Source organism: Sinocyclocheilus grahami, unplaced genomic scaffold (genome assembly GCF_001515645.1).
Source record: "Sinocyclocheilus grahami isolate Dianchi unplaced genomic scaffold, SAMN03320097.WGS_v1.1 scaffold12.1, whole genome shotgun sequence".
Classification (NCBI taxonomy): Eukaryota; Metazoa; Chordata; class Actinopteri; order Cypriniformes; family Cyprinidae; genus Sinocyclocheilus; species Sinocyclocheilus grahami.
Window position 1 is genome coordinate 2,321,145 of NW_015505191.1, and position 70,856 is coordinate 2,392,000.

At 37.5% G+C, this 70,856-nt stretch overlaps 6 protein-coding genes across 9 annotated transcripts; 3 read left to right on the top strand and 3 right to left on the bottom strand.

Annotated features, from left to right (window-relative positions):
• The first annotated feature begins 1,357 nt into the window (after positions 1–1,357).
• LOC107597269 (coronin-B-like) lies at positions 1,358–12,993 on the top strand. Of its 3 annotated transcripts, none has more exons than XM_016288271.1 (12): positions 1,358–2,399; positions 3,048–4,136; positions 8,687–8,886; positions 9,009–9,131; positions 9,218–9,347; positions 10,315–10,496; positions 10,579–10,698; positions 10,779–10,883; positions 11,131–11,276; positions 12,108–12,165; positions 12,405–12,659; positions 12,749–12,993. In XM_016288271.1, the coding sequence occupies exons 1-12, from the start codon at positions 1,370–1,372 to the stop codon at positions 12,866–12,868; spliced, it is 3,558 nt and encodes a 1,185-aa protein (XP_016143757.1). In that variant the 5' UTR covers positions 1,358–1,369; the 3' UTR covers positions 12,869–12,993. The 3 variants fall into 3 exon arrangements, with proteins under 3 accessions (XP_016143757.1, XP_016143764.1, XP_016143773.1); XM_016288278.1 differs by having other exon boundaries at positions 12,417–12,659; XM_016288287.1 differs by lacking the exon at positions 1,358–2,399 and adding an exon at positions 2,407–2,993 and having other exon boundaries at positions 3,060–4,136.
• Positions 12,994–16,094: 3,101 nt separating this feature from the next.
• On the top strand, positions 16,095–18,417 carry LOC107597286 (transmembrane protein 119-like). Its single transcript, XM_016288299.1, has one exon. It carries the CDS (start codon positions 16,146–16,148, stop codon positions 17,025–17,027), a length of 882 nt encoding a protein of 293 aa, XP_016143785.1. The 5' UTR covers positions 16,095–16,145; the 3' UTR covers positions 17,028–18,417.
• A 7,336-nt stretch (positions 18,418–25,753) lies between these two features.
• Positions 25,754–42,170, top strand: LOC107597294 (serine/threonine-protein kinase N2-like). 2 transcript variants are annotated; one of them, XM_016288309.1, is made up of 22 exons: positions 25,754–26,097; positions 27,300–27,576; positions 28,361–28,515; positions 30,804–30,933; positions 31,863–32,014; positions 33,025–33,241; positions 35,487–35,669; positions 35,916–36,025; positions 37,472–37,615; positions 37,795–37,870; positions 38,083–38,251; positions 38,355–38,457; positions 38,557–38,630; positions 38,830–38,899; positions 38,987–39,078; positions 39,301–39,477; positions 39,668–39,730; positions 39,845–39,921; positions 40,020–40,162; positions 41,273–41,380; positions 41,462–41,542; positions 41,620–42,170. In XM_016288309.1, the coding sequence occupies exons 1-22, from the start codon at positions 26,077–26,079 to the stop codon at positions 41,818–41,820; spliced, it is 2,823 nt and encodes a 940-aa protein (XP_016143795.1). In that variant the 5' UTR covers positions 25,754–26,076; the 3' UTR covers positions 41,821–42,170. The 2 variants fall into 2 exon arrangements, with proteins under 2 accessions (XP_016143795.1, XP_016143803.1); XM_016288317.1 differs by lacking the exons at positions 25,754–26,097; positions 27,300–27,576; positions 28,361–28,515 and adding an exon at positions 29,044–29,446.
• A 76-nt stretch (positions 42,171–42,246) lies between these two features.
• Positions 42,247–48,861, bottom strand: zdhhc12b (zinc finger DHHC-type palmitoyltransferase 12b). Its single transcript, XM_016288327.1, has 5 exons — positions 48,394–48,861; positions 47,202–47,341; positions 46,977–47,069; positions 45,833–45,999; positions 42,247–44,538 (listed from the first exon to the last, which is right to left on the bottom strand). Exons 1-5 carry the CDS (start codon positions 48,488–48,490, stop codon positions 44,223–44,225), a joined length of 813 nt encoding a protein of 270 aa, XP_016143813.1. The 5' UTR covers positions 48,491–48,861; the 3' UTR covers positions 42,247–44,222.
• A 654-nt stretch (positions 48,862–49,515) lies between these two features.
• On the bottom strand, positions 49,516–53,588 carry uap1l1 (UDP-N-acetylglucosamine pyrophosphorylase 1, like 1). The gene is made up of 9 exons (XM_016289709.1): positions 53,005–53,588; positions 52,691–52,895; positions 52,170–52,345; positions 51,772–51,944; positions 51,464–51,657; positions 50,817–50,957; positions 50,562–50,747; positions 50,136–50,202; positions 49,516–49,753 (listed from the first exon to the last, which is right to left on the bottom strand). The coding sequence occupies exons 1-9, from the start codon at positions 53,291–53,293 to the stop codon at positions 49,664–49,666; spliced, it is 1,521 nt and encodes a 506-aa protein (XP_016145195.1). The 5' UTR covers positions 53,294–53,588; the 3' UTR covers positions 49,516–49,663.
• Positions 53,589–54,544: 956 nt separating this feature from the next.
• On the bottom strand, positions 54,545–58,759 carry LOC107598062 (calcium-binding mitochondrial carrier protein SCaMC-2-B-like). The gene is made up of 7 exons (XM_016289312.1): positions 58,675–58,759; positions 58,387–58,548; positions 58,101–58,188; positions 57,067–57,178; positions 56,132–56,290; positions 55,167–55,319; positions 54,545–54,553 (listed from the first exon to the last, which is right to left on the bottom strand). The coding sequence occupies exons 1-7, from the start codon at positions 58,757–58,759 to the stop codon at positions 54,545–54,547; spliced, it is 768 nt and encodes a 255-aa protein (XP_016144798.1).
• Positions 58,760–70,856: the final 12,097 nt, after the last annotated feature.

Genomic DNA, 70,856 nt, shown 5'->3' on the forward strand with positions numbered 1-70,856 from the left:
GGGTTTAACTCTACAGCTGACATTCTCAGACAGAGTAAAGAGTCAACACAGCGCACTGGACCCTTAAAATATCCCATCATGCTGAGAGGCACAAATGAGATGACATTTACTGATAATGTAGAGCCATTTTCATTCATGTTTACACAGACAGACCCACATTCACAAGCTGTGTCATGCACCTCAAAATACGCTAATGACTAGTCTACATAATATAGGCCTTCTTGAAGGCATGAACTCATCCTCATTCTCCTTATTTGACTTTTTATGTTTAAGTAAAACATTGTGCTTTTTTAGTTTAGACAGCAGCACGAGGGCAGAGGACAAAGGACATGCTTACACCTTATCATATGCTTATATTTGGGAGGCTATTTTAGACTATTCTTCCCATGAGACACATTGTGACACTAGAGTCAGCTGAGCATGGTTTGCTGCTTGCTTTCAAACCACTGTGCAATGGACGTTTCAGAAGGTCACTGATAAAGCCATGACCCTTATAGCCAGCGGTCACAGAGTTCATATGACACTGCGATGGAAACGGATCGGTAGATGTATCTATTTTATGGCAACAGGTCACTTTCTGAAAAAATGTTTTGCGTTTAGTATATATCAAAGTCAGAAGAATTAAATTATAAACAATAAATAAATGAGAAGTGATTACTAAATAAAAGATAATTCATAAATAATACATTGTTACTAAAAAATAAATCAGTAGATCTAAACGCCTGTGCTGCTGGTTCGTAAGCTGGTCTGTAAATCAATCCACATATTTTTATGGAAATTTTAGTATATACATGTATGTATGTATATACATATAACAGGCATTTTGTAGTAACATTTTACAATATTACTGTTTTTTGATGTATTTTTGATCAAATAAATGCAGCATTAGCATCTTACTGACCCCAAACTTTTGAACTTTTGTCGTATAGATATAGACCTATTGGTATTTTTCTATTGATTGATTTTAAAATACACATTTATAATTTTAATTACATTTTAATGTACTAAAATACATGAACTAAATTTCCAGCTTGGATAGAAACATAGCCACAGAGGCCAGGAGGTCTAGAGTGTTGTTGTCAAGAGCCGTAGGATATGTTTGGAGTCTGTGGGTTTTCCCCTTTCATGTCTAATGTGACCTTCGCACCTGGTAACTGAGCTACTCTGCCAGTTGTCCGGTTCCCATTTTGGTTCTGTGACTCAGTAGCCATATTGAGAGTCATTTAATTTTAGGCATTGCAACATTCCAGTCAGAAGTGATGTGAGAGGAACAAGAGAGAGCTTGAAATGGGCAGTGGCTCATTATAGATAAAGATATACTGTCTGTTCATAAACTCATGGGTGGGGATATGTGTTCTTCACAGGGGTGATGGGACAGAAACAGGACAAGGAGCTAGAAAAAGAAGACGTCCTGACCGGTGCCGTTAGTGACTATGAGATCTTAAACCAAAGCGAGGAGGAAGCACATTCCAACAGCCCAGAAGAAATAGACCAGAATTTTGTTCACTTGGACACCTCCATATTAGAGCCCTGTCCCGATCAGGAACCAACAATACCTACTGACAACACCACTGAGCCCTCTTTCAACCAGGGAGGAAAAAAGATCAGACAGAGTTACGACACGGATGTTTCGCAGAATGGCAGGACACCAAATCCTCAGCTGAGCCTGGCAGGAGGTCCATGTGCCTCAGAATTCAAAACAGTCACAAGCGACGCAACCTCCACAGACATATTTACTGCTGTAGACCAGCAACGACCTGACAAAACAGTCGGAATGACTAACAAAACTCACCTCAAGGATACTCCAAACATGTTAGAAGGTTTCTGTCAAGTGGACTCAGCAGATGATGGCGTGAGCATTGAGAAGAATGAGACACGGACGCTCTCTGACAGACACAACGGGATGACAAAGATGAGTGGTGATGTCGAAATAAAGAGGACATTTTCTTTGGAAGCAGAGAATGCTGATTTACTTGAAAGACAGCCATTCCAGGACAAAGATAAACATGAAATGCAAACCCTAAGTAGTGACAAAATTAGGAGAGGTTGTGACAAAGTTTGCAAAGAAAGTGCTGGAACTGTTCGACACAAAGAAAGTCCTGATGAGGACAGATTTGAGTATTTGGACAGAGCCGATTCTTTATGTCCAGAGACTGTGACAACACGTCCATCATTCCCTGGGCTCCACTCGAATTCAAGTCGTCCATGGCTTCAAAGTGCCAATAAGCAGGATAGTTTACAGGGAGACAAAAATATCAGAAGAGGTTTGTCAAGAAGTGTTTTACAAGAACCCAACGATGCCTCACAGACACCCAAAGCAACAAACTTCAGAAACGACCAAAGAACTTTCCGTACACCATTGCTGAGAAAAGAAGAGACCGAAATGGGTGAAACTGAAGGTAAGGACAAAATCTTGCATACTCCCTTTGATAAACCTTGTCTATTAAGATCTACAGTGACAACATTTGACTCTTTCGACTGTGACACCGTTACTGAATCCACAAATCCAGACACAGCTCTAGTCCCGTTGAGAATTGAGGAGAACTTTGAACAAAAGGTATTAAGCACATTTCGTCCAGATTTAAGCCAAAGCAATACTTTGTTTCACAGTGAGAAGCAAAATGATGACAAAGGGGCGTTCACTGTCATGGAAAAACACTCGACAGTCATGTCATCTGAGAGTTTAACTGAATCCAGTGCTAAAAACGTCCCTGTTAGCAATGCGCCTCACCCAGCCAAAAAGGGAGTGTGGGGAGCAGAAGCACCACGTGTGAAAAGAGACACTGAATCTGTTTATCAAAAAGCTGTTCGGTCGAGATCCACAGAAAGCAGGAAAGACTGTGATGGTCATCTTAATGGAAGGCATAATACTTCTTTACTTGAATTAGCAGGGGGAAATGGTCAAATTCAGGGCAAAAGAGTCTGTAATCCAAAGATCTACAAGCTGGATGACATGAACACAGAAACAGAGGCCAAAGAGAATTCTTCCAGTGGTAAATGTTTAGATCAAATGATCATAAATCATTTCCATTCTTTTTCTCACTCAGATTTTGATGCAGGTGACGCCGAAAGAGTCGCACAGACAGCTTCTTTGCAACAGGAAAAAGAGCCTCTCTATTTCACAGCTGAGATCACACCACCACTTCAGATTCATGCATTTCCTGATCAGGAGGCGAGGAAGTCATCTGACGTCTCTCATTTGTACGTTCCTCACGCTGAAAAACAGAGCATGATCCCTGACATCCTACCCACAGATGCCAAAATCAAAGGACCACCACCACCTGTTCCAAAGAAACCAAAGAATCCCTTTAAAAAAGCCGTTGGCCGCAAGGAATCTGCTTGTCATTCCACAGAGGAGCCAAGCAAATATTTGGACCTACTGCTCAGAAATATTCAAATGGACAGAAGGCAGGCAGCACTGCAGTCCGCTGAGGATTTTAATATGCATGCATCATGTCTTGATATGTCACCTTATTATATTGAGTCCCCATTCTACATGTGCATGTCCTTAGAGCCTGAGGCTGCTGATATTCCAAAATATGATTTAGTCCCGTATGATGAAACTGTTGCACCTGACTGCGATAACTTGATAGAAACTGTCGATGATAAAGAACTAAAAGAAATGGATATGTCTCAGCTGAGACCTTTGTTGAAAAAAAAAGCAAAAATTAAGGGCCCACCACCACCTGTGCCGAAGAAGCCTCAAAATCCATTTGCTAAAACAGACACTGAGAAGAACCAAGCAAGCAAAGACTCTGATCTGGAAAATGTGGAACAGCCTTTGAAATATGGTAGACGTGACTCTGAATGCTACGTGATGGACATGGAGGATGAAGAAGACTCTAAACCCACCACAGTCCCAACTAGATATCCTTACGCCGCCTGTCGAATTCCAAGCAGTGATTCTTCTGCTTTAGAGGAAAACGAGCTGTCTAGATACAGGCCCGTCTCTGAACTCATCAGAGACAGCAACAAAATCCAGGAGAAAGTGATACATCACAGCAGGACAAACATAATGAAAGCCAGGCCAGATGTGACTGTGGGAAGCCAGAGTCTAAAAGTATCGCAGATGAAGACAGCCTTTGATGCACAAACATCTTCCCATAAAATGGAAAGAAGATCCTCGCCAAAGAAAGGTAAAACAGGTTTTCAAGCTGATTGCATTCCTAGTTTTCATACTGTATACAACTGATAGGGTTATAAAGAATCTTGAAGAATGAGACACAGTGGGTTCCAGTACATAAAAATAAAAAATTTATTTATATACATTAAGATTTTACTTAATATCAGAACACTAATAGAGTTAATAATAGTGTTATGACATTACTTAAACATGTTTACTGCAATAATTTACCTCATTTAGTTTGATTATCTTTTGTAAATATGGGTAAGAAATCATAAGATTAATCATAATTATTTTATGAAATTGGCAGCCATATTATTTAAAAGAAAAAAAATTAAAAACAACACTGTTTTATGAAATAAAAATGTTAATCCTTTCTTTCTAACTGTCAAGAAAATTGGTGTATCTTTTTGTGGACTTTCACTTTGACACTGTTGCTTTTAGCTCGCTCACTTTTATTCACTGATGCTGCTTTGAAATAGTATAGCTAAGTTTATTTATAGTGAAAACCACTATAATATATATATATATATATATATATATATATATATATATATATATATATATTGTCCCTGGTGTCCTTAGACAGCTCTTTCGTCTTGCCAATAGTGGAGAGGTTGGAGTCTGATTGATTGAGTGTGTGGACTGGTGTCTTTTATACAGGTAACAAGTTCAAACAGGTGCAATTAATACAGGTAATGAGTGGAGGATAGGAGGGCTTCTTAAAGACAAACTAACAGGTCTGTGAGAGCCAGAATTCTTGCTGGTTGGTAGGTGATCAAATACTTATTTCATGCAATAAAATGGAAATTAATTATTTAAAAATCATACAATGTGATTTTCTGGATTTTTTTTTTGGATTCTGTCTCTCACAGTTGAGGTGTACCTACGATGAAAATTACAGATCTCTCCATTCTTTGTAAGTGGGAAAACTTGAAAAATTGGCAGTGTCTTAAATACTTATTAGCCCCACTGTATATATATATATATATGTATATTAATAATTTGTTTTAGTGCAATATAAAAGCCAATTGTTTAATTTTGTAAACAATATCTTGTGTTTATATTATGTCATATTTTTCTCACGTTATAAATTTCTCCTTATACATGAAAAGCCTATAGCTGTCCTTATATTTTACAAAGGAGGTGCCTCAGATCATAATATCTGGGGTCGTCGATGTCACAAAGTTTGAAAATCCCTACACCACACTGAAACAGAAAAATAAAGACTCCAAATTAGATTTTAGGGCTCATTGCACTTTGTAACATAATCCAACATGAGCATGACTTCATTCTTTTTCACTCTTAAAGGGGTCATATGATGCTTTTTTAAAGATCATTATTTTGTGTATTTGGTGTAACAGAATATGTTGACATGCTTTAATGTTCAAAAAACACATTATCAGCAAATACTACTAATAACAAAACAGTAGCTGATTCAGAAGCGCCAGATTGTCATAGCAAAGTCAGAATTACCTCCTCTCCTAGGTTCACGAAACGGTCATCCATAAAATGCATTGCTGTTCTGTTGCAAGTAATCTTAAAGATTCCTAAATCAATCTACTTCCGGAAGGCCAAATAAAGTGCTTTTGCTTTTGCCTAGAAACACACAGCGTCTCCCTGACATGGCTGCTTCAATACTAACTGCGATTACTGAAAACACGCCTTCTTTCTTTGCGTGCATATTTGGGCGGCATTATGCAAATATTTCCACATAGTGAGGTAGATATGTGGGGGCGTGTTAGAATGAGACGTTTTAGGGGGGCGTGGCAGAGTCTTAACTTTGATAAAGAATATCTCTTTGGTTTTGAGACTTTAGTCTTTGCAACTTCGGGGATCTTATCTATGCACAATCAGCTTGTAACACTCCAAAGAGAAAGGAAAACTTGAAATCGCATCATATGACCCCTTTTTAACATAATTACCAGAGTCCTGTAACATTATCAGCTCCGCTGAAGGCAAAGCACAATGAGTTTATATGCACAAGATGGAAAAGCTGCTTGGGATCAAGGTAGTGTTTGCAATGGAGAGATGTTCAGGGGTCTTTCTTTCCATTTATAAATTGACCTTACCAGTTAAACCACAGTGACCTGTCAGTCACTAAGGTACCGTTTGTACCATTACTTCTCATTCACATGGAACTGATGTCCATGAAGGAGGACATGAGGAGGAGGAGAGGGGAGGGGAGAGGAGAACCAGGGCGTTTTCTCCCGTTCATTCAGAATAAAGGAGAGGAGGGAAGCTATTGTGGCTAACCGCAATTCACTGAGACAGTCACCAGCACAACTGAATCTGTGAGAAAATAAATTAATGCTTTGAATTTGACGCTGTGAGAGACGTAGTACTGATAAAGGTAAGCGTTTTGCGTTTGGTCATATTGATGCAAGGCAGGTCAGTGGTGCAATAGCCTCTACTGGAATGCTAGCTCGATTTTAGCAAGCATCACTGATTTAAAACAAGCTCTGGAAACAGCTAGGACATAACCGGGAAAAAAAACTTTGCATTGCTGGTGCATGTGCACTTGCAGGCGTTTCGGCTCATTTAGCGGCATGTGAGACTGCATCCAGCCTTTGATTTTCATGCATACGGCGAGATAAGCAGAAATAGTGAGATATTAATTGAAAGTTGATCATCATGACCTGTGCCGGGTAGATAGCACGCCTCCACTTCAGAGCGGCACGTTGCATTTCGCCAGCGCCTGCAAAGAAAAACACACACGGCTAAAAACAAGCTGCATAACTGATGCTTTTTCTGCTGTTTTCATTCATTTGTTCGGGTTAGCGGTTAGCTCGTTTTCTCACACCAGCAGAAGCCTGCCCATCTATCGATTATGTCATGGTTTTTCATTCTCGCTCTTGCACAATGGGCGAATATCTTATTCTTCTCTTTATCTTTACTCTATATCTTAATTTATCTTTTAGTAGATTGTTAGTGGTGTGTGGGTTTTTCATGATCATCATCATCATCATCAATAACGCAGCTCGGCCATTAGAAAGCAAACACGCACACACACACACACATACCGCCATACATCTGACCTATTTCCAAAAGCACATCCATGACTTTATTGTGATGACTACGTTTTATTCTCACAAACACAGCTGTTTGGAATCGTTTTCGTTTATTATTAGTGTTATTAATGGTGGTAGCTGTTATTTATGAAGACACCGCCATCAATTAGGGCCCTAACAGTTCATCTCAACCAGTGCTTCGGATAATGCACATAGTATAAAGGCGACTCAAATATAACCAGTGATTGTGAATGTATAATTATGAACATCAATTTGTTTTTCAGTGTATTATACCCTTTATAACACTGGTTAGGAATAAGCACGCTGGCTGTGTCTCAAAATCTGCCTAACTAGATAGCATTTTTTTTGGCATCACACTGTTGATGTTTGCATCATTTTTGGGCATCTTTGGCGTTTGTTGTTTATTAAGAAATGCTGTCTTTTTGGCAGCTCATTAGGTTTTGATCTTTTTGGAATATAATATGTGAATTATATCTTTCTTTTATCCTGGTTAATAAATAAGCAATACAAATTTATATCTGTTCAAGAAAGAGAATGTTTACTTTTATAGGCTACATATATGATGCATGAAATTTGTGCTAAAATATGTGACCCTGGACCACAAAACCAGTCAAAAGCGGCACTGGTATATTAGCCAACAATACATTGTATGGGTCAAAATGATCGATTTTTCTTTTATGCCAAAAATCATTAGGATATTAAGTAAGACCATGTTCCATGAAGATATTTAGTAAACTTCCCACCGTAAATATATCAAAACTTAATTTTTGATTAGTAATATGCATAGCTAAGAACTTCATTTGGACAACTTTAAAGGCGATTTTCTCAATATTTAGATTTTTTTGCACCCTCAGATTCCAAATTTTTAAATAGTTGTATCTCAGTCAAATATTGTAATATCCTAACAAACCATACATCAATGGAAAGCTTATTTATTCAGCTTTGATGTATTAATCAATTTACAACAATTTTAAAAAATGTACCCTTATGACTGGTTTTGTGGTCCAGGGTCAGATATGTGCTTCAACAAAAGTACTTTAAAAGAACTAATAAAAAGAAATAGTTTTTTAATCAAATAAAGGGTATCAAATATAGGTCACTTTAATTACTTATTACTGTAATGAATTACTTAATACTTATTTAGTCATTTAAATATGCAGTCATTAGAGCATGGTTTTCTCATATGAAGATGAATGTTTCTAAACAGTGGCTCAATGAAATTCACACACAAAACTGCATTTGACTTCTCCCCTTGTCTTTTATGGAGAAATGCATATACAGGGTGAAATGGAAAACCGATTCCCAGTGCTCTCTAGCTGACCGCTCATCTTACCCTAATATGATACACTGTCAATATTAAGTCTGAAAGCAAAAGAAAAACATTGAACATCTGCCATTAAGAATGTGTTATACTGCAAAATAGAACTGTCAGGTATTTAAATATGAAATAAATAGTGAAATTGTAAATAAAATTTAAAAAAATCATTACAACAAGCAAGACCACAACATTTCTCTTCTCTTGTGTTTTCAGAAATGATCAGACGAGTGGTACGACAGAGTAAATTCCGTCATGTGTTTGGTCAGGCGGTGAAGAATGACCAGTGCTATGATGATATTAGGGTTTCGCGGGTTACCTGGGACAGTGCCTTTTGTGCAGTAAATCCCAAATTTGTTGCTATTATTGTGGAGGCTAGTGGGGGTGGAGCTTTCCTCGTTCTGCCTCTGCTAAAGGTAAGGGATAACTGCATATATGCTCACTCAGCATTTATGCTGTTAGTAATTTGAATAAGGGTAGCTGGTCAGAATTATGCAAGATGAGACATAAATCTATGCTATCTGTTTCCTGTTTGCAGACGGGTCGTATTGACAAGGCCTACCCCACTGTTTGTGGTCACACGGGCCCTGTGCTGGACATCGACTGGTGCCCACACAATGATCACGTCATTGCCAGCGGCTCTGAAGATTGTACAGTAATGGTGCGTTCAGCTCCTTCACTACATCCTCTAATAAAAATCCTGCTTTGAGTGATTATTATAAAAATGTTTGCATTTTTGTCACGCAGGTGTGGCAGATCCCTGAGAACGGCCTCACCGCACCTCTTTCTGAGCCAGTCGTGGTGTTAGAGGGTCACTCCAAGAGGGTGGGCATCGTGACGTGGCATCCAACAGCCCGCAATGTTCTGCTAAGTGCAGGTAAGAGATTTTAAAAGCGAGTGCACTACATAAAAACCCTACCTTTTATCATCTTAAAGTGGTCATAGGATGCTACATGCACTTTTACAAGTTGTTTGAACTGAAATGTGTGTTGGTAGTGTGTGTACACAACCACCCTATAATGATAAAAATCCACCCAGTGGTTTTTAAAATCTTTTTTTAATCTGGTTAAATGTTTTCCCCTTTCTCAAATCGAGCCGATCTCAGATGCCTGTCTGTGTGATGTCACACAGACAGGCCCCTCCCACGATAGTTTGATTGACAGTAACGTTTCAGCACAGACTGGACTGGTGTCTTACCTTAGCTCCGCCCTGAGTGAGCTGTCATCAGTCCGCCATTGTTTCACCGCTGGAGCAGATGTAGACAAGAATTACTCCTAAGCGATTGAGGTGTTCTGTTGTTGGATGTAATAATGAACATAGCAGTCGTCATTTACTCCCGACATCTGAGCCGCTGAACTAGCAGTGGATTACATTGTTTCTGAAGGGAATGCGCCCCCGATCTACATAAATGCATCTATATTCACGCGAATCAATCATGATCCAGCCTCATCTACAGAAGAAGTGAGTATAATGCTTTGTAATGAATCTTTGCAAATCGCCTTTCCTAATAATGTGCTATTTAGCAAGTTTCACGATGAATGCGGCTGAAGTAAACAGTATCTCTGAGAGCAGCTCGGAAGAGAGGGGCGGGGTCAGCAGAGCTCATTAACATTTAAAGGAAAATACTACAAAAACGGCTTGATCTGAAAAGAGACATTTTTGACAGGGTAAAAAATTTGTTTTTTACACTACCATTGAGAAATTTTAACCAAACTATGTTACAGACTTTTCATTAAGACCCTAAGCAAAAAATGGGCATCCTATGACCCCTTTAAACATCAAAAACATGTTATGTTGCATGACTGAATGATCAAAAACCAATTTTGTCTTTCCTCCTCTGTCAGGATGCGATAATCTCATCATCATTTGGAACGTGGGCACAGGAGAAGCTCTGATCAACCTGGAGGACATGCATCCTGACGTGATCTTCAGCGTCTGCTGGAGTCGCAACGGCAGCCTCATTTGCACCGCATGCAAGGATAAGAAAGTGCGCGTTGTCGATCCACGCAAGGGAAAGATCATTGCGGTAAGCGAAAACATCTCGGAATTACATTGAAGACTCTTTATTTCCACAGTTCTTTGTGTCTCACTGGCATTGATGATCACAGGAGAAGGATAAGGCCCACGAGGGGGCACGGCCCATGAGAGCCATCTTTCTGGCTGATGGAAACATCTTCACCACCGGTTTCAGTCGTATGAGTGAGCGGCAGCTAGCCTTATGGAATCCAGTAAGGCAAAATAAATACATTTCCATGTTTTTGAAAAATTACGTTCTTTCATTAAATATTATGATGTTCCTCTCTTTAAGAAAAACATGGAGGATCCGATATCAGTGCATGAAATGGACACCAGCAATGGAGTGTTGCTTCCATTCTATGACCCTGACACTAATGTGGTCTACCTGTGTGGAAAGGTGAGCAAGTTTTTATGTGACCCAGAAAGCATGAGTTCAGCAATATTATATTAATAATTAATGCTGTGCATCTTCATTTTTGTGTTTTTAGCATTTATGTTTATGTAAAGAAATTTGAATAATTTGGGGCCCCCCTAGAAATTGAGAACCACTGGCTTTGCCTCAACAGTGTGATGTCATACTGTATATATTGTGTATATATAGTATGTATATTTTAATACAACTGTAATCTTGTTTTCTGTTTAAGGGTGACAGCAGTATCCGTTACTTCGAGATCACAGACGAGGCACCGTATGTGCACTACCTCAACACGTTTTCCAGCAAGGAGCCCCAAAGAGGCATGGGCTACATGCCTAAAAGAGGCCTAGATGTCAACAAGTGTGAGATAGCCAGGTATGCACGATTTGCACAGGTATTTATTTTTTTAAGTGTTATTTTTTAAATGAGAAAACAGACACAAGGTTTTCAGCAAGTGTTTGTGGCCTTAGATTCATTCAGATTATCTGAAGTGTTTGAGGGGCTTATGGCCATGTCAGAATCTAGATATTTTCGAGAAACTAAACTGTCTTCAGGCTAGCATTGTTGTGATTATGGCTCTCAGCTAGGTCGAATTTATTTCTCCAGTAGGGGGAGTCATTAGTCTGTCATTGACTATAAAATCTAACGTGATGGCAATGTAGCTTTGGTTTCATGCTGTGGCTCCTAAAGGTCAATGACATGTTATTTTACTAGTAATGATCACTGTAAGGATCATTCATTTAATGATTCATTTTGTCATAAGGGTGTACGTTCTGTGTTTAATCTTTGTCGGAAATGGATATATCTATAATATTTGTATTATATATATATAATTAAATTATTGTTTTCCATTTTTATTTATATTAAAATGTAATCTATTCCTGTGATGGCAAAGCTGAATTTTCAGCATCATTATTCCAGTCACATGATCCTTCAGAAATCATTCTAATATGCTGATTTTGTGCATACATTTACATATAAATGTATTTAAAACAGTTGTTCTGCTTATTATTATTATTATTATCATCAATTTTTTTAGGATCCTTTAATGACTATAAAGTTCAAAAGAACAGCATTTATTTGAAATATATATTTTTTTACTTTTTTATTTTGTAAATGGAAAAAGTCAAAACATTGAATGTGCTTTTTAGATTATGATTGTGCTTATTACCATAACACCAATAACATGTCTGTTGTTTCTCACAGGTTTTATAAACTTCATGAGAGAAAGTGTGAGCCAATCATCATGACTGTTCCTAGAAAGGTACTTTTCACTGTATATTAAAACAATGATTGTTAATAGTAATGTTCAGTTGATAAGTTTGTATTTGTTTTGTGTTTAGCTTTACAAGCAAAGCTCAATCAAAGTGCGATTTAATTGTCATTAACTGATGAAGAAAAGGGAAGGCACTTGGTTTCAATTAACATTAAAGCAGCAGATGTTTTCAAAGAAAACAAACAGCATGAATCCAAAATACTCATTACGGTATTTCCTGTCTCTTGGTTTTTTGGCAGTCAGACCTCTTTCAGGACGACCTCTATCCGGACACAGCAGGTCCAGACCCGGCGCTAGAGGCTGAGGAGTGGTTTGAAGGCAAGAATGGCGAACCGATCCTGATCTCGCTCAAACACGGTTATGTTCCGGGCAAGAACCGCGACCTCAAAGTAGTCAAGAAAAATGTGCTGGATAACAAGGCACCCAAGAAGGTGGAGGAGCCAGCAACTCCCCAGAAACCTGCCTCTCCTCAGCTAACCAAAGTAAGGATGATGCTTCATTGACTCCTTCTTATTTTTCCCACTAATAATTGGCCTAAAACATTTTTCTATTTCTTTATTCTGCTTTGCAGAAGAACGAAGTGAAGTTAGAGGAGCTGCTGCGAGAAGTCAAGTCCCTTAGAGATCTGGTCACGCTGCAGGACAGGAGAATCGCCAAACTGGAAGATCAAGTGGCTAAAGTGGCAATCTAAGACACTGGTGGTGGTCTGAGCCATAGCGTCAGTATGGAGAGAGAGAGAGAGAGAGAGAGATTCAGTTGGGCGGGGGGGTCAGTCACTGCCAAAATTTCTCAATTTGACTCGATCATTCCGCTTGGTGTTTCTCTTATACAACATTTTATGTTTTATAGCCTACATTAACATAATCAGTATACATCATGAATAAACATAAGCAATTAACTAGTACAATTACTTACGATTAATAAAAGCTGTAAAAATGGTTGTTTATTGTTAGTTCATTATAGGTAAATTAACTAATGGTAATGAACTGAACCTTATTGTAAAGTGTTTCCATTTTTTCCTTCATCAAAAGTAATTTTATGTTAATAATTGTAAGAAATATCTACACAAAAACTGGAACTTGTTGAGTTGAGCACGTTTATTCAGCTTATTTTGATGCTATACAAAAACTGAAACTTTAATGCTCATGAAACCTCAAAGAATGAGTGCACATGTAGGGACTGATGTTCGGCTACAGTTGCTCAGAACATAATGTAGAACTGATTCTGGCTTAGAATCCAATGAGGTTTCCATGTGGTGCTTCGAATTTTGATTGTACCACAGGAAAGACATAAAGACAACTGCAGTGAATGAGTGTCATGAAGTAAGAACATACCAAAGTCATTGAAGTTTAAGTTACTGGGTCCAAGTCAAAAACATTTCAGCTAATAAAAAATACATTATAAGAACAAGTTATGAAAATGTATGTTATTTCCAAATGTTCTCTGAATGTTCAAAACCCCAATTTTTAAATGTTTAAAAATATTTATTTTTATTGATTATACAAACTCAAAGTGTTATTGGAAAGTTTAATGTTCTTATTTTATACCAGATAACTTAAAAGGTAACTAAAATGCCTTTTTAATAGTGCTGTCAAATGATTAATCACGATTAATCGCATCCAAAATAAAAGTTTTTTGTTTGTATATCGAGGGGTGAGAACCAGAAGGGCATAAAGTGACATTTTGGGTGAAACGGAGATACATATATATCAAATGAAATCATATGACGTTGTTAAAAAGAACATTATTTTGTGTATTTGCTGTAATGCAATGTGTTAATGCGGTTTAAGGTAAAAAAAAAAACACATTATTTTCCACATACTGTACATTATTGTTGCTACTCTATGCCCCGCCTTTCTGAAACACATCGATTTTTTACAAAGCTCATCGGTCTGAAAAGCGAGGTGTACGCTGGTTGGCCAGCTATCCAGTGCATGGTGATTGGCCGAATACCTCAAGCGTGTGACGGAAATGTTACGCCCCTTACCATACTGTGATGCCGTGTCCCGGCACGATGAGACAACACCAATATAACCCATCACAAACGAGGCATTTGTTGCATCCAGTGGGGACATATTTACTGATTATAATGACTTGTACTGTCTTTTTACACGTTGCATCGTGCCGTGTAAACATAAAACCATGTCTGCATTTGTGATCGGAGAAACGACAAACAAGCGCTACTCTACACTGCTCAAAACTCACGTTTGAATCATCAGTGGCAAATTCTTTAAATATGAAAACGTACTTACAGGCTGTGAGTTAGAAGCGCCAGACTGTCCTTGCAAAGTTGGAACTACCCCACTTTATAGAAATGGCCTTTGTGCACAGACGGTGTAGGCTACTATCCCCTATAAAATGCGGTGCACACATCTGAATATTTGGGTTGAACTGTTCTGGAACAGTGTTATAAATACAACTTAACCACTGATTTCTAGTCGTGTCCTCTTTTGGAAGGCCAAACAAAGTAGTTTCTCTTTCACAACGAAACACACTGCGTCTTCACGACATGGCGGCAGCGTCAACAATACTACAGCAAGAATCAAAGTTACGCCTTCTTTCTTTGCATGAACATTTGGGCGGCGTTATGCAAATCTTCCTACACACTTCCCAGACATGTGGGGGCGTGTTTAAATGAGGCGTTTTAGGGGGGCGTGGACGAGTCTTAACTTTTATAAAGAATATCTCTTTAGGTTTGAGACTTTAGTCTTTGCAACTTTAGGGATCTTATCTATGCACGAACAGCTTGTAACACCCAAAGAGAAAGGAAAACTTAAAATTGCATCATATGACCCCTTTAATGAGCTCTTTCTACTACCAAAAGGACAAAAGTGAATTCTTAACAATTTTGGAGTTATTCATTAGAAATCAAAAGACTTAACTCTGAACATACTAAGCCAGTTGGTGCCAAAACTGCACTTATGCCCCTTTGGCACTTAGAAATGTACTGTGGGTAAAGCTTGTGGATAGCACTTGAGTCAAAATGGCTGACACCACATGTAAGCCAGGTAGATCAACAATGAGAAGAAAACTGTTTTTTACTGCTGAAGATGTATTATTAATCTTATTTTGTGACTTCAACACTACTTTCTTACAATTAAAGTGCATTGAGTACAAAATTAGTTGTTCCAATTTAGCAGACTTTAAGTATACCAGTTTAGTGATATGTGAATATTATGTAAATGTATTTGTAGTATGAAATAAATGCATTTCAAACTAATTTTTTGTAAATTTATTTTTCACTAGGGAAGGTATCTGTAAAGGCTTTTCAATCGACCATTTGGCCAAATTGTTAAGTGGCTGAGATTATTATTTCAGTAGAATTAACCACATTCAATTAACTAATTTGATGTAAGGGTTTTATAAGTTTTTTCTGTGATATTTAATTTTATTACAATGGATTGTTATTTCATTAACTAATTAATGTAATGTTTTGTTCATATTGTCAGCAGATGCGCCCGTGTTTTTATACACAAATTTAATAAAACATTGGTGCCAAAAAAGGCGCAAGTGACTTTTTAATTTTTTTTTTCCTGAATAAATGTTAAAATTGTGTTCAATAAGTATCCTGTCATCCATGTGTGTACACATTTTTAGTATAAAAGATTGAAATCAGTAAACAAAATCAGATCAAACTATGGTAAATTTGTGTTTTGGCCCTCCTGTAAAGTTGGTGAAATGTCACTTACGCCCTTCTGGTTCTCAGCCCTCGATATGTATGTGTACATTTATTGTATATATATATATATATATATAGATACAAACACATGCATGTATATATTTTGAAAATATTTGCATGTATATACTTATATATAAATATATAAACATTAAATTTTTCTTAAATATATACATGCATGTGTTTGCATTTATCTATACACATAAATATACACAGTATACACACATATTTTGTATGCAATTAATCGTTTGACAGCACTACTTTTTAACCACCTCAGGTATTCAGTCATAGGATGGACCACTCAGCTCTCCACCGCCTCATCTGCCTGTCCGTCATTCTGCTAACCAGGCTCGCTACTCATGCCACCCCAGTCATTTTCAATGACTCTTTGGAGGGCAGTGGACAGTGGGACTCTGGGAGCACAGACCTGACCCACACACCCACGATGTCCTTCTTCAATGAATCAGTGAAGTCCACCTCCATAGATGGAGAAAAACATAGCAAATCATTCTTGGATCAGCTGGTGGATTTCTTACAAGAGAACCACCTTCCCATAATCGTCATTACCACATTAGTTTTTCTTATCATCACCATCCTCTGCTCAGCTGCCATCTTGAGTCGCCGACTTAAAGTCAGCACCTACTATCCTTGCGCTTTCCCTTCCAAGATGTACGTGGATGAACGAGACAAGACCGGAGGAACACGCTTCTTCAGCGAAGTCCCAGAGAAAGCCAACACCAGCTCCAGTGAGGAGCCAGTGAATTCAGCCAGGCAGCTCCACGAGGACATCATGCTGGCTACCAAGAACCTCCGAACGCCAATCAAGACCCCATGGAAGGAGAAGAATGAAGTGGCGGAATACCAAAAACATGCAGATGATGAGGGAAGTGCTCAGTGCGACAAAAGTCAAGAGGAGAGCTGTGGCTCACTAGAGGACAAGACCACAAATCAGTTTGCTGTTGAGGATACTGTGGAAAAGAGCTGCCCCAGCAGGTCCCAGGACAGTATCCCCGCTTATGACATGGAAAAGACTGACCCCTTGGACTCCGGGCCCCCTGAAGAGAGCAAACATTCATCTGGGCCAGAGAATTCAGAGATCCATGAGGACACGAACAAACAGGATGTTGCTACTTCAGGCTCACCATTTATCAGTGAAGAGAAAACGGCATTTTAGCTTGGACATTTTTAAAGCCTTAAAGGAAACACTTAGACACAAATACAGACCAAAGTGCATTTCTTGCACACATTGTAAAACTAAAAAAAAAAAAAAAAAAATTTTGTATTATGAAGTTTCATTGAGATAGTTCATGAAAAATATATGGCTTTAATATTGTTTGTAACTCTTCGATTTTCCAAATATAAAATGTAATAATCTGTTTTAAGTTCCTTAAGAGTAAATGATATGAACGGACGCCTATCGGGCAAGACATAAAATCTGCTTTTTAAATGTTGGTTGTCATGAATTTCTTTTCATTTGACATGATGACTCTTTAACCCTAAATCAGAAATGATCTTTATTCTTGTTTGCTTTACTCTCTATTATTAGCGATGACATCCATAAAAACTGGAAAGGTTAGGGTCAGGGAAGTAGATTGCGTGAATGGCTCGCAATGCACTATAAACACACGCATCCACAAAATAAAACAAGCACACTCACGACTCCAATTAAGGAGACAAGTCTAAGTGTAGAAAAGCTTTGCAGTGAGTCAGCTTATTGTTTACATATTCTGGCTCGAAGCATTTCCTTTCAAGGTCGAGAGGTATTCAGCCACAGCAAGTCCCATGCCACCTTTCAAACAGTTTAGTCTAAGATCAGTTAGTCTCAACACATACTTTATGAAGAACACAATATTCTTAATAAACTTACTACAACATTTGACCACATTTCATACTTCATTACTTGAATGTTCAAGACAATCTGCCATCTACAATTTCTAAAAAACAAAAAATGTTTAATTTTTTTTAATTAACAAAAAAATAACTCCACCGATAGTTTGCTTCAGATCTACTGAGGCTGCAGATCTGTTGGTATGTTACTTATAGCATAACAGTTCATGAAACAAACCTCACGTTGAGATGTATAATCACATTTTCAAATGAAAACCATATACTAGCTATGCTGAAACCAGGTACAATGCAAAATCAGTTCATCACTGTAAATTAGCATCATATTTCTAGATTCCACGGGTATGCAATATTAATTCCAATGCCCACATGATTGAGGTTTACTCATGCTTTATTTAAAAGTACTGATGTTTGAAAGGCCATCGAATGAAAGCCCAGCAGCATAAATCACCATCGTAAATCACATCTTTGTTCTTTCAAACTAAAATAATAGAATAAGATCATTTGTGTGCGTGTTCAGCTAGCAAGTGAAACCACTGACACTCTTTTTCATTACATCAACAGATCTAAATAAATGGCTTAGACTGTAACAGTGTGGGTCAGTACTTTTATATTGTGCATTTAAAAGACTCGCTACAGTGCAAGAGTTGGAGAGCTTTGGTCTAAACTCAAAGGGAGGACAAAGAGCATTGATTCTCAACTGGTTTTGTTTCAAGACCCTGATTTTAAATTGGATATCAAATGGTGATCCAACCTCAAACACTGAGATTCATTACAATTACCATGAACTGTGCAGACTCAACAGTATGCAAAATCAATAACATTGCACAGTGGAAGAAAATAAATGCGTTATTCTCTTCCAAGACAATAAGCCAGTTTTTTGGCTTATTTTAACTTTGCATGTTTATACGGTTAGTTGGATTTTAATACTGGAATTTAGCACTAGGGCTGGGTTTTGACACAAATTTCACGATTCGATTCGATTCTCATTCACACGCTTGCGATGCGATTCGATTACCGATTTGATTCAATATCGATTATTTTGGATATATATCAGGTACAGTACATGCCAAATTTTCTCAAGGAAAAAAAACAAAAAACATCTCTCAACTAATGCTGTACAATATACATGAGTCAGTTGGTACTACATTACTATAATATTGAAGGTTAAAATTGACTGATTTGTTAATTACACTTAATGAAGTTTTTAAAATAAAGTTACAATTACATAATATTTCTACTTCAATTCTACTTAAATATAAACAATGCTGGCTGTCATAACTTGATGGATTTATTCAAACAAATGAAACATTGAAGAACAGTAAAACTTAATGAATATGGAGCATATATTTAGCAAAATGCTCCTCTCTACAGTTTATTTTTCTAGCTGACTGAGTTTATGGTCACTGAATATGTTTTTCTGAGGTAAATGTGACATTGTTTACAAGCCGTTATATTGACGTTTTTACACGGCTGAAACACTGATTGAGCAATTACATGAGACAGGATACGAATTGTAAAGTTGTACCCTTTTCTTTTAACTTGCCTTCGGATGTTTAGTCATGTTTATTTTGTGCTGAAACTGGTATTAATGTGGAGGAGATGATTAGTTCACGTGCGCCTCGCGCTACAGCGATCTGTCACTCCATATTAAACGGCGCTTATTGTTTGAATACTTTAATACAATGGACAGAATTTGAAATCTGAGACTTTGTTTCATATTAGAAGTACCAAAGCACAATGCTTATTGCGATATATTGGATGAGAAGTGCCCTTCAACGTTCCGTCCATTAACTGAAAACAGGCTAGAATAATCGATTCTTGGGATTTAAGAATCGCTATTGTTCCGTAAAAATGAGAATCGATTAATCTCGAGAAATCTATATTTTTTACCCAGCCCTATTTAGCACTGTTATTTCCCTGCTCCCCACGACCCAATCAGAACAGACCTGAAACCCCTTTTGGTCGTGAAGCACCAGTTGAGAACCACTGATTTAGAGCAGCGGTTCCCAAACTGGGGAGCGCGCACATCCCTAGGGGTGCACAGACCGACCAGCAGGGGTGCGCGAGAGAATGCTCTTGATGAGCTGTGTGCATTTTTTGAAGGGGCAAGTGAAAGAGAATTTTACTTGCCCGACCGGACAACTAATCTAATCTAATTAAAACATCGAATTAGGGAAGCACCAATTTCAACGAGAATGATTAGGATTTTATTACACTTGGTGTAAACGGCAATTCATAATGGATAATCAAAGGGTAACAAGGTCACGGCCGTTGAGACTCACATGAGACAATCTCATGGAGAAATAGAAACAAATGAACAACTGCACACAGAAGAAACATAAAAACTAAATGTTTTACCGCAGTATATTTATTACATAAAGCCTAGCCTAATTAATTAACATGACACGTGTTAGAAAGAGCAGTTTTCCCCGAAAATCAGTACGATTGTAAATTCGACATTGATTTTAAACAAGACTTCAAACGAGTAGTTAATATTAAGTGACTTAGGGCATACATTTTAGTACAATAATGTCAATGTGACAGTTTTTGCTCCATTTGTTTAACGAAAATAGTTCCAAACAAACTTGATTCGCATTTTTGAATTAATAATTTGAGTCAATGATTCAGTGGTACATTCATAAAGACAAGCACTTGCTTCATTCTTGAATGAATCAGCCCTCTGAACAAATCATTTGAATGCCTCAATGACTCATTAAGACAGTCAACTTGCTGCCACCTGTTGGCGGTTACTTTCAAATTTAAAAGTAACTTTTTTTTTTACACAACTTTTCATATTTGTAAATAAAAAAACCTGATGTAAAACACCAAGCTCACAGCATTATTTATGCTGTTGTAATTTTTCAGTGTTAATGCATTCATGCTACATTTCAGCTTCATTAAATTGTCTGTGTAAATGCATTCAAATGCCACTTCAGCTGCTTTGGTTTCTCCAGCAGTGGAAAAGTTGGTTTTGTTAATACTGATTTCATTTGATTGGTAACAGCCCTATAGAGTCTTATTATATTAAGTGAAATGAATAATAAAATGTAAGAATTTGATATGAAAGATGATGCATGCATTTAAGTACATGCCAAATTTTCAAGGAAAAAAAAAAAAAAAAACTCTCAACTAATGCTGTACAAAATACATGAGTCAGTTGGTACTACATTACTATAATATTGAAGGTTAAAATTGACTGTTTTGTTAATTACACTTAATGAAGTTTTTAAAATAATAAAGTTACAATTACATAATATTTCTACTTCAATTCTACTTAAATATAAACAATGCTGGCTGTCATAACTTGATGGATTTATTCAAACAAATGAAACATTGAAGAACAGTAAAACTTAATGAATATGGAGCATATATTTAGCAAAATGCTCCTCTCTACAGTTTATTTTTCTAGCTGACTGAGTTTATGGTCACTGAATATGTTTTTCTGAGGTAAATGTGACATTGTTTACAAGCCGTTATATTGACATTTTTACACGGCTGAAACACTGATTGAGCAATTGCATGAGACAGGATACGAATTGTAAAGTTGTACCCTTTTCTTTTAACTTGCCTTCGGATGTTTAGTCATGTTTATTTTGTGCTGAAACTGGTATTAATGTGGAGGAGATGATTAGTTCACGTGCGCCTCGCGCTACAGCGATCTGTCACTCCATATTAAACGGCGCTTATTGTTTGAATACTTTAATACAATGGACAGAATTTGAAATCTGAGACTTTGTTTCATATTAGAAGTACCAAAGCACAATGCTTATTGCGATATATTGGATGGGAAGTGCCCTTCAACGTTCCGTCCATTAACTGAAAACAGGCTAGAATAATCGATTCTTGGGATTTAAGAATCGCTATTGTTCCATAAAAATGAGAATCGATTAATATTGAGAAATCTATATTTTTTACCCAGCCCTATTTAGCACTGTTATTTCCCTGCTCCCCACGACCCAATCAGAACAGACCTGAAACCCCTTTTGGTCGTGAAGCACCAGTTGAGAACCACTGATTTAGAGCAGCGGTTCCCAAACTGGGGAGCGCGCACATCCCTAGGGGTGCACAGACCGACCAGCAGGGGTGCGCGAGAGAATGCTCTTGATGAGCTGTGTGCATTTTTTGAAGGGGCAAGTGAAAGAGAATTTTACTTGCCCGACCGGACAACTAATCTAATCTAATTAAAACATCGAATTAGGGAAGCACCAATTTCAGCGAGAATGATTAGGATTTTATTACACTTGGTGTAAATGGCAATTCATAATGGATAATCAAAGGGTAACAAGGTCACGGCCGTTGAGACTCACATGAGACAATCTCATGGAGAAATAGAAACAAATGAACAACTGCACACAGAAGAAACATAAAAACTAAATGTTTTACCGCAGTATATTTATTACATAAAGCCTAGCCTAATTAATTAACATGACACGTGTTAGAAAGAGCAGTTTTCCCCGAAAATCAGTACGATTGTAAATTCGACATTGATTTTAAACAAGACTTCAAACGAGTAGTTAATATTAAGTGACTTAGGGCATACATTTTAGTACAATAATGTCAATGTGACAGTTTTTGCTCCATTTGTTTAACGAAAATAGTTCCAAACAAACTTGATTCGCATTTTTGAATTAATAATTTGAGTCAATGATTCAGTGGTACATTCATAAAGACAAGCACTTGCTTCATTCTTGAATGAATCAGCCCTCTGAACAAATCATTTGAATGCCTCAATGACTCATTAAGACAGTCAACTTGCTGCCACCTGTTGGCGGTTACTTTCAAATTTAAAAGTAACTTTTTTTTTTACACAACTTTTCATATTTGTAAATAAAAAAACCTGATGTAAAACACCAAGCTCACAGCATTATTTATGCTGTTGTAATTTTTCAGTGTTAATGCATTCATGCTACATTTCAGCTTCATTAAATTGTCTGTGTAAATGCATTCAAATGCCACTTCAGCTGCTTCGGTTTCTCCAGCAGTGGAAAAGTTGGTTTTGTTAATACTGATTTCATTTGATTGGTAACAGCCCTATAGAGTCTTATTATATTAAGTGAAATGAATAATAAAATGTAAGAATTTGATATGAAAGATGATGCATGCATTTAATAAGGTTAGGGGGAAATGCCCTTTTTATAGTAACTTAAGTCATATAAAATTTAATTTTCCAGCAACAAAATTGTGGCCAGTGAAAATTACTAGCCACTCAATTACTATACGAGTGGCTAGTAATTTAGGAAAATCACTAGCCACAGTGGCTGGTGAGCAAAAGAGTTAATGTCAAGCCCTGTATACAGTGAATACTTGTTTGCAGTAAAAAAAATGTGGTGTTTAACCGGAGAACGGTGGTGGGGGTGCTTGACATGTGTCAAACACTAGAAAGGGGTGAACGCTGCAAAAAGTTTGAGAACCACTTATTTAGAGGATCAAGTGCGCCTCCTAGTTGCGGGCCATGGCGGTCTTCTCACCCAGTTCAACTTCCCGTTTCAGACTGTAGTCTGCCAAAGCTGCTTTAATGGCATCCTCAGCCAGCACTACAAAGCACAGAGAACAAGGTCAGTTACAGAACAGGAATATTATAAGTAAAATTTGTATTATGCATATAAATGTTACTTTTATCAACCAGAGCAGCAAATATAATGCAAGTAAATATTACACAAACACAGATAAATCAAATTAAAAGGAACACTTACTTGAGCAGTGTAGTTTGACTGGTGGAAGGCTAAGCTCCTTAGCAATCTCAGTGTTTTTTATCTTGAGGGCTTCATCAATCTGTACGTTGATTGAGAATTTTTAGGTTTAATGGTTTTATTAGGACAAAAACACCAAGTTACAATCAAACTTTGTCAATGCAGATTTAAAAAAAAAAAATAAAAAAAAAAAAAAAAGGAGGAAAAACATTTGCACCAAAGCAATAGAACCAGCAAATGTGACCATTGTTGCTTACAGATTTGCCTTTCACCCACTCAGTGGCTAAGGAACTTGAAGCAATAGCAGAGCCACAGCCAAAGGTTTTAAACTTGGCATCTACAATCTTCCCAGCCTCATCCACCTCGATCTAGGTGGGAAAAACAAACATACAGTTCAGTTCATCAAATATATGAGCACAGCGTGAAGGGTGGTGATAGCTTCCATCAGCATTGTGACTCAAACACAGACTGTGGCTAGAATGAATATACTATAAACTAAATCTCTGCATTTATCACTTGCGATACAGTGTAGAGCTCAAATGATTGTTTAATTTAGTCAGATAAAGAGTTATGAAAAAATACAATACAGCTATGAAACAAATGGAAAAATTAAACAGAATTAGTCGTGACCATTGTTTTAGGGGTTACCCAATTGGTGTTTTTTTATTTATTGAATTACTTTGGCATAAATTACATATTGTTTGTAGGTTATTATAGTTTTGGGTCCAAATATTATATGCTACAAATATTATATTCTGTATCGTCCCCGTCAAATAAACAATAAACCGAATAATCTAAAATATGCCGACTCATCCTGTGTAAGCACTCAATCCAATCGGAGTATTCAGTCATCGTACAGAGAATTAAGATCCTGTGAGATTAATCTGCTTAAATATTATTTACACCATTTCATCTGCTTAAAGATTATTTACACTATTATTTAAGGGCGCAATTATTGGTTTATTTTATTTCCCTTTTTGCTCGTCACAAAAGCAAACATGCTTGTCATCAAACACCTGTGCTATAAAATGACAGTTAATAAACCTACAGTAGTGAACATACTGCACCCATTCGGGAAAAAATGACAATTTAGAAAGAACAGTAAAGTCATTAAACCTATTATTATGCAAGAGAGGATTACCTGCAGTTTCATCACATCTCCACAAGCAGGGGCACCAACCAACCCTGTGCCCACATTCTTGGCATTTTTATCCAAAGAACCAACATTTCTTGGGTTCTCATAATGATCCACAACCTTTAAAATACAAATATTAACGTTTAATAAGGGAGGGGCCAGTTGAGTTATTTGGCTCACAAAGTCAGGATCATGTGTCGGTTCATTTCATTGTTATAGAAGACAAATAAACGATCATGCCGGGCTCCAATCCCCCCATTTTGACCTAGTTAGAGGTGTATTCATGTTGCCATCATACAAATTACTAAAAATGATAAATTTACATTTCAAAATGTTGTCTTATAGATAAAACATGGACTCATACAAAGAAACAATTTAGTTCATTCTTAATTCTTCAGCTTGTACTAAATGTGATCTCAAACGATATCAACTTAAAGAATGAAATCTGAATGAGAACTAAAAAATGCGAAACTTGCTAGACTTGTTAGAGTGCCAATAACTGTCATTATGTATCACGAAGAGTGTCAAACAGCTCAAATACATAAAGTCAAAGCGAAAAACTTTACTAGCAAACTGCACCAGTCATACTAGCTTACCTTTTTGTGATACCCACATTGCATCCTCAACTGAGGAGCTGAAAGAGTTTTGAGAATTGCCGGTGCCGCACACCTCTTCGCAAGCGAAGCCGCCATGATATCTGAACTGACGCACTTGAAAACTCAAATAGCGGATTTATACGCCGTTTAGTCTCGTAGATTTCATCAACCATCGCGAGATGTGAGACAAGTGGAGAGCAAATTTTATGTACAAATTAGTTTTATACCTTTATTATTTATCTATACTTTATATACACGTGTTGTTATTATTATTGGATATCCTTTATTGTTGAAAAGTACAAGTTGAACATTTTATACTTTTTTCATTTTAAAAATGACAAAGACCATATAAGGATTTAGAAATTTAGAAAATGATTAACTCAAACATTCTTGTTTTGTAGAACAGCAGAGTGTTGTTTTTGTTTCCCTTTTATCCTATGCCTTTTCTGACTGTTGAAACTTTGCAGCTTCTCTTGTGCATTTATAGTGTATATAACGGTAAATGCCTATCGATTATTTTTATTAATAGTAGTACTAATAGAAGTGTGTACTATCGGTCGCTATGCCAAATGACATCATTGCAGCGCCTGTGACTGACAGCGCTGTCAGCCAATCGTTGAAGAGGGAGGCGGCGAAGATTTTTCAAACCTCAGGAAATGGGAAAGTCAAAGCAACTTCCATAAAAAAAAACTACCGGTAATTCGAGAGCCGTCTAGCCTCCCAGCTGACAGTCTGCCACCTGTATCTTCTTCCAGCACACAACTTTTTATTCCCCTTTGAATGTCTTTTTGTCTGAGATTTCAGATTCAGTTGGAAGTTTGGATATGGTTTCTAGCGTCTCTCAATCAGGCGCCGCGTGAGCCAGAGCCGTAACAGTTAAACTCGAGAGAAGATTCGGTTAACGTAACGTTATTCCGAGCATCACTGTCTGTGTGTATCGGACATTATTTCACGATGTCGGGTGTGACGCTTCAGGTAAGAAATAAATAAGATATTTTTAACACAGCCTTGCTGATATAAAATAAAGCAGTCAGATCGTTAACGTTCAGACGCTCGTGTTTAAGTTACGTCTCACCGTGAGTCCTGTGGAGCTCAAGTTTTTCATTCAAGCAATTTTCTTTAGTAATAGCGAAACTATTCAAAAAGAAAAATGTGAAATATAGAAAACAATTAGACAATCGCGGTGTTTTATCGCATTACACCTGCCTCCTTATGTTATGTTGTTTATATGGCAGTTTTCGAGCTTTGTTCAAACAATGAAATATCACTAAACATTTTCAGGCTGAACGGGTTTGACAGAACTTCAGCTTCCTCTTCTGTCCCTCACCAGAGGCTTAAATGTAACTGAAGTTATGTGTATGAAAAAACGAGTGACTTAAAGCTTTTGTGATTTAAAGTAGTTGGAAGAGTCATGTTATGACAGTGGTTAATGATAGTCTATTTTCGAAATGCCTGTTTTTCCTGCTTTGCTGTTAGGTTCCGATGAATGTATTCGTCCAACACTAGTTGACAACAAGTTAAATGCTGAGCTTAAATATTAATCTGAATAATGGGAACTACATCATTTATTTATGTATATGCAAATTGATTATATTGATTTTAGTTTCTTATCTTTTCTCAGTCAGGATGTGTGAAACACTGCCCTCTATGTAGCAAATTATGAATGGCTTGTTCAGAAAATCCTTTCATTTAGCTTTTTCCAACGCCTGAAATGTGAAAATGTGCAAGTGTCTGCAAGTATTTAAAGCCTCATCTCTGAGATATGTACATATGCGTTTATGATGTAACTGCTCCAGTTGCTTGCTATTCACTTTAAGCTCATATCAGTGACCCTTTTTTCATCCTGCTCATTGCAAGTCCACTTTATCAGTATCAGTGGTCACACTTAATGGGTTATTTGCTTAGTATAATGAAATGATCTTTTTACTTTAAGGAATAGCTTACCCCAAAATGGAAATTGTCATCATTTACTCACCCTCAAGTTGTTCCAAAACCTGTATTTACATCATTTCTTTCATTTTTTGAACGTAACATTCAACAGAAAAAAATCAATTTATACAGGTTCCTTACCTTACTTGAATGGCAGTCAACGTTTTATCAAAAAGGCTGCTGTAAACGAACAAAAACTTGAAGCATGTTGATTTTTGTACTTTTTCGATGTCACTTGAACACAACAGAGCAGCTGTCTGCGGGGTGTGGCTGAAGGTGACCTCATGGACCCTGAGTTCCAGCAGCGTGTAGAGTATGCGATCGCCCTTCTCCGGCAGGAGATCCAGCGGGAACTGAAGATCAAAGAGGCGGCTGAGCGACTGCGACGGGCGGTGACCAACCGCAAGAATGCTGCTGATGTGGACGGTCAGCTTAGAGCCTCCAGCCGAAAGCTGGAGCAGCTCCACTGGGAGCTCCAGGAGCTGAATGCACGTGCTATGGCCACAGAGAAAGATACTATTACAGGTGAGAGCAGGAAGGTGTGATCGTTTTTTGACATGATATAATGAGTTTTGATAATTGATGTAATAATTTGATAATTGATATAATATATCAATTTTGATCATTGATATTAAAGTGTAATTTCATCTTTATTTAAAATTTTGTGGTTGGTACAGTATTTTCAATGTTTTTGAAAGTAGTCTGGTATGCTCACCAAGGCTGCGTTTATTTGATATAGCCAAAACAATCAGAAATTTAGAAAAAACGTAATATTGTATAATATTATTACAATTTAAAATAACTTTTTCTAAAATGTGATATATCCCTGTGAAAAAAAAGGAAAATTTCAGGAATTTGCAGAAATGTTTGAAAATTTTCCACCTCTTTGCAACCCTGTTCAGTGTTGAGAACAGGTCTGCTGCTTTATATGTTGTGCTGCACGGAAACTGTGATTTTTTTTTTTTTTTTTTTTTTTTTTTTCAGGATTCTTTAATATATAAAAAGTTCAAAAGAACAGTATTTATTTGAAATAAAAGTATTTTGTAAAATGATAAATGTATTTAAATTCATGTTTGATCTAATGTGTTCTTACTTAACAAACATATTGTTGTTATTATTATTATTATTATTATTATTATTTCTTTCAAAAAACAAAAAAGTCTGACCCCAAACTTCTGAATAGTAGTGTAGACAGAGTTTCTTTAAACTGAGCCCTCTAATCTCTAAGCCCCTTTGAAGAAATATCAGAAAAGGCTAAAAGAACCGCTTCACATTTCTATATAAATATTCTTTATAATTGTTTTCTCAGATGATGCCACCTCTCCAGATCCGTGCCATTGGGAAGAGATCACATCACCCTTAGGCAGCCGTGTCCGTACTTTGAAAAAACAACTTACCATGGAGCTCAAAGTGAAACAAGGAGCCGAGAACATCATTCAGACTTACGCCAACAGTTCTGTCAAGGTGAGGATGGCCCTCCTCCTTTTTTTTTTCATTTTTCTGTGCGTCTTGATGATTAACTCATCCTCCACTACTCTGTGGGTATTTAAATCGGTTTGGGTCGCTGCTATGAAGGCTATGAAATGTGATAACACGCACACAAAGGAGGTCCCTCCCCCTCCCCCTCTGCCCTTCCATCCTTTATAACCCTTTTAGAGCGATGGTCCCATGACCTCTAGCTAGCCGTAAGTATATTTGAGCCTGTGTGTTTCTATCAGACAGGGCTGCGATAATGCTGCAGCGTCTGCCTGAGAACACTGTGTGCTGACAGCTCTGTGATTTATGTCTGTGCTGGATTCAGGCAGCTTGAGTACCGAGCCTTGATCTCTCTCTCTCACACACACACACTCAGACACTCACAGACGTGCTCTAAAACATCATCCCTTTGAGTCTGAAGAGGAAGAGCTTGCTGGTACTGATTCGGGTTCTCCTGTATTGGGCCTGGCGACAGCAGCAGCCCATGTGACTTCGCTCCAACCAATGCCGAAGCATTCGGGTTTGGGCCAGCCAGGCAGGGCACGGCAGCAGCAGCAGTTAGAGGTGGCTGACTCCTTTGGAAGGAGATCTGTAAACGGCGTGAGAGAGAGGGAGAAAGAGGCAAAAAGAACAAATGTGAAAAGGGGAGGGGAGTAGTGAGCGAGCAAGCGATTGGGACACAAGGACCGTAGAACAATAAGAAGAAAGAATGGGGTGGCTTCTTGGATGCTGGTCTCAGCGTCTGCTGTACGGCATAAACTGACATGAACAGTTTTGAGGACGGAGAGATAAATACAGGAGGGAACATCTGATGGGGGTCAAGGAGGAGCAAGGGGATGTCATACAGCCATCTGAAAGTTCACAAAACATGACAGATGACCTCTTAAGCTGCTTTGAGAGGGGGAGAGCACTATGGACGGTATGGTTTCCCTTTTCCTTTACTTCCTGAATGGGTCTTTTATGCAGGTTTCAGAAAAGGTCACGTTTCTTGTTGCAGCATTGTTTACATTGGGGCTCCACGGGACATTGCAATCATTTTAGTATGTCTCTTTCATTTGTAAAATGTAGTTGCTGTGTTTCGGGATATATAGCTCTCTTGCGCTACTATGACTCTAAAGCTCTAGGGAGAAAATTGCACAGTCAGTGTTTGAGTTTATTTGGGTGTGTTGTACACCTGACTGCTTCTCATAATGAGGAAGAGAGGTGTTTAATGAAGACCGCTGCACTTTTGACCTTTTGGTATTTGTGGGAATTTCTCATCTTGTATGATTTGGGCTAATAATATCATAAAATAAAACTGCAAAAATGACTCTCCGATTTTTAAAACACTCCCCTTTTGTTTCTTTATCAGGCTGGATGGGATGTTCGAACTAACAGAACAGTGTTTTGATAGCACCTCAGTGTTCACCTTTTTTGGGACACGAATGTCTTATACTGTAGTTGTCTATGTATATTACAGGGTTTCCACGGTCATAGAAAACACAACACATTCCTTTGAATATCATAGAATTTTAAAGGCTGGAAAAGGAATTTAAATTTCTTTAGTAAATATATTCTGCTTTAAAGTATTTAATTGGCTAGAAACCTACATATATATTTATCAGCTATACTGTGTTTTTTGAAATATTATTATATTAATGTTTTTCAATAATATTGGTAAGTTAATAATTTAAATGATTGGTTACATTTCATTTTAAGGTCCAATTCTTGCTATTAATAAACCATTAACTACAACTTTTGCCTCAAACTCCTAATTTGCTGCTTATTAATAGTCAGTAAGGTAGTTGTTAAGTTTAGGTATTTGGGTATGATTAGGGATGTAGAATATGGTCATGCAGAATAATAAACAGCCAATATGTTAATAATTAAGTTACTAGTTAATAGTGAGAATTGGTCCCTATACTAAAGTGTAACCAAATTATTAATTCTAAGAATTAGTACTTGACAGAAATTGGAAAATTGCCCCAGAAATCTCTTATCATTTTTTAATTTTTTTTTATTATTATGATAATATTCCAAAAATGCATCATGGGGAAAATCTTGAAATTTTACTGATCAAAATATATGGAAACAGCACTTTAGAAAAAAAACATCACTTTAGAAAAACGAAAGTTCCACCACTGTTTAAATCTTTAATTTTTTCCCACTTTTCTTTTTAGTCCCTGACTCTTTGTTCTTTTCTTCTGACAGTTTCTTCACTGTTTGTTCTAATGCAAATGCAAATACAAAATGTTCAATCTCAGTATCTCTCTATCGCTTCTGTTGTCACTCCCCAGGATCGGAAGATGTTGTCCACAGCCCAGCAGATGCTGCAGGATAGCAAGACGAAAATTGAGCTGCTCCGCATGCAGATTGTCAAAGTCACTCAGGCCAGAGAGGGAGAGCGGGAGACCACACAGCCAGAGGGTAAACAAACAACTCATTTTAATTAGTAAAGAAAACATGTAGGAAATCATGACAATTACAGATTTTTTTAAATAACAATTGATTTATTTCTCATAGAACATTGCCACTTATAGAAACTTCACTAAAAGTTTTCCAAAGTTGAAAGTTCCTTGAAAAATTATCAAGTGTTATTCCTAAAATGACATTGCCCTTTAAACTTTCAAACCAAATTCTCAAAATAATAATCAAAAAGGGCATAGGTTTCCAAGACAACTAAAAAGTTATTGTCTTACATATTGTGTGCTTAGCCCAATCTTCTAAGCTTTGACATCAGCGATGCAACATCATCACACAATTTATTAGAGAAGTTGCTTTGAAAGAATTAGATCCATTTTTCTGAGGACATATTTATATAATATCAGCTTTGCATTGGGGTAACCTTTCAGTTTTGAATTTGGGTGTGGTTTGTTTTAGTTATTTTTTTATTTGAACGCTTTGTCATGCAGTAGTATTCACTAGATGCATTAGAAGTGGCATGACATGACACAATTCTCTGGTTCCCATTTTAATTGATTCTGTCTTCTTCAATGTAAGCATAGCAATATTGGGCTCTTGCAGTGTTGCTCTGTTGTGACACTCGATTCCAGTGTTGATTTAAGTGTTGCATGAAACTGATCCAATTAGATTGCTTGGTTTGTTGCTCTTTTTTTTTATATGGACAATGGTTAATTTCCTTTTAAATCAAGTGCTTAAATATTTATTTTGTGAAATTTATTAAATTACTCTAATTACTATGGTACTATGGATCTACTTTTTACTCTATGAATCATAAAACAGATTGCTGCCTGGATATTTTTATTTTATTTTGGAAGCTGCGGGTTATGTAATCACCAGGTAAAAGACAGATGGGATGGTGTTTTTGTTTTTGCTAAATGTGGGTTTTTGTGCAGGTCTTCCCTCTGAGACAATTAGTCCACTTGAGCTGCGGGTGGAAGAGCTCAGGCACCATCTGAGGATTGAGGCAGCTGTGGCAGAAGGTGCCAAAAATGTGGTCAAGCAACTTGGTGTACACAAAGTGCAGGACCGACGTGCTCTATCCGAGGTAAGTGCATGTACAGTGGGGAAAAAAAGTATTTAGTCAGCCACCAATTGTGCAAGTTCTCCCACTTAAAAAGATGAGAGAGGCCTGTAATTTTCATCATAGGTATACCTCAACTATGAGAGACAAAATTAGGGGAAAAAATCCAGAAAATCACTTGTCTTTGATGTAAAGGCTTTTCAGAAACAAATAGCCATGCATGACGCATTCTGAATGGATTGACTGTCTGGAAACTACAGACTGCTCTACTGTGAAAGGAATGCTCCACCCAAAAATGAAAATTGTCATTTTCTCACACTTGTGTGGTTCCAAACCTGTCTGACTTTTTCTTCTGTGGAACATAAATTGAAATTTTAAAGAAATTTGGGAACCAAACACCATTGGAGTCCATTGGCTTTCATTGTATGGACAAAAAAAGCAAGTACATTAAATAAATGAGATGTATTTGATAATGTCTTTGCATGTATACGAGTAACAATGTGACAAGCCTTGAAGTGGTTTTTGGAAGTGCTTTGATTTACTCCTGAGAATTGGGAGCATGTACGTGCAGCGTTGCTCAGCCATGCTTGCTTGACCTTGAAGCTGCACATGCTTTGTCACTAAGACAGACGAGACTGAGTCCACTACGAGTGATAAAGTGAAAAATTGCGCTCTAATGCTGCTCAAATATAAACTAGTGCTGAAATGACCTTGGTAATCCTTTTTTCGATTTACACTTGGCATTTAAAAGACCAGAAGCAATAGGGGCCTCAGTATCTGTTGTAGATCATTTTGATTGTTTTAAACACATCATGCATTTAACTTGTATTAAAACGGGCTAAGATCCTTCTCTGACCAGTCATGACACCAGCGTGCCAATTTTAGAGTTTCACATTTTATTTATAAGAAACATAATATATATTATATAACTGCTATAATATATACTGTCAGGGGCTGTGTTTTACACTACTGTCATTCAGATATGTATTTGCTGAGCCTCTTTTGTATTTTTTACCATGTTTTTCTGTGTCCAGGCTCAGGCCCGTTTGCAGGAGTCCTCTCAGAAACAGGATCTGTTACGTTTGTCTCTGGAGCAGCGGCTTGGAGAGCTTCCACACGACCATCCCAAACGAGCTGCTATTAAAGAGGAGCTTACCGTGGGGTCCTCGCCTGTCATTGGGTTGCAGAGAAATCGGCTGCGCTCTTCATCTTCAGCATCCTCTTCGCTTTTCAAACCAGCCAGCCTGACAGGTATTGACACAGCTGAAAGTTGGCAGGAAGGTTACGGTGTTAAGATGTCAAGGTGTCAATTTTACTCCTTGTCACCTCAGTTAAATATAGTTCTTAGAGATGCACCGATCGATCGGCCAGGGATCAGAATCGGCCGATTTTCCTCATGATCGGACCGGATCGGTGACCGGCCGGTCAGTCTCACTTCTTTCCGATTCCGAGCCTTGTGAGCCACAAATACCAAAATGAGTGGCTAACTGCGCTAAACGTTCAAATACATACAAAATTGTCAAAATGCTCGTCTTGGCGAGTATCCAGCTAAACGCAGTCAGTTTTGGAACGGTAAATAGTTGAGAAAGAGAACGCATGTTGTGTAACAGTATATTGGGCCCGTGGATAAACTCTTAAAGGGACCGCATGCGGTCCAATATTCCTGCTGCTGTCTGTCATGTTAATCAAAGAACAAAAGACAAAGAAAATCACTTTCTGCTCTTGAGTGAATACGTTTTATAACTTTAGTGGTAAGCATTAATCTATATTTAATTTTTACAGTGAAGACTACAGAAATTAAAGTAATCAAATGTAAAATAACACTGGATGTTATTTTACATTTGATTTCTTTCATTTCTGTAGTATTTCTTACCTGAATAAAAACTTACTCAACCTTAAATCGGAATCGGCCTAGAAAATTGCAGTCGGTGCATCTCTGTTCTGATGCCACATTTTGTATATTAGTGTTAATCCTGGAGAGACTGAAGACCCTGTTAAAGGGCTGTTGAAGAACTTTAAAAGCATATTAACAAACTTAATCACAGTGTGGTACAGCAGCTGCTTTGTCTCTGACCACAAGACCCTTCAGCAGGTGATGAAAACACATCACTGGTGTGCAGTTACTTTCCATAAATGATGTGCAGTTCAGACACTGTCTGTGGAGGGTGGAAAGTATAATCAAGGTTGCCTTCAACCTAGGGGTGTGCGATATATATCGTCTGCAATAATATTGTAACTGTTGTTTTAACAATGTGCGATTTGACATTATCAAGTATTTTGCAAAAACCATTCAAAACACCCCTACAAGAGCACACGCATGCATTAGGTGAAGTCTAGACTATTGCGAGTGCGCAATTAGAGCGTGTTCTTTCACTGCATGATTGAGTCTAATAAAATGCTTTTACGACGATCACAAAATTCAAGATATGGGGACAGAAAATTTATATATTTGTAATTTCATATAGTTAATTAATATCACACAAAGAGCGCCATTTTTTTTCCTCCAAAAAATTATCACGATTACAAATGTAATATATATATATATTTATTTATTTATTTATTTTTTACAACAGTTCAAGAAACAAGACGTTAATTAAGAGACTTACGTTTTACACACCATATTGGCTGTTTTTGCGCTATTTCGACAACAAAAATAATTCCAAACACAGCCACAATGCTGTTTTGTGTCTCTGAGCAACATGAAGGTGTTTTGTTCCTGAATCAAACGTTTAAATGATTTGGTTCAATCGCAATAACTCACTTATTAACAGTGACTTGCTGCCACCTGCTGGCAGTTTTAATTTCACATTTAAAGGGGTCATATGACGTTGCTAAAAAAGAACATTATTTTGTGTATTTGGTGTAATATCGTCCTCTTTTGGAAGGCCAAACAAAGTAGTTTCGCTTTCACAACAAAACGCAGCATCTTCACAACATGGCGGCAGCAACAATACTACAGCAAGAATAAAAGTTACGCCTTCTTTCGTTATGCAAATCTTCCCACATAGTGAAGTAGACATGGGGGCGTGTTAGAACGAACTGTTTTAGGTAGGCGTGGTTGACTCTTAAATTTTATAAAGAATATCTCTTAGGATTTGAGACTTTAGTCTTTGCAACTTTACAGATCTTCTTTATGCAGAACTTGTAACACTTCAAAAAGAAAGGAAAATTTTAAATCACATCATATGACCCCTTTAAAAACATTACAAAATCTTACTGACCCCAAACTTTTGAACAGGAATGTATATGTGTTGTCTTGTGCTGTTGGTGTTTACTCGTCACTTTGCTCAGTCTGATATGTAACTTGTAATGTTTTTATTCACATTTTATATTAATATTTGCACTGGTGATTGGTATCATTATGCAAAGTGTGAGTATAGAGGAAACTAAAGTTGAATCTAATCAGCTTTATGTTTGTAATATGTAAATTGGTCTTGTTAATCTGTTGCTTGGCTGTTGTATTGTGTATAACTTGAGTGTGTGTGTGTGTTTTCAGGGCGACTGGATGTCAGGCTGATGGGTTGTCAAGACCTGCTGGAGTCAGTTCCAGGCCGCTGTCGGGTAAGCAACATGTCCTCCGCCCCTGGAAGTCCCTCTGAATCCAAATCACTGAGGATGAGAACCGGCCTCTCCACCCGCAGCACGAACGGCAAGACCACCAAGACTGATGAGCTCTCATGTGAGTTTCTCAGGGAAAGCAATGTGAAATATAAGGGATTTCACAATAGTTTTTGGACAGTGACAGAAGAAAACCTGTATCTGTTTTTTTATACCATGTCCAAATAAGTGAATTTAAAATCGACTTGATTGACTTTAATCGAAGATTTTTTTTACTTGATCCTTAGAAATCAAACAGCTTCATTCTTATGTGACAGTAATTGAAAAAAAAAATGCTTCTATAATCTTTTAATGCGTTTTCCCTCAGCGGAGATCAGCGCTGTATTGAAGGTGGATAACAAGATAGTTGATCGCACACATTGGCGGCCGCTGAGTAAGGAGGCCTGGAATCAGAGCTTTAGCATCGAACTCGAGCGGGTCAGTGCCAACAAATTCTACTGCATACTTCATAGACATATCGTAAATAACATATCTAGTTTTGAATTCAGATCAGGAGCTCACTCTGAATGCACACCATAATCTCAGACTCCTTGCTGGGGGCTTTTACAGCATGCCATTTATAACTGTCAGTTATCTCAGGCAACACTTGCTACATCTGTTTTATGGAAAGTGCCTGTGAAGGCCATTGGCTAAAGGCTTTTCCTCACCTTCATTAACACAACTTTACTCCCAGAGTGCAATCAGCCACCTCCAGAATAATCCAAACGAATCCCTCAACATTACTGTAATCTTTTGCGCACCCCTTGGACATAGACACTCTGAATACTGGCCAAGTCAGCCCACAGCTCTCTCCAAGCTGATTCAGCTGTACCGGTGGAGAATGAGATCATATTTCATTATTTCTAGATTACTTAAGCAATTTTTCTCTCAAAGGCTGTGCTTCACATTTGTTTAATGAATTGGGAAGCATTTAGCTGTATCTCTCTTGGAGGTTTTGATTGTCTTTGACACCAAGTTATGTTTTCTGACTTCTGCACATGATATATCTCAAGAAATGTGCCAAGAAATTGTTTTAACAGGAAGTCTTTCCGTAATAATCGGTTATGCACATCATGCCTCAGGAATCCAGGATTCTGATTCATGATCTGTAATGTAATCATTATGGAAGTGTTATTATACACAGTGATAATTATAACAGCTTCAACTGCTTTGTTTAATAGTACAATCCTTAAAAGTCACGTTTCCGTTTTAATCAAATTATAATTGCCATATTTTATAAATTTACTATGTTTTTACTGTACTAGATACATTACATTACTATATTGTTTATAAATTTTGGGGACTGGAAGATTTTTTTTTCCTTCTAATTAATAGTTTTATTTAGCGACCATGTATTGAAATGCTCAAAAGTGACATTTATAATATTACAGATTTATAGAAATAATATTTCTTTCACAAATAATTGCTGTTCTTTTGAATGTTCTATTTATCAAGAAGCTTGAAAAAAATTATAAATTTCTACAAAAATATTAAGCAGCACAGCTCTTTTCAACACTGATAAAAAGAAATGTTACTTGAGCACTTAATCAGCATATTAAAAAGATTTCTGAAGGATCATGCCACACTTAAGACTGAAGTAATGATGCTGAAAAGTCAGCTTTGCCATCACAGGAATAAATGACTATTTTAAGTTATATTAAACTAATATAATATATGTTGTTTACATGATTTTTTAAAATTGTAATATTTCACATTAAATAAAATGAGACTTAAAAATTACCAACTCCAGGCTTTCAAATGGCGATGTAAGGACCATTATGAGGCGTAAAGGGGCAAGAGCTAGAACTACAGTTGATATCTGAGAGTGTTTTTTTTTCTTTTCTTTTTTCTTTCTGCTCCTCACATGACCTTTGACCCCTGTAGTCTCGGGAGCTGGAGATTGCAGTGTACTGGCGAGACTGGAGGTCCCTGTGTGCCGTGAAGTTCCTGCGTTTAGAAGATTTTCTGGACAACCAGCGGCATGGCATGTGTCTTTATCTAGAGCCACAGGGCACACTGTTCACAGAGGTGAGATAACCTCTCATTACCTTCATCCTAGTGCCAAATCATGTTACAGCACAAATGCCGAGTGAGGTTACAGTTTACAACTGCTATGTATTTCATTCATTTAGTATGTTCTGCAGAGGTTGATGCTTTAATACACACAGTGCATATTGTGAGCTATTCATTGTGTGGTTTGCTTTCAGGTGAGATTCAACAATCCTGTCATTGAGCGACATCCTAAACTACAACGACAGAAACGGATTTTCTCAAAAGAAAAAGGTGTGCTTGACCTCACAATTTCTCTATTGTCCTCACAGAGGGTCTGTGACTCATAAGCGATTGCCATAATCTCTCTCGTATTCTCTTGATTGTTTTCAAAACTCAAGTGTGACATTATGCTGTGCTGACAAGTTCAGTGTTTACAAAAGATGTTTCAGACTAATGCGTCATATTATTTGCATATTAAATAGCTGATTTAATGTTTCTCTCAGGGAAAAATTTTCTACGGGCAGCACAGATGAATATGAACTTTGCCACTTGGGGGCGTCTAATGATGAGCGTGCTGCCCCCCTGCAACAGCACTGTCACCGCCTTGAGCCCTCCTCTGCTCGGCTCTGAGCCCATGTCCCCTCCAACTGTGTCCACACCTCCTTCCTCTGGGTGAGACATACGCAGGTGTCCCTGGGGTTTGGTTGAGGAAAATATATCCATTAATCTGTATAAAAACGTGATTCTCTTTCTGCGTTGTGGCTGTTTATCACAGAGACTCTGCAGTTGTTAAACTGAATTTCAGTGAGGAGCGTCCTGCCAAGCCCCCGCGCCTCCACTTGGCACAGAACCCCACAACTGACGCATCACTTTCTGGGGTACGTCTTGTAGACAAACACTTGCTTTTTAATGTGTAGTTCTGTATTGCTCTGGTCAAGTTAGTGTTGTAATTATGTGTTTTGGGACACATTTCCAAGACTCCTGCCAGAGTGAATTCCTCTGAGGATAACCAAGTTCTCAAAGGCAGGCCTGTGTCCCAGCCTACACCTCAGTAAGTCAATATGTTATTTATTAGTGCTATTATTATTATTGCTCAAATCTAAATCTGAATGATCCCTAACCTTGGGTCTTAAATTTCAACCTGTAATACGTCGCACATATAACGATAGTGAAATTAATCTGGGATTCTCTTCCCTGTAATTGCTCTTTTTCTCAGTCTCACTGTATGGTGTATATATTCTGTTTCACAGGAGGGAAGAGGGGATGCAGATGGATGACTTCAATTGCATTTCTGTATTAGGAAGAGGGCACTTTGGAAAGGTAAAACTGCAGCTGTCCTTCCTTGCTGTAATCGGATAACTCTGGATGGTGCCGTTGGCTCAGTGTCATTGTCAACTCTCATTAAAGGTCCTGCTGGCTGAATTCAGGAGGACTGGGAAACTATATGCCATCAAAGCCCTGAAGAAAGGGGATGTTGTGACCCGGGATGAAGTGGACAGGTGATATTCTGTATCTCTGTATCAGAAATGTCTTCTTGCGCACCATGAATGGGTTATGGATAATTTGTTTTCCGTGGATATTTCTTGTGCAAAGCACTAACATAGTCTGAATGGGTCTGTGTGAAAATTGAGAAATTGTAGTTCCTTGGAACCGACAATAGTAAACACTTCCAACTGTATTTGGCTTGTATAATATTGTGAATTCATTTCATTCTTTTATAGTTTAATATGTGAAAAGAGAATTTTTGAGACCATCAATGTGTCCCGTCATCCTTTCTTGGTGAACCTGTATGGGTGCTTCCAGACACCTGACCATGTGTGCTTTGTGATGGAATATTCACCTGGAGGAGACCTGATGACCCACATCCACAACAGCATCTTCTCTGAACGCCAGGCTAGGTACACACACACACACACACACACACACACACACACACAGGCTGTTTAATTACAGAGCATTTACATAAGTGCTACACTTGTTCACTTCACATGTTCTCAGACGCACACGCTGAATATTTTTAGCTTTGTATATTTTTAGCATTGACACTTTCCTCTGGCTGTGACTGTAAACCAAGGGTTTTTCTGGCAGGTTTTATTCTGCATGTGTATTACTAGGCCTGGAGTTTCTGCACCAAAACCGGATTGTATATAGGTAACTACACTATTATTTCTAATATTACTTAACTATTAATGAATTCCCTATTACATACGTGTATGAAATAATACATGTGATCTAATGTACGATTTCTCTTTTTCCTCTTTGTAGGGACCTAAAGTTGGACAATCTGTTAATGGATTCAGATGGCTTTGTGAGAATTGCAGATTTTGGACTTTGCAAAGAAGGTAAATTCTCAAAATACCATGTCTCTCATAGATTTTATTTGTTCATCTCAAATGACAATATTTGAGCAGAGAATCAACCCAGTCTTGCCGCCATTCAGGTATGGGATATGGCGACCGTACGTCAACCTTTTGTGGCACCCCAGAGTTCCTGGCCCCGGAGGTTTTGACAGACAGCACCTATACCCGTGCAGTGGACTGGTGGGGTTTGGGTGTGCTCATCTATGAGATGCTAGTGGGAGAGGTCAGTCCTGGTCAATACAGCTTTACTAAATTGTTGCTATATACTGTAATAATGTTTATGCATATTTACGATTTTTTTTTTTTGGAAAGAATTCAGCAAGGATGAATACAATTGAAAGTAAAGACATTTCTAATGTTACAAAAGTACATAAGTAAATAAATGCTGTTTTTATTCATCGAAGAACCATGAAAAAAGATAAGAGTTTATCTTTCATCCAAATCAGCATACTAAAATGAATTCTAAAGGAATACCTTAAAGTGCCCCTATTATGGATTTTTGAAAATGACCTTTCGTGCAGTGTGTAAAACAGCGAAGTGAATGAAAACATCCTGCCAAGTTTTACATTTGAAAGTGCACCGTGTATAAACTAAAGTATTGTCTCTCAAAAGAAAGAGTTGACTCTGAATCATTGAAACGAGTCGTTTTTTTAAAGCGAATCCCAAGCCGTTTCATGTTGACGTCAACATGAAACATTAACATATTGCCTGCCCACTTGTTGGTCTTTTCGAGTTGGTCTGAATGAAAATGCAAATTCATTCTTGGCCACTAGGTGCTGCTTTTGGAGCAGTAAAAATAGCTGTTTCCCCGGTAACGCTGTACACAAAGCAGCACTGCGCTCACAAACGCTGCTTTATCAGGCATTACAGACATGATGAAATGAAAATAAGACCAATTGGACCAATCACTGCAGATTAGCGTCACGCAAAGGAGGAGTTTGGAAAAATGAATCGTTAAACAAATCGTTTGGAAGTCGTTGAGCAAATAAGGTAAAAATAAATGCATATTATAAGACAATGAAAGTGTTTTTTGACCTTGCATGCATGTCAACCTGTTGTTGGGGACTCCCAAAACCAAAATATGAACCTTTCATAACCCATAATAGGGGCACTTTAAGACTGGAGTAATGACTGCTCAAAATTCAGCTTTGCCATCACAGGAATAAATTGCATTTTAAAATAGAAATCAATTAATATAAATTGTAATAACATTTCACAATGTTATATTTTTACTATATTTCTGGTCAAATAAATGCATACGAGACTTTTTTTAAAGCATTAAGAAATCTTATCCTTTGAACAGTAGTGTAATGTATTATCTTGTGGCTGCCAGTCTCCATTCCCCGGTGATGATGAGGAGGAGGTGTTTGACAGCATAGTGAACGATGAAGTGCGCTACCCCAGGTTTTTGTCTCCCGAGTCAGTCTCTATAATACAAAAGGTAACAAGTTATCGCTCTTGGAGAAAAACAAATTGAAATCCAGTTGACACTCAGTCTCTGACTCCTTCTCTTTAATGGCAGTTGTTGCAGAAGAACCCTGAAAAACGACTGGGAGCAGGAGAGCAAGATGCCAGTGAAGTGAAGAGACACAGGTTCTTCCAGGTGACGGTCACTAACTGAAGAATTTTTAACTACCTTGGTTTAAATTCTCTTTTTAAAAGCCCCGTTCCTCTCCGCAGGGCTTAGACTGGGAAGCCCTGTTGGCCAAAAGAGTCAAACCTCCTTTCCTTCCGTCAATTAAAGCCCCAGCAGACGTCAGTAACTTTGACGAGGAGTTCACACGCCTGAAGCCTGTCCTGACCCCTCCGCAGACCCCGTTCTTCCTCACCGCCGAGCAGCAGGAGTTCTTTGCAGACTTTGACTTCTCGGCCCTGCACTGACTTCCACTCGATTACCCTCGGAAGAGGTTGTGACATATCAAATCTCTGCTTTCTTTTCTCTCTGTCTTCTTCATTCAATTATTCTCTCGTCCTCCCTTGAGTTATGCGGTGGAATCGAGTGAAGCTGGCCTCGCGTCACCCTTTAAGAGCTGCTGTACGCTTTTCTTGAAACTGGCTGCAAATGTGTGCTTAAGCTCCAAAGACAGTCCTGATGGACTTTAAAACCATACGATCACCCCTGACCAGAACTGTGAGTAAGCTCAGATCTGCTCAGCTTTTAACTGCCCATCCCTGATATTCAAACATGCATTTATTAATGTACATTAGTTTTTGGGTTGGGTTATACTGTTAAAAAAAAAAAGAGAAGTCTTCCTGTTACACTAAATTACAATGCCAAAATATACTTGCGCTGTTGCTGAACAGATAATGATGGTCAGATTGAGATGGAAGGACGAAATGCTGTGCCGCTTTTAAGGATTTCTGATGCAGTGCAGTTCTTTCTTAAGCTCCTTAAGTTCCAGACTGTAACTATCGGAGTGTGTTCTCAGTGTTAGATCATGCAAATTCCTCCATGCTTAGTCTGTGATGTATGTTCATGTTAAACCCTCACATTTTGATCTCTGGTTGTCCCTAATCTGGATTTGATTTCATATTGGTGCCCCAGATAAATGTTGCTTGTTGATTTTTGGACCAGTTCTCAACTTTCCAAACCGAGCTCTTTACTGTACTTGCAGAAATCTTGTGACTTTCGGTTGTTCTGTTCTGCCTTTCTCTTTATAGTCCTCCTCTGGACAAATCGAAGACTGCTGAATTAGACCGAGCATATTCTACTTGACGTCTTAGCATGATGCATTTAGCACATTAACTTGCTAAACTGAAATTGAAACATTCAACTGTTTTTGCTCTCTGCGTCATCTAACAGAAGCTCATTACGTTGTTCGTTATTTAAGGTGTTTGTATTTTACTTTTGACTACATTAGACTACCATTGTATCATTGTAAATGTGGTTTACTACTGATAAGTTACACTGTGAACAAAATGACACTAAAATATTTAAATTAAACTTGCCATTTCTATGAGCCTCATGAAGGATAATTAAATATCTAAGTCAGTGTAACTGAACAGGATGAATGTATTTTCAGAAATAAAATACAGTGTAACCATGTTGTTCAGTTTATTGAACACTGGTGTTTCAAAATATTACAATGAGGGAAAAAAAATTGCATAATTTATCAAAATGGCGCAAATCAGTCATGAAATCTCAGCATTAATATCGATACTTGAAAAACACTCAAGTGCAAGACTTAAGGAAGCAATTTAAAGAAACTGAAATAAAGTAAAAGCAAAAACAATTATTGCTTTTATGACTGTATATTATTCTGAGAATATTCTAACTAATGTTTGTTAAAGTCACACTATGGGGACTTTAGATCTGTGGAACTGAGATCTAACAGTCAAAGGAGTCACATGCACTTACATCTTTCTTTCTTTAAGATGCTGATGTGTCATAGGAAAGGCCCTGTTTATATAAAAATATAAAGTTTTGCTTAAGAAAATGTCTATAATGTTGAACATTACAGTACTGATTATGTTTGTATTCTAAATTCAGTCTTTTAATGTTAATTTCTCTCGTTTAATGTATTGATTGTTATGTTGAGATAAATCGGTACATTTAATATTATAAAGTCACATTACAAGCGTATTGAAATTTCACCACTGATATATAAAGTGCTATAGGAAATTATTTGTATTATAAAAATGAACTTCTTGTTACCCTGTCTGAAATGGATCTTAAAAGGGGATGTAAATTTTCTTTAAAATATGTATATACAACTGACTGTATTTCACAAGTTCAATATAATAAATAATTTCTGATGTAACAGTACATCATCTGCTGCTGCTATAAAATAAGCTGACAGACTGTCTAGTTTAATTACTTTTGTCCAACAGCTTTTTAGTACCATGAAAGAAAGATTATATGAGCAGAGCCAAGATAATAAATAATTAGCATATAAAATTTGAATATCTCATCTCTATGTATTGCATTAATGGGAAACCACAATTCAGCTGTGAAATGCTACTGTGATTTTGTGCTTTTTGTTCTGCGTTTGCTATTAAAATGCAAAATCTGCACAGACGAATTGTCAAAGTTCTATGTGGGCAAAATATTCACAAAACAGCTCTATAAAAATGGTCATTCCAACCTATTTGATAACACTTGATCAAACATCATTGCAACTACAAAGTTCATGCATTTAAAAATCGCTTTCAAAATGGATTGGGTCATTCACAAGGAAAACGTAGATTAGATGTTCTGCAGATGCAGTTTGGAGCGATTTCCACCAAAACATCAACTTCCATCTAATGGGTTATTTGTCACAGCAGTCGTGACTCCAAGGGAATTAAATAGGATCGTTGCTTTGCTTGAAATACATGTGCTCCCAAACCAACGGTTCCCAAACGCAGAAGAAGCCCCAGAGATTACGCAGGGTTCCGCGGTCAAAAGGGTTTTCGTCCACACCGCAGTGCTTGAGGTAAGAGATTCTGTGTCGAGACATGAACTCCCATGTGGTGGTATTCAGCGACACCAGGTACAGGTGAGAGCCCAGGAGGAGAAGCACGGTCAGGGACAGGACAGCCACGACCGCCGCTGCTCCCAGGAGCACACCGTTGGTCCTCAACCACAGCTGCCAGGTGGGAACGTGACTGAAGCCAGACCTGTACGAGATTTAAAAGTAAACTCTGAACTGTGGGATGTTCTTCAGCCCAGATGAAAGATGTTTGTTTCTGGATGCTTTAAAGGGTTAGTTCACCCAAAAATGAAAATTCTGTCATTAATTACTCACCATCATGTCGTTCCAAACCCGTGAGACCTTCGTTCATCTTCGAAACACAAGCTGAGATATTTTTGATGAAATCCGAGAGCTTTCTGATCCTTCATCCAGCAATGCAATGCAACTAACATGTTCAAGGCCCAGAAACGTAGTAAGGATATCGTTACAATAGTCACATGGACTATTTTAATGATGTCCTGATTATTTTAATGATGTCCTTATTATCTTTCAATGCCTTGAACGTGTTAGTTGCATTGCTGTCTACAGGGATTAAAGTGTTCCGTCGCTATGACGGATTTCCGTCAGTTCAGAAAGACAGCCACTTGCTTCATTCCTGAATGATTCAGCCATTCGAACGAATCAATTGAATGAATGATTCAGTGATAAAATCAGTGACTTGCCGCCACCTGCTGGCAGATTTAGTTTCATTTTTAGCATATAATTTCAGTTATTTAAATCATTTAATATTTTTGTATTCCTTTTTACCTTTGTAATGGTATCATTTTCATCTGTCAAATTAAAAAATTTATGTTTATAAGCTTTTTTAAATTTCTATTTAAAACAATATAATAAGTAGAATAAGACATAAGTTACCAATCATATGAAATTAGTATTAATAAATTAATTTGTACTACAGAGGTGGCACAGAAGAACACAAAAGTGGCTTGTAGGTACATTTTCAGACGTTTAATGAGGCTCAGAGGTAGCATGAGTGCAATTAAATTCATAAATTCATGTGGAGATTAATTTTGAATAGAGAAATATGATTTAAATAACTGAGATGATATGCTAAAAATGAAACTAAATCCGCCAGCAGGTGGCGGCAAGTCACTGATTTTATCACGGAGTCATTCATTCAACTGATTCGCTCGAATGGCTGAATCATTCAGGAATGAAGCAAGTGACTCACTCTGGCAAGTGAACTGACGGAAATCCGTCGTAGCGATGGAACACTTTAATCCCTGTCTATGCAGGGTCAGAAAGCTTATTTGCTTTTACTTAAAGCTTATCAATGACTTTTGATTTTACATTTTTGGGTGAACTATTCCTTCAATCTTAATGAAATGGTTTGGGATCACCTTTTAGAGTTAAAAATCATGGAAACTAATACATTTAGGACTATTATGTCCATTGGCACTGCTGGACATCCCAGGTCATGATATATAAGTTCTACTCACCAGGCCATGTACAGTCCCCACAGTAAGACAACAAGCTGGACAGCCAGATAAAGCACAAACCAGCGGTGGTTTCTCTCCCCAATGCAGTTCTCTATCCAGGGGCAGTGGTGATCATAGCGCCGCACACAATGCTGACACGTCTGGCAGTGTTTGGATCTCATGGGTTGCTACGTCAAAGCATGGGTTCATTTTTAGAAGCGATTCATTATTAGAAACAAACTAAGCTGTCTTGCCTTCGCATAAATATAGGTTATTGTAAACTACAATGAAAACGACAAAAACTAAATCTAAATTTTTTATTAAATATTTTATTACAAATTTTATTTTTATTAACTTAAAAAACATTATTAAAATAAAATTTACTGTAGATTTCATTTTAGTTGCAGCATTAAAACCTCTATATTTATGTATATGGTCCATCTTTAATAAGTGCACTGTAAAAAATGACCGTGAATTTAACGGTAAAAGACTGTAAAAATGCTACAGTAAAAACCTGTTCAATTGTTAACGGTAAATTCCCCTACTATATACGGTGAAAAACTGTATTGGACATAAGTTTTACGGTAGTATACCATTTTTGGAAGTGAAAAATACTGTATAATTTACAGTGAATAACCATAAATTGACATTCCCAGAATTTCCTGCGTTACATTTCAAATTTGATGTTTTTTTGTTGAAATAACTGTTTCTTCTTAGTTTTTTCTTATCAGTTTTGTATATTAGGGTTGTGTATTACACCTAATGTTGTTAAATTAATGTTTATTGCTTTATTTCAGTTTCATGTGTGTTACCATGATGGTGTTTAGCGTTTGTGTGAATGACACTGTGCACCTTCTATATATGTTATTATTTAAAAGCTGCTTGTAATGGGCTTTGATTCATCATGTGATTTTCTCATCACCACCTGCATTTAGTGGTTATCAGTGTATTACAACGGTACAAAACAGATTTCAGTACTTCAATAGGTTGGTATATTAACCTTATATCAGTTAATGAAATTACAGTATTTAACTGTAAATTTAAGTTAAAACCGCAAAACCTAAAACGTTGCTACCGTATATTATACGGTAAAATTCCGGCAACCACAGCTGCCATTTTTTTACCGTAAATTTTACGGAATTTTTTTTACAGTGTGACAACGCACCTGTACCAAACAGTGTCCACAGCGCCGGAGCCGTATGGACTTGGTGGTCTGTGGCATCATATCCTGTGTTTCTTCTGCGATACCAAGTGTGAACTGAAATACAGTCAAATGATGCATGTTTGCTGTAAAATCAGTGTTAAACATGCAAACTGCTGGGGGTTTGTGATATACATACATACAGGGGTTTGGCTGACAAAACACTTGGGAATCCATGTATTAACTGACCTGCAAGTCACAGTCATCAGACAGGACAAAACCAGGATCCATGAGTGAAACTGCAAAGTACAGCAACACGGACACCAGAACCAGCAGCACAAAGAGAACGGGCAGTGTGAGCTCCCCCGTCTCCTCCTGTTTGCGGAGGTCTGTGTGGAAGCACAATAGTGTAGTAGAGTGGAATACAGTGGCGCAGAAATTAGAGAAGAACAGAGCATAGCAGAACATAAAAGTAATAGAATATATTAGAGTAAAAAAAAATAAAACATAGTGGAGTGGAATAGTGCAGAACTGTGGATGCCCAATAAAGGCTGGAATACACTACATGACATCTGAACAGATTTTAAAACATTAGGCATCATACACTCATCATACACTATGTAAACAGTAAGAGGGAAATAAAATAGGCAACATACACTAAATGACTGAGGATCACACATTACCAGACTTTCCGAACACAAACTCACACAGAAATGCTGCTAGGATGACAAATAAAAACAACGTGTTCTAAAATCGTGTGTGTGTTCTACAATGTTTGATATCCTCAGAATGGATATAATCCTTGTCTGAAATGCAATTTTATATCAAATCTGTCAACTTCCCAAAATCTGCAGACTGGCTTTAACGACTGGCAATTAACGCCAACTTGATCAGACAGTAAATTGTGGCAAAAGTCATATACAGTAGTGCATTCCAGCCTTAAGTAAGAGATAAAGTATGCGATAAAAATGTTTTGTCATATTTTTTGATTTGATCTTATAATTACGACTTAATATGTCAATGTCAACTTAGTACCTCATAATTTTATGAATTATGAATTTGGCCATAATTAAGATTTTTGGTTAACTTTTTCATCTCATAATTTTTACTTTTTATTTCATAATTGATTTTAGCATCTTATCATTTCAATTCTATCATAAGTTCTACTTTTTATGTCATTTTGACTTTGTCATGACTTAGTATCTCATCATTTAACTTTTTGTCTCATAATTCCAGCAGAGTGAGAGTGTGCAGTAGAACAGAATGTAACGGAGTGTGCTAGAGCAGAATAGTTATAGATCATCTAAACGTTGTCTGGTAAAGGAAGTGGCGATGCAGATACAGGTGTGAAGCAGCGTTATGTACATCATATAGCTACTGTAGCCACACAATAACAGGTCTGATACTCACAGCAGAACCAGCAGCTCTCAGGAGCACTTACCGGTGTCGTGGAGGAAGAGAATCAACGTTATAACCCATGTCAAGACGACATGAGCGGTCCTCACCAGGAATCCCGATCCGAACACATTTTTGAACATCCTAGCATACTTCTATATACGCCTAAGCATGCATCTGCTGTGTGCTCGTAATGAAATGCATCTTATTCTCAGACTCACAGACCTCTATAGGCAGCTAGCTGTGTTAGCCAGCTCATAAGAAACCCAGTTAACGTTACATTCCTGCTGTCAAGTGAGCTCCTACGCGTCGCACGCCAAATTCCAGAACAAGAACCATTTTAACCACAATATTTCACCCTAGCGTGGAACTTTTTCTGCTGCAGCAGACTATACCATCGTAACGCAACCGAAGCGCGGTATTTCATTTAGATACTGTGTTTCATAGATATAATATTTATTATGTCTATGCTGTGTTTCTCTCGCTCTAATAAGCTTGTTGATGCCGTTCCGCTGTCACGTTTCCTATTGGTCAGCTGTGGTCATGTGACGTGTCGGCTTCAAACTGGGATGCAAACAAAGGCAGAGCCGAAGGAAAAGAAAAGTAGAAAACACAGTATATGAACTGTAAGTGGGTATGATTTTATTCCTATTGTAAAGTAAAATAAAAATGATATGCTATGCATTACGCGGCGATACAAACATCACATTGTATTTTTCAATCATACAACAACCATTTTTTAAATAAAGAATTGATTCTGCTCTAACCTTTTGAAGAATTATATATAATTATGTAACAATAATTGGGGTCAGTAAGATTTTTTTAAATGAAATGAATAGTTTTATTCAGTAAGGATGCATTAAACTGATGAAGTGACAGTAAAGACATTTATAATTACAGTACATAAGTAAAATAAGATCGCTGTCTATTTGAACATTCTGTTGATCATAAAATCTATTCATCATTAAAATGACAACTGTTTTTAACTAATAATAAGAAATAATGTTTTTGAGCCCCACATTTCTGAAGAATCATGTGACACTGAAGACTGGAGTAAAGGCTGCTGAAAAGTCAGTTTTTGGTTACAGGAATAAGTTACATTTTAAAATATATTAAAATAGAAAACAGTTCTTTTAAGGTATCATTTTACAATTTTTCACCCGTTATTTTTGATAAATGCAGCCTTGGTGAGTAAAAATCTTACAGACCCCCAATTTTTCTTTCTTTCTTTATTTTGGAAATTTTTGTAAACATCCCTTTCAATTCCTTTAATATTTGCCTGGCCCTGGACATGATGGAATCCTCAGTTGGAAACACTATGTAGTTTTAACAAGATTCTCTGCTTCATTCTCATCAAGTAGAAAAGGGGACTTCAAGTTCTTCTGCTTCAGCAGCTTTTCCAGACCCTGTAAAACACAGCGGTTAAAATATGACCGTGTGTCATGGAGGGAAAATGAAAAAAGGAGGTAAAGAGATGGAGTGAACACAGCTGTCTCTTGAACTCTCTCCTGAGAACAGGAACACTACTCTGACATCATTCGCTCTGTTTCACATCATGCTCCATATGGTCACACTTGCTTGTTATTCTTTTTTCCCTCTGGTCCTCTTGCCTCTTTTTGTACTAACTGTAATATTTTGTAATAAAAGAACTATATGCGAGACTCAAATATTTAACTTTTGTGATAAAGATGTTAACCTAAAATCCTAAAACCAGACTGTTCATCAGTATTAGCAACTCCAGTTTAAAGCAAAGCTTTAAAAATTGCATACAAGTAGTCACATTTTTACCTCGCCAAAGTATGATACAAGTGGAGAGATTTCACAGATTGCAGGGGGGTCTTCATTCTGTGTCATACTGCAAAAGAAAGAGTAGACCAAGTTATTATAAACCACACACCATCTGAGGAAGTCAAAATTGTTCATTTTCTGCTTGAATGAGTAAATTCCTTTTAGGCATATTCCTTTCAGGTCATGCCAGTCAAAAGGTATTGCACTCATCACAAGAATGGACATTTCTAGACCATATCCTGCTCAACATCTGGTGTAGTATAACTATAATACTTGAGGAACCTTGCAATATAGCATTTACTGTACATTAAGTCATTAAGAAGACACTTTTAACCAAAACAATCTCTGGTAAAACATGATACTTATTTACTTGATATGACTTAATATTTTTCTACTGATTTAATAAAGGGTATTTTATGTTACCACCTATGTTTTGGGGGGATGGGTTTATCCTGCTCATCCAGGAAGTTTCCACCAGCTGCCAGAGCCCAGCGGTAATGTTGTGCTAACAAGGAACGGCGTGCTGTAGTCGGTGTATCCAAAGGCGCCCCATCAGCATTTTTTAGGGGTGAGAATTCCTCCTCTCTCAACACCTCAAAGGCGACAAATTTCCTGCAAAAAAACATGATGGTGAGGAAGATGGCGATACCCCAATTAGCCAACTGTAGCTGTAAAACATACTTTGAGAACTGAAAGACGTCAAAGACAAATTTCTCCATTTTGATGCCATTGGGCTTGGTTGATTTCACCAGGTTCCCTTCTCCATCCACAAATGGCACTTTCTTGATTGCCACATGCTGCTTCAGCTGACTCTCAAACTTTCTGCAGGGAAAATGCATTGAAATAGGAATTGGTTTGTACAATGGGCTTTGTTTACAGATTAGCATGAGTCCATATGTTGCTAATTCTTTAACAGATGCATTAATAAATTCTCTCCTACTGCCTCATGGGCTAGTAAAGTGTCCACTGAGTGTGCACTTGATGCAGGTACTTTTTGTTTCGTTTTTTTGAATACTATGAATTTGGACATACTACTCTTTCGAAATACTGTCTTCTGCATACTATATAGTAGAGAAGTATTCAATTGGGATGCAGTGTGCAAGTCTTGATTAGGGGTCCTACTGGGCTCCTATTCCTTGGTAATATAATGCCATCTTCACCAAAATGTTATTAGTTTGTTTATTGTTTTATTAGTTCTATTATAGTACAACAGAGCATGATTATAATATATTGTAGCAAAAAATGCCCTTTATGGACAATGAAAAGTTGACTTAAGAAACGCATAAGAAAGTGGGATTGTATATTATAACAATATGTCAACCACATACTCAGCCACGTCCTTTAAGAAGTCTTGGGTAAAGAAGTGGTTGCAGATGTTCCCAGCACTGAACAGGAGCTCTCCTCCTGGGCCTCGTAGCTCTGCAGTCTCTGGTTGGATCTCACTGTACTCAATCACCTGATACAGGCCGTCCACACGACACACCACTCCAACAGGCTCTGCAGGATACGCCTTATCCACCACCTGAGCAGAATATAGGTAAACACAGCTAATTAAAGCAATAAATAATAATCAATTAATAATGGTAAACAATGATGAATGGGATCTGATTCAGGCCTAAAGACAGGATATTTTTACCTTGGCACCACAGTCTGCTCCTTTGATTACACAAAAGCCAATAAAGACTGGGTCTGCTATCTTCACCAAGATGTTGTCCACACAGTACACGTGAAGATACTCCACACCCCTTCTCTCCATGTCCTCTAAAATCTTGTTGTCCACTAAAGCACGATAGAGGCCGCCATTTCCATCTGAAGTGAACATAGAAATGAGATGCAAACATTAATTGGTTTTAGTGAATGAAGTAAAAAAAAAAAGACATTAATAAAGATCTGTCTGTCGTCATATAGCTGATGAAAACATAAATTTAAAAAATCTAATTAATTTTAATAATTTATGAACTACCTCTAACAAATAGCTAATGAAAGCAAAGCTAAATTATTTTTCCTTCTAAAGCCAAACAAATTCTCTCTGACCTGGTGCCATGGCTATTTTGTTCTTCTTCTCCAGGATGATCTTTCCATCAAAGCCTACAGCTGGTATCATTCTCTGCTCAAACATGACTACGTTGGATGGACAAAGACCAAAATATTCATTGTCTTTGAAGAACTTCTCTGTGGGTCCCAGAGTGAACTCACTAGTCATTATGTACCTGTTCAAATATCATCACAAGTGAATTAAATACATGTTCTTCTGTCATTTGGGGGTTATTTATGAATTCATTCATGAACACTTCTTCAACTACAAGCACTTTTATGTCCCAGACCCAGACTTTCAAACTGGAAACAAATATGAAAATGATTAATAGAAACATGAATTATTACATTTTTGAACTACGACCTAAAAAGGATATATATAGAAAATTCTATTTCCACCACAGAATGCTACACAGCGTCTTTTGAAATGTGGTGGAAATTACATTTGCTGGTCTATAAAAATGATTCTAGTTCTAGTTCTCAGAAAGACCCTCATTTGAATTGCAAATAAAGAGCCATACCATGGTATTGTGCACCTACTACCATGCTTCACATTGGCCAGCTTTTGCAACTTCTGGATACGCTCAGCTTGGATCTGGTACAGGGTTTTCCCACTTGGAAGCCCAACATTGTACATGCCCTTGGGATATGGCACTCCAAGCCGAGTCCCCTGACCACCGGCTAACAGCAAAACAGCCACTCTGTCCTGTGAAATCTGCAGTAACCCTGAAGGCAGGAGTCTTTTATGTACTCTTCAATATATGCAATGTTACTTTTAACCACATTGTAAAAATGGCTATTTTGTTGTATATTATTTTGAACCTTGGAGCTGTACCTTCATCACCCCATATCTGAAGCGTTTCTTTGTCACTTTTACGCACACTTCCGATGAACTCTGGAGGAACGGGCTTCATCCGCGCGTCTAGCCGACCGTCAGCACTCGAGTGTCGGCTTGCAGCCTCAGCAGCTGCTCGGCAGTGCTCGAGTAACTCGTCGGGCTGGAGTTTAGATATCTCCTCCAGAAGCGTATTGCTTTCTTCCGCAGAAAGTTCAGCCCAAAATTGTAAAACATGGGCCTGTCCTGCAGTTTCTAACCTCGCTTTAGCTTCCTCGAATGATAACATCTTTTCCTACTAAAACATTAATGCTCTGACAACAAACCTTGAGTCGAGTCGACTCCTCTCCTTTGAGGAGTCCGGATCCTGTTTTCACTGCTTGCAACTCGTGATCAGTGTGTGGTTTGTACAATGAAAATATCACTGGAGTTGCATATAATTGGCAAAATAACAGAAAACTACTGTCAAGGCTTATTTAGTTTGCGGGAGTCATTTGGGAACTCCCCTTAGGCACATATGAATGACTTGACTTCCTCAGAAAGCTAACCGCTGTCATGTGATTAGTCTGCTGCTGAGTCTCTGTCCTTCCCATTTACTGAGACGATTCACTTCACATCAGGGATCAATTCAGTGCAAAGCTTAATCATTTTTGACGCATTAAATATTACTGATGCGGCATTATAGTAATTAGGGGTAAACTAACAGTGAATTGATTCAAGATTTAAAAACAGATTCAGAATTATTCAAAATGACAGTTCTGTTCGATAAACTGAACACGGTATGAGTCAGAGAGTCGATTCAACTTTTCAAAATGATCTTTAAATTTGAGTTTATTCAAGTATACCTACAAACGACCAATTACTTTGAAAGTAAGAATGCTGAAAGAATGTTGCAAGTAAAATAATTTTAAAAATCCCATAAGAAACATGTTTACTGTTTAAATTCTGCTGAAAGCTTATGCATTTAATTGTGTGATTGTAAATTAAGTAAATTTATCCAAATTCATCCTTTTAACAAATTATTATAAAAAAATAAACTTTGAGTCTGAGTTTGAGTCGCCTTTAAAAGGAAAAATGGCTTGAATTTTTTTAAATACACATTGTGTGCATATATAGATTTTTCTTTGTCATAAATACAAATTATTTGAACATGTAACCAATCATTTCTTTAAAATAAACACTTTCTTAAAAGGGAAAACAAAGAAATTAGTTGACAAGTTTTTAAACATGCTTTTTAAGACACTTAAGATTTTGGCAACAGGACTGAGAAAATGCATCTATCTACCAATTAGAAAAAAAAAAAAAGTTAGAGTCAATGTCAATATCTAAGGACAGAAATAAAGTAGAAGGAAAATAATTTTTCCCCAACATGTCTGCTGTATGTGAATTCAATTTTGTGGTGATATCATGAAGTAATCAAAAGTTACAGCATTTGGAACCAAGGTAGCCCGTCTCTTAGCCCTTTACAGTTTTGAATTAGTAAAGTAATGCCTTAAAGTTTATTCAAAGCCCCAAACAATTATGCTTGTTTTATTCTACTTCATGAGACCTTTCAAATGACATATGACACATGACTATCTGAGCTGTATGATGTTTCTGACATATTAGAGTACATGGCACAAAAAAAGTTTTTTTTTGTCATTTATCAGCAAATAACTCGGCACTACTTTGGAGTTCATCAAAGTGGCTACATGCATTGTAAAGCTCAGACTTTCAAATGATATCCATTTGTTGTTGATCAAGGCAGTGGTTTGAAAAATATGATTAGTAATATTTTCACAGAGGGGGGGCGCCCCGCCCGCGGTACACTTCGTTTTAGAGAGACTGCTCAGCACTCGTTAAGAGTTGATCCAAATAATTACATTCTTTAAAAAGCTGAGATTCTAACCTTTAAAATGATACATATTTCCATAGTGTTATTCCATTTAGCATGGTTGCTTAGTAATTTGATTATGATTTTTTTCGTGCGGGAGGTGTCCGGTTTAAAGGGTTAAAAAAGTTGATTTAATCACATAAAAAGATCAACAAAAGAAAAGCAACTGTTTCTTCAAAAGTTTTTTTTAAACATTGTGGATAAATATATTAACACTGCATTATTTTAAACATCCAGGATTATAGTTCTCCGATTTTGTAATTGCCGAAAGATTCCAACAACAAGCTACCTGCTCATACGCCATGAACTTGATAGCAGATTCAGGCGCGATCTTCAAAACGTTGATACCGTTCCCTCGCCACAGCGACCGAAGTCCACCCTCACGGATCATTTGGGCGAATCCTCCGGCGATGCCCATGAAGTTGCTGCGTGACGCATGAACCTGCCAACACCATTGCAGTGGTGAAATGTCTCAATTTGCTTGTAAATTATTTCATTTAAGCATTTTAATGTAAGTTTACTTCAGGTAAGGTAAGCTTTAAGGGTAGCTAAGCTACAATGTCCTGTATAGTCTTATACATTCATACACTGAAGAATTTAAAAATGTAGAATTTTAAGATCCACCAAACTGAAACTAGCCTCACTAAGGCATTTCATAATGTGCATGGTCATCCACCGAGACACTCATCCAAAGAACAGAACATCATGTACCATAGTGACTCAACAGTACACTTACTACAGTAGCAGTGTCCCTAAAGCAATCGAAGATGCAGTCCCTTCATAAGCAGCACACTGGTGACATGGGATCTCACTAACACTAGGATTTTAGCTCACAAGCCTAGATGGTTCTCATGAAACAAATGCTGTGACGTGAACTTGATCAAAAGTGTCAATTTAGACATTAATAATGTTAATAAGAAATGTTACTTGAGCACCAAATCAGCATGAAGGATCATGTGACACTGAAGACTGGAGTAATGGCTGCTGAAAATTGAGCTTTGCCCTCACAGGAATAAACTACATTTTGAATATTCAAATAGAATAAAGTTATTTTAACCTGTAAAAATATTTCACATATAAATAACATACATCTTAATATGTATAAAATATAATTGTATAAAGTAATATATGTCTACCCTAATATAATATAAATCTAAAAAAAATATAATGTAGGTTTCCAAACTTAACTGTGTATTATTCATTGATCATATGATGTGTGCTATACTGTATAGGTAGCGTCAGGGGGTCTCATACCTGCATGAGAACCTTAAGGCGGTCCAGGGGTGCGGTGCAAGTACGGGACACTGCACCAGCTCCACCTCCTGCTACCAGGTGTCGCCACAACATCCCCGTTTTCTTCTCCTCTGCCGTAAACTCATCAGGGACCAACATACTTTCCCCTACATCAAATATCTGCACAGAGGACACGACATCATGTGGAGTGAGATTACATGCACAAGAGAATTTAATGAATGGACAATCAACCAGTTAGATGATCCATCAATAGGACTAGAAAAATTATTCTTGCGTTTCTGTGCTACAGAATCTCGAGATTAGTGCATACTAAAAGATGAGAGGTATCTGTCTTACTCTTTTCCATGGATATTTATACATTTAGTTCAGTCCTTTTTCTATCATCCAGTTTTAATATGACGTTAAATTGATCTTCATTGGTTTTGGGTGGCTGTATTTCATTTTTTTGATCCTCAAAATACAGAAACTGTAATTATGAATAATGAATTTAAAGAAATGTAATTTTTAAATCAAAGTGAAATTACTCTTCTGTGAAAAATATAAGTGTGATTTATCTGTTCACCTGGGGACACAGTGTTAGAATAATCCATGAGGTGGACACATCTACCTCTCCTGGCTCAAAAAGGTCAAGTCAGTGACGTCAGAGCACCGTTGATCTGTTTAACAGGATCAGACAGTGACCCCCGTTTGTCCCATTCAGGAGTATTTCAAGTGCAAGGAAACAAATTTAACTAAGTGGGCTTAGAAGGACTGAATGACTGAGGTGGCAGCACATCATCAGTTTAAATGAGATGTGTGGTGAATGCAATTTACACAGAATACAAAGACTGTAAAAAGCACCATAACCCCCTCAATGAGAGAAAGTTGGCACTAAAAGCAAAGCTGGAAACTTTGAACTGTAAGGCACATGGCAGGATGGTGTGGTTTAGGTTTACCGTAGAGTGTTTCCAGTAGAGGATGATTTCAGGAATGTTGTCAGCAGGATGAAGCAGATGGTAATCTCTCCATTCATTCCAATTAATCGTCATCGTACCTTTTTTATCCATACTGTTCAAATTAAAAGACAAAAAGAGACCAAAACTAAATATGTCAGGGACTTCTTTGGCTTTGGGTAGCAGCTTCTTATTTTAAAAAAAAAGACCAGCTTACACTTTCTAAAATGTATACACACTTCCATAAAAAACGACTTAGATTTGCAAAACCTCTCCTGAAATTAATCATGTACAGTCAAGCAGCTAGAAAATAAAAATGATTCACATGCAAAAATGTCCCTGGTTTCAGCATTTCAGATCTATCGCATTTAGAATTCTTCTTTAATAATTTACGAAAGCTTTCTTCTGCTAAGAGTTTCGTTATTTGTCAAAAAATCCTAAAATATAGGCATCATTAGCTTACTTAATATTTCCAAAGCACTACCCACATGAGACAAAATAGCTACTAAGAGAGAGAGAGAAAAAATTACCTTTAAAAATGCTAAATGAAAACGGCACAGATGAAACGGCAGATGAAATGAAAAAGCAGAGCAAGGCAAACATGCAGGGATAAGACCACTACTTACTACATTATAGGGGCACATATATAACCCCTCCTTATTCTGATAAGATGAGCAGAGAGAGAGAGAGTGGGGGTGGGATCACAAGAAGGAGAGAGTGATAAAGAAACAGAGACAGAACGCGTACAACCATTTACACACATACACACAGACAGAAAATAAAAAATAGCAATTAGTTTGTATATGTGATTCTGGTTTCTTTTAGGAGCTCTAAAATTAGCTCTAAAAAACTCTTGGGTATTGGCTCGTCAAAGAACGTCAAATAAACATGCTGAAAAATCAGAACCAGGAGACGTGTTGTATAACACGTGCTGTTTTGAGGCGAGGGTTCCCAGTCAGGTCTGAATTATTAGCTGCGAATAAAAGGCTAAAGAGAATGAAGGGGGTTGGACAGATACGATCAATAAAACAAATTACCTCTTGAGGATCTTTTCAGCCTGTTCCTCAGATATATGAACCCCGAGGTCTCTTAGTGACTGCATGATCTCCTGTGAATCTATGCGACCTGCAGTTTTAAAAGGAAACGTGATTTTAACATCTAAAACAGTGGTTCTCAACTAGGGAGTCAAAGGTAGCCTTAATATGACTTCATATGACATAAGACAAAAAGAAAGACGACAAAATGAGCATTAAAGAGACTAAAACATCTATAATTCAAGACAACGCTCGTAATAGTTCACCAATACACTACTAACATACTTACCATCGTTCTTTTTGTCAAGGCTCTTGAAGACCAGCCTCAGTTTCTTCTCATGGTCCCTCAGGTAGTGCACAAACTCCTCAAAGTCCAACTGACCATCCAAGTCTTTGTCTCCAGCCTTGACGATTTTCTGAAACACATACACGCTGGAATCAACATCAAAACCTGAGGACAGAATCAAGCCAGGTCATTTTTGAGGTCAGTGAGCTGCTGCCGTTCAGGGTGTTGAGCTAATGGGCCACTAGGGACAGACATATGGCCTTTGTTTGTTGAAGAGAGTATTGATAGGACCATGCTGAACATTCTCATGAGCATCAGCTTTATGAAGCCCACCCTGACAACGCTTGACCTTTAGGACATAAGCTGTCTGAACCATTGAGCAGTGTATAATTGAAGCTAATGGAAAGGGATGGAGAAGATGAATTAATCATTAACCTGAAGTGTTCTGGAAAGACAGAAACAAAGCAAATGTGTTTCCAGTTTTAATAGCAAATCAGGCCCATAGCGTGATTCCTGGCTGATGTTGCTCTGACAGTGTGTGACAAAATTACTGGTCTGTCCACTACTGCACTTTTTCAACCTCGAGCAAAAAAACTAAACTGAACACCCCACCCAGTGACATCAGCATTTCGTAAAGTTGCTACTGAAAACCAGATCACTGAGTCAGATCATTTGTTTTATGTTGCTGTCCATTATGAGATTATGGATGTGTGCATAATAACACCTTAGTAAAAACAAAGAAAAAGTGTCTTAATAAACTAAAATTCACAACTACATGAGCTACAATAGCTTAAAATCCAGTCACGAGCCCATATAATCCATAAACAAAGTGCTTTTTATGGGCCCTGTGCCATCAATCTATACCACCAAGAAGCCATGTTAACAAAAAAAGTATTTTAAACAAAACAAAAAGTAAAAGTTACATTTATTTTATATATAACAATAATTATTATGGATTTATATGAATAATAATAACGAATCTATTCATTGACCATCATTCAACAGAAATGGCTTTGATTAAATGTGCTCAGAAGCCATTCACAATCGGCAGAACTCGATCATGCCTGATAGTCCAGTGTGCATCCTTTCAGACCGTCAAGATCACAGGCTTCCAGCCAAGTCTCAAATGGCCCTGCAAGTGTAAAGCAGGTTAAAGATAGCCGTCGCCATCTTCTCACACTTAATCCGGATGCAACAATGACTCAACTGCAGACAAGTGGGTCAGAGAACATTGTTAACCTTCTGAAGTTGACAATGCAGTTATTTTCAAATATTACAAATCTGAAGAATCCGAAGAAAGACAGAAAGAAATACTTACAATCTGAATACTACATTTTATAGTGTACATATTAAAGTTGTTTTGGTTTACAATTACTACTTATTGGCATTTTCTGCAAAAAAAATAAAATAAAAAAAAGTCACTTGATGTCCAAGTCATTTAGGCATAAAAATGAAAGTGAGCTCTAACTCTGTGAAGGACACAGGAAGGGATTCTGAAAGCAGTTCAAACACGGAAGTCAAATAATCTGGATTAAATGGATTCATCCCATTACAAGTTCTGACATGAACAGGCAGAACACAGAGCTCTTGGTTCACAAGAACTTTTTGACCATCTAAAACAACACTGATTTTCTTCAATTTCTTTAAATCACACAACCCACGGATTACATTTGAGACCAGTGTTGTTAACCAAAAGCAACCTAACACTATTAACAATAATTTTTAATAAACTGAAATAAATCTGAAATTAAATAAAATATAAATTTTTTTTATAAATCAATAAAACTAAAAACTTGAAGGCAATGTAAGAAAGAAACATATGTACACGGCTCTCGTCTGTTCTTGAAGCTATCAAGACCGTAACGCTGATATTTCTGTCCCATGCGATTGGGGGACGTATAAATCCCTCCCGTTTCGAGGCTTGTACTGCGAACACTGCTATGCAATTGGCTCACGTCATATACAGAATCACCTTCTTACAAGTTTACCGAAGTATCTGTCTTAAAGATTGACAGCCATACAACTGCAGGTTTCTGGAATATTCATATTATTAAAATAAGGAAAGCACACAGCATCTTATTTGACTACTTAAAAAAAGATAACTCATCTAATTCAACCTTTTATTAAAGAGAAAAGAAAAATAAATTGTGAAATTTCAGCTCCCATAACATTACTTACCACTTTCAATGCAAAAATTGTGCCACTCATAAAAATCTCCAATGCAGTCCTATGGGACATTAAGTAAAGCTTGTCAAATCTAGCAACAGTAACCAAGGTCTTAGCAAAGGGTCAATTCAGCAACAACTAATTAGTGAAATTGGTGGTTAGGATAAAACATGAAACAACAACAGTTATACCGCTCAGTATGTGATTAATCCTGTTTGTCCCTAGATAACAGATAACTGAATCTAATTATTCACAATGTAAAGCGGTCTAATCCTGTCACTAGCATGTGATCATTCCCTAATGAGTCTGACCAGGTTTCCGACATAGGGCCTGACTATACAATAATAATATTTAGAGAGCAAGACTGTCTGCAACCCACTAAAGATGTGAAGCAACAGTTTGGGGGAGGAGAGAGAAACGTTCAAACGCGTGGGACATGTCTAATTTGCAGAAGTCTAAAAAAAATTCATTGCTGACTATCTGCTGTTTGTCTGTCTATTCACCCTTAAGAGGTCAATAAGATACAAAAGTGCACCTTTTGAAAAAGTAACGACCCAGTGACAGCTTTAGTACCATTTTATTCTGAGAGTATATAACAAAAACACAAACAAATGGGATTATAGAACTTTTCCTTCTTTTTAACCACCATACTGACTCCTAATGATTCAATTTCAGATCATGTGCAGATATCTGTTGTAATATCTTAAATTATTTGACTAAAATAGGCCTTTCTCAGACGCCTAGATCACATGAAGCCAATTTGATTAAAAATATTTGCATTTCACTCATTTTCCATATGCAAATAATGAGATGTGAAATATCACTCATAGCTCAGTTTTGGAAGATCCAAAGTTCCTTTAAGACAAGTCATGTCACTCGGCGGTCATCTTTGAAACGCCTCTCGGGCATGCAAGTGCAACTCCTATCTCTTTGAATGGGGAAACATCAAATTCTACAAAACTGTTCACTAAGCTTGCGATTAAATTTCATATTTGAAATCACCAAAGAAATCTGATATCAACTGTGTCATAAATGTTGTTTATATTGCTCAAATAGAGTTATAAAAAGCTTATAATTCAGGCTAGATCAGCCAGTGCGCATGTACAGTCCTGAGCGCACGTCTCAGAACGCTGACTGTTGACTAACGGCAGCTGCAGTGACGCTCTGACTTTACCTATTAGCGATTGGCTCCTTCATTCAGAAGGCGGGGCTTCCTGCGATTGAGTGGCCATATTGAGCGTTGCATTTTTCCCCATTCAAAACTATACGAGTGACATGTCCTGGGTATTCTATAGTCTTTGGAAGCTCTAAGTTGAAAAGACTTCAAGAATCAAAATATGAAATAAAGTGCAGCAGTTCAGTTGTTATTGTATTCCTCTCAGAAACCAAAACGTAAAAATATCAATGCATAAGCAACTTTAAAGCCTTTCAACAAATGTTTCTGTTTAATGTGGCAATTCTCTTTGCAATACCTGCTGAAGATCCTTAGGAGGCGCCACCATAATCAGCACTGTAGTTTTCTTTGGAGATACTGTGCTCTTTTCTTGACCGACTGAATCTGCCTTTGTGTCCGGTTCCCTCTGGCCTTCCTTTTTTGCAGCATTTTCTAAGTTTCGTTCCTTTAGTCCATCAGGTGGCCCTGCGGTATCATGTTGGCACGCTGTTACTCCCAGAAGCCACTGGGACAGGGATGACCAAAGTTCCTTGAGCATCTTCATAAAGATGCTCCAAGTCTGTTTGTGTACTTGAGTTTTGACTTGGTCTTCTCAAGAACTACGTCTACAGATGTTGTATGTGCTTATAGAGAGAAACTGCTCAGGCAGTCATATGTGAGGCCAGGAGGATGAGGGCAGATGGGGACACTGCCACACAATTTCCAAAGCTTACTGGCATATCCAACAACGTTTCCGCAGTAACCCGGTGACCAAGCCAAAAAACTTTGAAATGCAGTGAATGACCAGTTCCAATTAACCCGCTCTCATAATCGCCTCAAAATCATTGCAAACTTAAGAGCATTTTTCCAAAACAAACCGTCCAGGTAACTTTCCCAAAACATGAAGGTTGAGCGCAACAACACACAAAAAGATGAAGAAAAAGTCATTCACTCTTCAAGTGACATCACTCCACAACTATGACACACTGCACAGTAGCTTAAAACATGAAAAAAAGACAACTTAACTGGAAGAAGCTGAAATCCTCACAATGAATCTGTTTTTAAAAGTGATTCCATGTTTTAAGCGCTAGTATTTCTTGGCATCTACAAGCTGCTGCAGGTTGGCTGCATCACAGAGCCGGCAAAAAGTGATGCAGTGAAAAAAGCTGCAACCTCACTGCAGCTGTGCCTCAGCCAATCAGAGCACTCCACACTGGCTGCCCCTGTCTGACAAAGCACAGGCAGCCAATCAGAGGATAAATTACAGCCATGTTATGGAGTGATCTCTTTCTCACCCAGCAATGAGAAAATTCTGCTGACTGTTTTTTCTGCCCTGTGCTTTTTTAAGACCTACTGCATCATCAGGATCTCCCTGGTAACGCCTCCAGGGTGATTCCATGCATTTCTAACACTGCAATACTCACCTACACAAATCTACCTTCCATTCCTTCTTTGCAAATGCATCTGGCTATGCACAGCAGGACATGTTTATTTTTTACATCCTTTTTTCACCCTTATTTTACTTGCGAATCACAAGATTCAATACAGCTTTTTTGAGCAGAATCACTTTCTATTGATTAGCTATTAACTACAGCTGCACCGCAATTTATTTCACAGAACAATATGCAGATCTCAGGAACCTGCGCTTCTTACAATTTACAGTGGAATGCAAATGGTATGCATGTATATGATTATATGCTTATGCAGTATATAAAATGACCAAGTGAGAAACAGACGGTCCTCTACAGGCCATTCGATTAAACGCACAATACTGACTCATGCTCCTGCCTTGAAGTCATATTTATCTGTATAGCATTTTTTTGTTATATTAAAGATATAAGAAGTTATATTGCAAAGTTATATTGTAATAGAAAGTCATACCGTAGTATCTACACTGTCAAATCTTTGGTTCACAAGTTATCCTGAATCCAAACTGGACAAAGCAGCATATACATAAAATACAAAAAAAAAAGTTTAATATAACATTTAAAGGATATAACCCTATGTCCTTTTAACAAATCATGCAATGAATGTACTATTATTCTCTAATATGTAGCCAAATATTAGGTTCAGATGCCTTTAAATGTACACGTCACAAGTACCAAAAAATTTATAAAAAAATGACCCAATCACAGTAGTGGTTCCCCTGTTCTCCAGGGGGCCCTTGTACTCCTAAGCTAATTAATGTGTGACGATAGAGAGATCCTAAATTATTCACCCAGCCCTTTGAACATGATGAAGTGTCTGGCTGCTCGCTATTACTGCACCAAATTTTAAATATAAAACAAAAATTACATTTAAGAGAAAGAAAGAAAATAAACACAAGAAGGGACATGCATGTACATTTTTAAACAGAACATAAAACCCAATATTTTTCTAAAAGAAGAGGATTAGCTACTGATGTTCGATATTAGCAGGGTTTCTAGCAGACTAATGTAATAAGCCACTGAGGGAATGCTTTTCTGATGTGGGAGGAATTGGATGGCTCTATATGTGGCAGGATTGACGTCATTCTGCTCGAATTTTAAGCAGTTACTGTGCAATAAGCTTCATTCACAGTCTGTAACCCAATGAAGCTGATACAGAATTACAGTAAACTATCAAGCAGTGAATTTAATGGGGTGTTTAAGAGCAAATGCCAGAAAAGTATGATTCTGTCAGGTTCAGTGAAAGCCAGCTAAGATGCACACATTATTGACAAAAGAAAAGAAAAGGAAGGCTGAATTTAAGTAAAAAGTGTCTACATATACTGAGCCAGAAGAGCTGTTCCATTAACCCATTTACATATTAATTTAAAAACTCTTATAATTAAAAACCTTTCTGCACATGCCCATTCATACAACATTTAAAGACCTGTAGCTTCTTATGTAACAAACTATTTTTGAGTGTTTTTGAATAGAAAATCATCCGAGCAGGTCCTGCACAGCATTTGCATTTATTTTCTCACTGCATTTGCAAGTCCAGCATGCAAATCAAGTTCAAGTATCCACAAGTGCAATCCACCTTTGATTATGAAAGTAATTGAAGCAGCAGATGTCATTCATCATGATGAGAGGTTGTTAATTAAGCAGCAAAATCTTTTGACCTTCATAATTAAACATGTAATAGCACAGTTACTGGTCTATTTAAGCAGAGCCAACAAATCTCAGCTATAGTCCACTAGAGAGGAACTTTCGGTTTTGTTCGAAGTGCTTTTGTTAGTTGGCAAACAAAGGAATTCTTGATGCGCAAAATTCTGCAGCCAGGCTTTTGTCCAAGACTGCCGCCATCCAAAAAAGTGTTTGACCTTAAGGAAACCTAGTCAAAAGCTTGTAAAACACACCCAGAGATGAAACTATCTGTAGTGTGGTATGCAAAACATGTCTGTCCTCATTATAAGCCAATGAGTAAACCATCTCTGAAACTCCTCATGAGGTCTCGTGACTCGCCTACAGAAGCAGCCCACATTCCAGGTGATCAGTATCCAAGATCCCATTCCCTGATATGCTTTTCCAACAGTTAGCTCAGGCTAATTAATATGAAGTAGTTGTATAACTTATTGTAACCCCTGAAGTATTAAGAGTGAAACCTTTTCTTCCACTTTCACATTCCCCAGATTTCGATTTCGTTTTAACAGATTATGATCACTCAAAGCATGTGTGTACATTCTTACCGCACTGTGAATTTCCCAACAGAAACTTCTTGTTTGTGCTTATTAATTATATTGCTCTGTGTGTTCTCGAGAGACTCTTGTCTAGTTACACATTTCCTTCTTCTTTGGGCAGTTACATTCTAGATTCATATCTAATAAACATGATAGTGAAAATTATACTGAACTCGGATTAGAAAAGAACATGCCTGTATATGGGCATCCTCTATAATGCTTAGCATATCTGAGGCAAAGCAAAGAAAAACATTCAAGTAACCTTTTGAGAAATAACACACACATTTATTGTCTTCTCGACACGCCCCAATAGTTCTGGTCCTTTCCACTTTTTTTTTATAATTCATAAAAATACTAATAATTGTTGTTGTTACTATTATTAGTAGCATTATTACTTAGAATTATTAGAATGAAAATAAAAAATATATATTTTAAGATATATTTTTTAAGATATAAATAAAACGAGTAGCTGCGAATAATGAACATGAATGCTCAATTAATGCAGATTTGTAAGATTATATTTGAAAGTGTGTAAATTCCAGATTGTGCATGTCAGACAATTATGCTGTTAAATTCTACATTGGTAGCCTACTATTAAATATGCCAGTAGGTGGTACAACTGTTTGTCACTCAGAATCCTACCTCTAGGTCCTCCTCACAGTGATCACATTCAAAAATGTACTTAAGAGAGACACCTGCTGGGGAAATAATAGAATGCAGTTTTCTGCTCTTCAAATTAGGATTTGATGTTCTTTAAAAGGCACTTAACAAACTTACACAAAAGCAAACTCTGATATTGCAAGCAGCATGAAAGCCAGAATTTGTTAAACTTCGTAATATAAACTTTCATTTGCAATCAGTTTGCAATGATGTAGGGTACCAGTTTCACAAAGACCATTCTCATGAATGTTTTATGCACAAACAACTCTGTTTTTGAATAAACTAAGCTTGTTTCCTCATGGGGACCTAAAAATGTCCCCACAAGTGAACAATTTACTGGTATTACTATCTTTGAGGGGGGCATTTGGTCCCCATACCGTGATAAATACCAGGTACACACACACATATATGTACACACACGTACGTACGCACAGTAAACATTTATAATGGTAGAAATGTTTTCTATTTGAACTTTCTATTCATTAAAGAATGCATCACAGTTTTTACAAAAATACTGTTTTCAAAATTGATGATAAAAAGAAATGAGCAGCAAATCAGCATATTACAATGGTTTCTAAAGGATGACGTGACACTGAAAACTTGAATAATGACTGCTGAAAATTCAGCTTTGCCATCACAGGAATACACTTCTTTTTAAAATAGATTAACATGGAAAAGTTATTTTAAAGTGTAATCCTATTTGAACTAGATTTTTGATCAAAATAAATTCAGCCTTTATATAAAATAAAATTAGATATTAAAAATAAAATATGTAATTTTAAATATATATATATATATATTAAATAATAAAATGGCACCAAACGACAGTGTTTAGTTGATTAGTGGTTTGGATCAGATAATCCATCTAGTTGATTTCAGCATAGCTGAACATGCAAAACTAATAATATTTCCTCCAGAGAGAGCACAAGAAACAGTAATGTGTCAGTCTAAGTTGTTTTTAGTGGCATATGACTGGGAGTGGTGTATTGTGTGGGCGCATTGACTTGCTAGCAGTGCCAGGCACAGAGAGTGCCCTCGTTCTGGTGCACTGAGATGACCTCCGCATTCATTCTGCACAATGCCTTGTGTATCTGACATGAGGAGGTAGAAGAGGGTTATGTCATAAATGTCCAAACACCATCATTCCTCAGATGAGCCGATAGAGAGATTCGATTGCATAGATAGCAGGAACAGAGTGTGTGTGTGGTAATTTCAAGGCATAGAAAGTGAAAAAAAAAACAAGACAAGAGACAGATAGGAACTAGAAATGGAATGCAAGATTGATAGAGGAGTAATGCACGAAGGGGAAAAAGAGGGTGAGAGAGAGAAAGCGAAAAACTGGACAGAGACTTCAGTGATAGTCCAAACAGAGAGCTGTTTGTCTGACTAAGCCATGGTCCTGTTTCCCTCTGCCCTCCTCCCCTCGCTCATTCTTTTCTCTCTTTCTCTCACGTTTCTTCATCTTTCTGTCCTCTTTATCAGTGTAGATTGAGTTCATGCAGTGCTTGATTGACAAGAGTAAGTTCTCAGAGTCATGACAGACCAAGAATGCCTCATATTATTACTAGAATCTTTAGAGCATCAGTATCATTAAGATCTTGCATCCTTAAGCTGGTCTCAGACTCGTTCTGCAGCTTTTCCATGCTTCATTTTTGCATAAGGTATGGGAGAAATCAGATCAACGTGATGATAAATCTTTCTCTGAGGCGGTTAATGAGGATGTGGACAGAAGTCATTAGTTTCCAAGGGCTGTCCAGGCTTGCTGAGCGGACGGAGGGCAGTGGAGTTTGAAGTGCTGATAGGGCTGCTTTTTAATGGTTTGCATGCGCAGAGGTGGGCACATGCAGTTATAGGTCCCATTCAGACATTCACTGTCATGATATGTGAAATACTTAACCTTATGTAAACCGGTATCACCGCCGCTGGCTGGCATCATTATTTTTTTTGGTGCTTCCTGTTTGTGGTTAGCACCCAAACCCTAAAGGATCTAGCCGAAAGGCTGTAGTCGGAGTTATAATCTTGTTGCAGATTTTCCTAAGGTGTGTCATTACTGTGGAAGAGGTTATACATTTGCTAAGGAAACAGTTGTGCAAGTGTGTGTGTGTGTGTGTGCCCTAGTCTCTCCATTGATGTCAGTTTTTGATGAAATTGCTCTGTAATTGTAATCATTAAAGGGATGCTCATCTCTCTTCCTTCCTGTTCTGTTCCTCTGCCTTCCACAGACGATAAATACTCAGCAGCCATGTGCCTTTGATTCACACAGGTTTATTTCTACACGAGCACTGAGGCCAGTTCACACCATCGATAAAAACTAAAATGATAACTGTTTACAGTTTTTATATTCATTATAATTCTTTGAGAATGGGGAAGTTCGCAACAGGCCATTCAGTCAGGCAGTTTTGGGATCATTGGCATTGGCCAGTAATAACCACACCTGTCTGACAAATTAACGGAACTTGTCTAATTTCCCTAGTGGATAATAGAATTATTATTTTAAAGAAATATTATATATAATATTGCTCAAATTCTGAAATTAAGTGCTGAGCAAAATATGTACTCAAAATAAGTAATAAAATAAAATATGCTATATCCATTATCCATAAAGGAAATTATACAAATTCTGTCCAATAAAACACTCTCTATATAAAATGTCAGTAGTAGTAAGTAAATTGTATTCTTTTGAAGAATCCTGAGAGGAAAAATCCTACTTTCTACAAAAATGTTCAGCAGCACAACTGTTTTCAACGTTGATAAATAAAATATGACTGTATGTTTCTTGTGCAGCAAATCATCATATAATATCAAGATGATTTTTGGAAGTTTCATGGGACAAAAGTTTAGAATGGTAGTATATACTGTATGTGGTTATTATATAGACATTGACCTTAATGTATAGATATTGGCAGCATCCACTGAAAAAATGTATATCATTGAGAACTACATTATAAAGCCGTTTTTGTTTTACATTACTTTTGGTGCTGATTGATGCTTTTAAATGAACAAAGAGAAAGCTGAAGGAAGAAAGAGGATCCTGTTTCTCTCTGCTCACTGTGTATTATTGGGACCGGCTTTGACAAATCGAGCAGAACCTCATTCTTGAGATTCCTCTGGAAGAGTTACTCCCCGGAACAGACACACAGGTTATGCTAAAGGACAATGTGAGATTATGAAAATAAATCAATCTCTTTTTCACTGCCAAGAACCCATTCATGTGCATTCACGGCTGTGACTGTTTGTGTTCAGTATCTTGGCAACAGGGTATCAAACGAAACCATTGAAAATGTGGCACTTAAGGTATACAACACACACACAAACACACTTCCACAACGATGCACACCTTTAATGAGCATGTAAGTTAAGATGAAAGGTGTTAAAAGGTTTTTATTAGGGATGCACCGATACCACTTTTTCCAGTACTCGCCCGATACCGATACTTTTATTTTTGGTACTTGCCGATACCGAGTACCGATACCAATATTTTTATTGCATTTGTAAATTTTTTAAATATTGGGTACAGAAACCAAAAGAGTATGTATAATGTTAGTTGGTTAACTTTGCAGGGAACCACTCGTTATAAATCTCCTAATTGTGATTTTTCAGAAATAGAAGTCGCGTTTTTTCATCTGAAACGTGCTGCGATTTATATTCCAAAGCCACTTATATAATGCAGAAACACTCAAGCAAGAAAAACACGCGCAACCCGTGCACGTATTTGTACTGGTGCAGAATAGTACAGCCAAGCGCATTTCACACAGGTTGCTAGATTCACTTTCGCCAGAAAGTCGTGTATGCCTAAGGTTGAAAATAAATGATGTTTATAGTGAATGCCCATATAAACGCTCTTATTTTTACGATTTAGTTTTAATCCAAATAATGCGTGTGCTAAGTGAGTGAACATCAAATATCACACAGCAGAAGTGCGCTCTCTCTCTCCCTACCGTTAAGTAACTTGTGCATTGTTTTACTTACTTGTTTTTGACATATCCGACCGAGCTACAAACTTTCCAGTGATGTCTGTGAGAAAGATATATTCACTCGAGATGGTCGCGCATCTGCGCCACCGCACGCTCAATCCACTCAGCGTGCTTTGTTTATCAGCTCGCTCACATCAGCTATACAGGCGTTAACACTGAATGTTTAACGTTATATTCATTGCATACATATACTTCGTAGTAGACATCCTTAACTCCATTCTGCTGTCTGTTGTCGGTGTTTCTTTGTCTGAATATGGCACTTAACACATGCTGTGTGGTATCGGCGTTTGGTATCAGGGCATTTTAACGAGTACAGGAGCTCAGTATCGGGCCCTGTATCGGTGCATCCCTAGTTTTTATGGTTAAACTAAAACTAGAGCATTAATAAACGGAGGATATAGGATATAGACTGTATATAGAGTATAGGCTGTATAGCTTTTCTGGCTTTCTCATACACTCAGAGACACATTAATGTCAATATTATATTCATGTCATATATTATATGTCTTATCTAAAACTCCATATGCAGTCCATTCATACACAGGGAATAATGTTAATATGAGGTGCTTACCTCTCTCCCACAATGCACCACAAAAACAGCACTTTATCTTCTTATTTTCTTTTTTCATGGACATAAAGCGGTCCATAAGATCAGTATCAGGGTGTCTCAGAGTTCAGGAGTTCAATTCTTCTGGTGACTGTGCACACCACAAGGTTGATAGTTCAGTTCATGACATGTGCCATCGGTTTGCTTACGCAGCACAAGCAGGCAAAGGGACAAGGGTCCCATCCCATACTGGCTGCCGAGTTATTGTGCTACAACTGCTCAATGAGATTAGCAGCTGAGTCTCAGCGGTGCACCTGCTCTCAGCGGGGC

Excerpts from the sequence above, each read along its gene's own strand:
- LOC107598062 (XM_016289312.1), bottom strand. The coding sequence starts at position 58,759 with ATGGTTCAGACAGCTTATGTCCTAAAGGTCAAGCGTTGTCAGGGTGGG. Across the intron at positions 58,549-58,674 it reads TCATGAGAATGTTCAGCATG|GTTTTGATGTTGATTCCAGC; the intron begins GTCCTATCAATA and ends TTCTGTCCTCAG. Across the intron at positions 57,179-58,100 it reads GCTGAAAAGATCCTCAAGAG|TATGGATAAAAAAGGTACGA; the intron begins GTAATTTGTTTT and ends TAATTTGAACAG.
- uap1l1 (XM_016289709.1), bottom strand. The coding sequence starts at position 53,293 with ATGTTATCATTCGAGGAAGCTAAAGCGAGGTTAGAAACTGCAGGACAG. Across the intron at positions 52,346-52,690 it reads AGTAGGTGCACAATACCATG|GTACATAATGACTAGTGAGT; the intron begins GTATGGCTCTTT and ends ATATTTGAACAG. Across the intron at positions 50,748-50,816 it reads GACGTCTTTCAGTTCTCAAA|GAAATTTGTCGCCTTTGAGG; the intron begins GTATGTTTTACA and ends GTTTTTTTGCAG.
- LOC107597294 (XM_016288309.1), top strand. The coding sequence starts at position 26,077 with ATGTCGGGTGTGACGCTTCAG. Across the intron at positions 33,242-35,486 it reads CAAACCAGCCAGCCTGACAG|GGCGACTGGATGTCAGGCTG; the intron begins GTATTGACACAG and ends GTGTGTTTTCAG. Across the intron at positions 39,731-39,844 it reads CAAAACCGGATTGTATATAG|GGACCTAAAGTTGGACAATC; the intron begins GTAACTACACTA and ends TCCTCTTTGTAG.
- LOC107597269 (XM_016288271.1), top strand. The coding sequence starts at position 1,370 with ATGGGACAGAAACAGGACAAGGAGCTAGAAAAAGAAGACGTCCTGACC. Across the intron at positions 4,137-8,686 it reads AAGATCCTCGCCAAAGAAAG|AAATGATCAGACGAGTGGTA; the intron begins GTAAAACAGGTT and ends TTGTGTTTTCAG. Across the intron at positions 9,348-10,314 it reads CAATGTTCTGCTAAGTGCAG|GATGCGATAATCTCATCATC; the intron begins GTAAGAGATTTT and ends CTCCTCTGTCAG.
- zdhhc12b (XM_016288327.1), bottom strand. The coding sequence starts at position 48,490 with ATGTTCAAAAATGTGTTCGGATCGGGATTCCTGGTGAGGACCGCTCAT. Across the intron at positions 47,342-48,393 it reads TCTCTTCCTCCACGACACCG|ACCTCCGCAAACAGGAGGAG; the intron begins GTAAGTGCTCCT and ends GCTTCCACACAG. Across the intron at positions 47,070-47,201 it reads CTGATGACTGTGACTTGCAG|TTCACACTTGGTATCGCAGA; the intron begins GTCAGTTAATAC and ends ACTGTATTTCAG.
- LOC107597286 (XM_016288299.1), top strand. The coding sequence starts at position 16,146 with ATGGACCACTCAGCTCTCCACCGCCTCATCTGCCTGTCCGTCATTCTG.